General features: G+C 37.6%; 3 protein-coding genes across 3 annotated transcripts in view; 1 reads left to right on the top strand and 2 right to left on the bottom strand.

The window, feature by feature from the left end:
• capn7 (calpain 7) overlaps positions 1-11,661 on the top strand; it is a 13,515-nt gene extending 1,854 nt beyond the window's left edge. The window contains exons 3-21 of the mRNA XM_024267409.2: positions 122-273; positions 352-419; positions 634-870; positions 1,072-1,158; positions 1,491-1,617; positions 1,927-2,012; positions 2,402-2,495; positions 2,789-2,935; positions 3,060-3,166; positions 3,238-3,358; positions 3,932-4,076; positions 4,150-4,249; positions 4,350-4,485; positions 4,626-4,701; positions 4,776-4,921; positions 6,694-6,756; positions 6,857-6,987; positions 7,806-7,898; positions 8,988-11,661. Coding sequence (XP_024123177.1) covers positions 122-273; positions 352-419; positions 634-870; positions 1,072-1,158; positions 1,491-1,617; positions 1,927-2,012; positions 2,402-2,495; positions 2,789-2,935; positions 3,060-3,166; positions 3,238-3,358; positions 3,932-4,076; positions 4,150-4,249; positions 4,350-4,485; positions 4,626-4,701; positions 4,776-4,921; positions 6,694-6,756; positions 6,857-6,987; positions 7,806-7,898; positions 8,988-9,132 — 2,261 coding nt within the window. The 3' untranslated portion in view covers positions 9,133-11,661. The remainder of the gene's footprint in view (positions 1-121; positions 274-351; positions 420-633; positions 871-1,071; positions 1,159-1,490; positions 1,618-1,926; positions 2,013-2,401; positions 2,496-2,788; positions 2,936-3,059; positions 3,167-3,237; positions 3,359-3,931; positions 4,077-4,149; positions 4,250-4,349; positions 4,486-4,625; positions 4,702-4,775; positions 4,922-6,693; positions 6,757-6,856; positions 6,988-7,805; positions 7,899-8,987) is intronic.
• A 3,908-nt stretch (positions 11,662-15,569) lies between these two features.
• Positions 15,570-44,250, bottom strand: sh3bp5b (SH3-domain binding protein 5b (BTK-associated)). The gene is made up of 9 exons (XM_024267408.2): positions 43,910-44,250; positions 41,768-41,830; positions 35,383-35,511; positions 22,531-22,695; positions 21,961-22,091; positions 20,801-20,843; positions 20,411-20,633; positions 18,572-18,928; positions 15,570-16,320 (listed from the first exon to the last, which is right to left on the bottom strand). The coding sequence occupies exons 1-9, from the start codon at positions 43,985-43,987 to the stop codon at positions 16,106-16,108; spliced, it is 1,404 nt and encodes a 467-aa protein (XP_024123176.1). The 5' UTR covers positions 43,988-44,250; the 3' UTR covers positions 15,570-16,105.
• A 10,648-nt stretch (positions 44,251-54,898) lies between these two features.
• The window catches only part of LOC112143335 (hyaluronan-mediated motility receptor-like), a gene marked incomplete at its 5' end in the record, with an annotated part of 4,092 nt that continues 3,494 nt past the window's right edge, over positions 54,899-55,496 (bottom strand). Inside the window, one exon of the mRNA XM_024267218.2 lies at positions 54,899-55,045. Within this exon, the coding sequence (XP_024122986.2) occupies positions 54,899-55,045 (147 nt within the window). The remainder of the gene's footprint in view (positions 55,046-55,496) is intronic.

The following is a 55,496-nucleotide window of genomic DNA, read 5'->3' as shown; positions in this document are numbered from 1 at the left end:
AATACTACAAAGACCCTGCTCTCTTTATAAAAAACTGGACTAGTTTGGGATTTTTTTTCTTCTTATAAAACGTTTTTTTGTGTTCATCCTAATTTTATCTCTTTCTGATTTACAACCTCAGTTCAGAAAATGGACCCCCTGAAGTCCCGGCAGCAGGTGGATCTGGAGCGAGCCCACTTCCTGGTTACTCAGGCTTTTGAGGAAGACGAGAAAGGAAACGACGACGAGGCGATTGAGCTGTACACTCAGGCGGTGGAGTTGTGCATTAAGACGGTCGGTGTCCCACATCTGGTTGTCGAATGACCAACTTTCCAACTTCAGTCGCATTTATTTCCTCTGTTTTCTCAACAGTCAAACGAGACTTCAGATCCAGCTCTCCAGAACAAACTGAAGCAGCTCGCACGCCAAGCTTTGGACAGGTGGGTACAAACAGAAGCTTAGATTTTCTCTGTGGTCTCACCTTACTTCCTGATCATCAGCTTGATCAAATTAATCTTAAAAGAGGCAACATGTTGTTCACTGAGAGAGCTTGTTCTATTTTTATGTCAAGTAGAAATTTTCTTCAAATAAAAAAGAAAAACTTGTATTTTTCGGTGACTTTAAAAGTATGCATTATTTTTTTTCCATCTTCAGAGCTGAAGGTCTCAAAGAGTCTCAATCGAAATCCACTTCAGCCCAGAGTCAGGACAGAGCCGGGACTCCTGGTACCAAGCCCGGTAGTAGTTCAAGCTCGGGACCCTCGCGTCAGTTTTTCCCTCTTGGGCCAGACTTCTCCCTCCACGACCGATCACAGCCCCAGCCCGTCCGGCCGGTCCAGTCCAGTGAGCCCCAGGGCCAGCGCTACACGTCAGAGGAGATCGAGGTTCTCAGGTGAGACTCCTGCTGAGCTTTGGAAAGTTTAAAAATCTCTCACGTATTTAATGTAACCGTTTCATAAGATTTTTTACCTATGAAGTTTCCTTTTACTATTAAACTTCTATTTATTTAATATAAAGTGTAAACGTTGATACCAGTGATTTTTTTGTTTTGTTTTGCAGTTAAAATTATTTCTTCTTATTTATCATTTTTTAGGAGTACATCAACAATCAACAACATCGCCTATGTGCCCTTCATGAGTGTGGATTTAAAGGAGCGGTTTGCCTTCCCGGTTCCTTTTTCGTGAGTTTTTTTTCTTTTTGTTTTAAGTGAAAGTGTTCTGTGTACTTTCTAAATTGTCATATTTTCAAGGCGTGGCAGCAAAATTACTCACAGTATTCTTGGATAATGTTTCACTGACGAGAGAACAAATTCAGTAAATATCACTTGTTCAGCTGACCACTAGAACTAGTTTTGCAGCATGACCCACATTCCTTTATTTGCCTGAAACTGCAACAGACAAAAAAAAAACGATGCGTCTGTAAATACGAAAGCGGTGTGACGGTGGTGTGATGTAAGAAAGAAAAACTGTTGTTGACTTTACAACCTCCATAAAACACTTTTTTTTCTTCTAGGGATAAAACGGGGAAACTTGCGCTGTCTCCCAAACAGAAAGCCATCTTCTCACGCTGGGTTCGTCCAGACGAGATCAGCAATAATCCCACCATGATTATGTCTGTGTCCAGCTTCAGCATCAAACAGGTCCGATTATTTGATGCCTTCAACTGTCAAGTCTTGTCTCTATTTTACTTGTTTTTTTATCCTAAAGTTGTTATCCCAATATTATCTGTTTTTGACTTCCATCAAGGAACTGACATGCACTGCCCATATTCGTCCAGCAGATGGAGCAATACCATAACAAAAATCATTTTTTTTCTTATAATAAACAAAAAAACAGAAACAAATCTGGAGTTTAGCTTTTTATTTTTTGCACTTTTATAGACAGTTAGACTAAAACAGTTTGGATTTAGACTGAAACCTCTAACAGTTGCTTTTTTGGGGGTCTTTTAGACTGTGGTGTCTGACTGTTCCTTTGTGGCATCACTCGCCATCAGTGCGGCCTATGAGAGGCGCTACAACAAAAAACTCATCACCAGGTAAGTTATGTTTTCAGGTGATGCTCATATTCACATGCTGCTTTATTTTATGTTTTGCTTTGATGTAAACTCTAAATCTACAAATGATATTAAACAGTTGATTGAGGTCAACGCTTCAGCTAAGTTTCCATTGCAGGATTTGTTGTAGACGTCAACCATTGATAATTGGAGTGAACAGGGACTGCTTTGCATCTTTCTAATTTTACTTTTCATGTGAACTAATAAAAATGTGCACAGCAGTAGTTTTATTTTTAGATGAGCTTAAACTCAAAATTCAAATGGGCAAAAAGGACCCCTGTCCTGATTCTTTTAGGTACAGCCAGTCTTCACAGCTCCAGATTTGCTGGTACCAAACTTTATTATTATTTTTTATCATTTTTGCGTTGCAGCATAATCTACCCACAGAACAGACGAGGAGAGCCCGAGTATAACCCTTGTGGGAAGTACATGGTTAAGCTTCACATCAATGGCGTTCCCAGAAAGGTGAGGCTGCACCTACACAGATCAAATACTAACATGCACCCATACGGGGGTTGACCCACATGGAAACTGGGGGTGTTTGGGCCCATGGAGGGTTAGAAAGAGGTGCGGCTACATCTTAAGGGGACCGCAGGTGTGTCTTGATACTTAGGACATCGGCGTAAAAACTCTGAAAATCACTGATGCGAAACAGAGGGTGCTGTTTCGCTGTGGCGACCCCAAATGGGATAAGCCGATAGGTGAACAACATTTGCATATCCTTCAATAGCATGAACAAGCTAATGTTTGTCTTGCAGGTGATTATAGATGACTTCCTGCCGGTGGATTGTAATGGGGAGCTGCTGTGCTCCTACTCCAGCAACAGGAATGAACTGTGGGTGTCTCTGATTGAAAAGGCCTACATGAAGGTGATGGGCGGCTACGACTTCCCCGGCTCCAACTCGGTCAGTTTTTATACAACTGTGTGGAAAAAAACTAAACAGCAGAAATCCCATCCAGATTCAATAAAAATCTGACATTTTCCAGAAAAAATACAGTAAAAATTGTTTTTTTTCTTTTTTTGTACAGAATATTGATCTTCACGCGCTCACTGGCTGGATCCCTGAACGCATCGCTATGCACTCTGACAATCAGTCATTCAGCAAGGATGACACCTTCCGGATGCTCTTCCAGAGGTGACTGCCGCACAAACCTCTCCTTGTGAGGAATCTCTGCTCGTCCTTCCTCTCACTCTCTCCATTTTCAGATTTCACAGGGGGGACGTTCTTATCACCACGGCAACGGGCGTGATGACAGAGGAAGAAGGGGAGAAATGGGGTTTAGTGCCGACTCATGCCTATGCTGTTCTTGACATTAGGGAATATAAGGTTAGTGTGGTGCACTGGCTTCTCATCACTTAACATAAATAGAAAGCTAATACTTTTATTGATATGCTGCTTTGTTTATCTAAATATATCAGTTTCACTTTCATGCAGAGAGAGAAGATATTCAGTCTGTTTTTAAATTTTTCCCTTTAAGTTTTAATGTTGTAAATAAAAATCTCTAAACTAAACACATTTTATGAACAAAAACTGCACAGAAACAAACTGTTCCTCTTTGATAGAGCATTTTTTAGACAGAATTTAATCAGTTTTTACTGCTCTGCAGAAGCTTTATCCTAGAAAATGATGCAGGATGTTTTATTTTAGATAAAATCAGCATTATATTATCAAAGAAAAAACTCTCTGAATGCCTTTAAAATACATCAAAAGAAGATTAGAGTGGGGCTTTAAACAGTTTTCATTTTTCAGTATTTATCCCCTCAAACCGGCTGCAACAATCTAAGATTCTGCTGATTTTACTGACTTCTTTCTGTTTGAGCTTTTGCTATTGAAATCTGGGAACGTTCTGCCCTTTTATCTGCTGTAACATCTTGTTCTTTTCTTTTGTTTTTCCTTTAGGGAATGCGTTTTCTGCAGCTGAAGAACCCGTGGAGTCATTTGCGGTGGAAGGGGCGCTACAGCGAGCGTGATGAGAAAAACTGGACCCCTGAGCTCCTCAAGTACCTCAACTTTGACCCAAAGACAGCAAAGAAGTTTGATAATGGTATGTTTTTTTAATCAGTATGTTTTGCTGAATCAGTGGAAACGGGTCTGGTAATGACCTTGTTGCTCTGCAGGTGTCTTCTGGATCGCATGGGAGGACCTTTGTCAGTACTACGATGTCATTTACCTGAGCTGGAGTCCTGCTTTGTTCAGGGAGTCCTCTTGCATTCACAGGTGGGCTTTAATCAGCTCTAAATATTCCAGATTTTAAAACATGTTTTCTAGACTGAATCCGTTTGAAGAGTGAGTGCTTCTGCTTGTGTGCGCTCTGCAGCAGCTGGGATGGAAAGCAGGGACCAGTGAAGGACGTCTACAGCCTCGCAAACAACCCTCAGTACAGACTGGAAGTCACTTGTCCTGCAGGGGGTGCTGCAGTGTGGGTGCTCCTCACCAGACACATCACAGATAAGGTTCGGAGAATTCCCCAAAAGCAGCAGCAGCACGATGCGTCTGAATTCAATTACAGCTAAACTTGTATTAATGTGTTGACCTTGTAATGGGAGGCCTTCGTTTGATCAGATTATTGATGTTTGTCTGCTTGTTTCTCCAGGATGATTTTGCACAAAACAGGGAGTTTATCACTCTGGTTGTTTACAAAACAGATGGCAAGAAGGTTTACTACCCAGGTGAGGATTTGTGGTTTTTTTTCTTTCCATGCCACTCAGGTGTGAGATTTTTAAGCTTCTGTGTTCTCAAACAGCTGACCCTCCTCCTTACATCGATGGCATCCGCATTAACAGCCCGCATTATCTGACCAAGATGAGGCTGACCAGCGCTGGAACACACACCTTCACCCTGGTGGTTTCCCAGTACGAGAAGCAGAACACCATCAACTACACGCTACGGGTCTGTGACAAGATATTCTTGAAAATCTGCCACTCCAATCATCTTTTGATCTGTTGTAAAATTGTTCCCAGCGGTCTTTAAATTATAATTTTGCCTTTTTTAGCCCAAATCAAAAAACAAGTTTTTTTTTCTAGGACATATTTTCTACTGAGCTTAAAAAGTTCATTAGAAATTCACCTCTGAGTTGTGGTTGGGACCGCTGGTACATAGCAACCCCACCCCCCCTTCCCTTCCTAGTGGCTCTCTGTTCACATGCTCTCCCGCTAGCTTACAGCTCCTCACAGCTCCAACTAAAATTACTGGAGCAACCAAAACGGTGATCAATTTTGCATCTATCCAGTCGTACAGTTTTTAGCCGAAAACCAGCTCGGACGAGGAAAACAAAGACGTACCCTGGGGAAAGAAAGTATTCAGTCAGCTACCAATTGTGCAAGTTGAGAGACCTGTAATTTTCATTATATGTATAAATCAACTATGAGAGAAAAATTTAGGGGAAAAAAAAAACAGAAAATCACATTTTCTGATTTTTTAAGAATTTATTTGTAAGTTTTGGTGGAAAATACGATTTTGGTCATTTAAAAAAGTTAATCTAAATTTTTTGCTATCTACCCTTTATTGGTAGTAGCAGTCAAAATCTTTCTGTAAGTCTTCACAAGGTTTTCACAACCTGTTTCTGGTATTTTGGTCCATTCTTCCATGCAGATCTCCTCTAGAGCAGTGGTGTTTTGGGGCTGTTGCTGGGCAACACAGACTTTTCACTCTCTCCAAATCTTTTCTTTGGGGTTGAGATCTGGAGACTGGCTAGACCACTCCAGGATCTTGAAATGCTTCTTACAAAGCCACTTCTTCGTTACCCAGACGGTGTGTTTGGGATCGTTGTCATGCTGAAAGACCCAATCATGTTTGATCTTTAATGCTGCTGGAAGGTTTTCACTCAAAATTTGACCATACATGGTGATGCATCCGATTGGGGCTTTTCTATGTCACAAATATGCTCTTTTATTAGACAGTATTTTTTCATCTGATCCTTATTTACATCAATTTATATAAAAAATACTTAAAAATGCAATTTTGAGATTAATTTTCTTTATACATATGTCCTCCATCATGAGAAAAATGACTCAAGAACATGTTGAAAACCCCTAAAATGTAATTCTCATTGGTGTGGGTTTTAAAGTCATGCTTTTTAGTAATTAAAATGCTTATTTCCACAGCACAGAGAGGTGTTTTAACTCCAGATTTTCTGGGGTGCTGTCAGAGGTTTTATGTTCCATTTGAAAGCTGCAGCTCGTCTTTTATCTGAGTAAATAAAAAAATAAAAAAATCCTCTCCCACTAAAACCACTTAATCTTCCGTGGAGAATGTCAGCTTCGCTCTATTTCAGGATGTGAAGTGTTTTTTAGTTTATGAGTGAACACGTGTGACCCACTTACTGCAGTCATTTATAATGCAGACTCCCTGTGGTAACTGCAAAAGGTCTGCAGAGCTATTAAAAGCACGCCAGGCTTTCTTCACACATTCTGCTGTGTTTAATGGTTGCAAGTCAATGTTTTGACAGCAACATGATTGCAGTGAGCATCTCTCCTTCACTGCCAAGCCAAGAAGGAAACTGATCAGTTTAGATTGCAGACAATCCTCTAGAGATGTGTGGGCGGAGCTGCTAAAACAGGAAACTGATGCTCATGTTTCTGCTGAAACTGCATGTTATTAATAAATTACCTGTTTCAAACTGAGTGTAATTTTCAGGGAAATCATCTTTTTTTTCCTCTTAGGTCTATTCTGGATGTAAATTCTCCTTCTCCAAGATCCCAAATCCCTTCACTCACATAAAAAGGGTACGTCGTTTTTATGAGAACTCTTACACCTGTTCTGTAATCTGTGAAGAAAGTTGCTCCTAAAACCTTGAATTTGACACATTTCTTGGTCCTTGCTCAGATCAACGGTCAGTGGAAGGGCATCAGCGCTGGAGGATGTGGAAACTATAAAGACTCCTACAAACACAACCCCATCTACCAGATTAATATGGAGCGACCCGGCCCTCTGCTCGTCGAGCTGCGAGGATCCAGGTCAGGCTCAGATTATCTGATGAATTGGAACTTAATCTAAGGTTTTACCACCACGACTCGCTTTTCATTTGATTTATACACATTTCTGCTTCATTTCCAGTCTTAGCCGCTCCATTATTTATTTTTTTGTAATTTTATGTCTCACAGGCTAAACAAATATTTATTACCAAATAAAAACTCCAGTCACGAAAAAGAATCTGGAGATCTAAGATTTTATGTGATAGCTACAAGTTTTTTATTTCTGAAAAACATCTTGATTATAAAAAAAAACAAAAAAAAACTTCTGTTTTATTTTCTTTTTGTCTCATATTTATTTTGTATATTTTCTAATATAAATAAATAATAAATCTGAGTTCAGTTCAAATTTACCAAAGTTTAGTTTGCATTTATAGTTGAATTTCGGATTAATTAAAAAATATATAATGTAACTCGTATTCTAGCATTGTAACATTTTGATTAGAAATAACACAGATAGATGTCTTTTTATCAACTTTATTCTTTAGTAAAAAAATAAAATAAAAAAGACTTTTTGAGATTAACCTTAATCAGAAACAAAAACATAATCTTTTTATTCTTTAAAATTAATGCAATAACTTTTTAAACTTTAATCCACAGTTAGTTTTTTGTCAAAATTGTCAGCCAAACAAGGGATAAAAGAAAAAACTTGTAACAACAGTCTCCAGAGTGCTATAAAAATGTATCAATAGAAGCTAAGACATGATACAGGGGAAACATGTCAGATTATGGTACTTGAGAAAACTTTAACAGAATATTTATTGGTTTTTTTGTCATATTTGTGAATTGTTGTCGTCCTGCAGGCAGTACAGTGTTGGTTTTGAGATGGTGACGGTGTCGACGGTGGGCGATCCTGGAGCGGCAGCCTTCCAGAAGAAGAGCAGTGGAGATTACAGGTACAGAAAGTCCAGAGGTTTCATCAACAGAGACAGTTTTTGTCAATCACAGATTCTGCCCGTTCTCCCTCTTGATGAGGGAGATCTGTAATGGTCATTGGATACACTTCATCTGTAAGAGACACAATGAAAAGAAAAAAGAATTCCAGGAAATTAAAAATCATACATTGATGTTTATTTGTATATAAAAAAGAAGAAATGGAAGTTAAGTAGCTAGCTAGGGCTAAAGAAAGATATTATTTATTCTAGATGGGTCATTATCAGAGACTAGGGGAGTGGACACAAAACATGCGCATACATAAACGCTGGTAGATTAAATTTAATTTCAGAAGTTCAGGAGTTTAAATTCTGTGTGGCCATATCCTCCTTAAGTAAAGGCTCTATGGTGTAGTGGTTAACACTCTTGCCACACAGTGAGAAGGTCCTGGTTAGAATCCCAGCTGGATCTTTTCAATGTGGAGGATGCCTGTTCTCCCCGTGCATGTGTGGGTTTTGTCCAGGATCTCCTCCAACAGTCCAAAACGGGCCTCATAACTGGACTGGTCACCTGTCTCAGCTGGGATAGGCTCCAGCAACCATGTGAACCCAAAAGGAATTCATCTTGTTTGGGGGATGAATGGTGGTAGGAGTTGATCCTTATGTGTTCACGCCTGCCGACAGCGTTTACCCGTCGACCTCTTGTTTGGGTCATGTGACTGTGGTGTAGCATGTGTGGTCAAAACACAAGAATTAAACACATGTATTACTTTAGAGAAATTATTATTTTTTATTTCATGTTACTCCTCTGTGTCACACAAAGTAAAAGCATGCTTGTTATTAAAAACAAAAAGTCATTATGTTTCTACTTTTCAATGATGAAAATCCTGTTTTTGACGTTCTTGTCGCATCTTCTGATGATGGAGGACATATAAGAAAATTAAGATCCAAGTATTTCTTTATTTCAAATAGTTGAGAATTAGGAAAAAAAATGCTGTTTGCAAAAGAGCTTAATTGAGACGTATACGCCGGGTGGGGCCCGAGCTCCCTGGCGATCTTGGGGTGACACCTGTGCCCAAAATGTCTGAACCTTTTCCCTCTGTCCTCCTCCAGATGTGGCTTCTGTTACATGGAGCTGGAGCACGTCCCAGCAGGAATCTACAACGTCACGCCCACCACCTTCCTGCCCAAACAGGAAGGCCCTTTCTTCTTGGACTTCGGCAGCACTTCCCCTCTCAAAGTGTCCCAGCTCCAATGATGGAGCCGCTCCGGTGCTGAGGAAGGTACTTATAGAAGAGTAGGAAACTGCAGCGTTCTTCAGGTTCTCTTCGAAGAAATCTCAAATTCACATATTTTGATCTTGAACTGCAACACCACAGTAATTTAAACCACCTGACTCCGCCTGCATGTGACCAGCCGACAACACAGCTCATCCGCCACGTGGAATATAACCAATCTATTCTATCTGCTGGACTTTAGACACCTAACAACTTAGGAGGAGGTTCAGGCGGTTACAGCACAACTGGATCTCCAGAAATGCATTTAAAGCTTATTCATTAAAAATACTCTAATAGTAACATGTTTTTGGAAAAAAATGTTTCAAGAAGTTTGACTCCTTTTCTAAGAAAAGAAAAATGAAAAAGTTTGTGAATTTATGCCAGAAAGAAATAGAAAAAGATGTATTTATGTTTAAATCATCAGTTGCAATCCTCACTTCTTTAAAATTAGACATAAATCTAAAGTTTCCTTAGTGGATTCACTCCCAATAAAATCTGATTGTATTGATCTTTTCTCAGAATAGTAAAGGACATATTCCCACAGAATTATGTTTAGTTTTTTATTACAAAGTGTATTTAAGCAGCTGTTTTGCAGTGGGTCAGATGTAAGGAAAGCCCCTGAAGACCTGGATTGGTTTGAACTCTCAGGAGCAGCGCTGCAGCAGATGAATGATGTCTCTTCACACTGTTTGAGGGCTGAAATGTCTAAATGTTTGTCCCACAAATCTGCAGGTTTAAAATGATCTTTAGTTAAACACATGGACTGTTTACTTTTGTTTGTCGTTTTTTTTTTTTCCTATATTGGTCACGTTGACTGAGGTTCATTTAAGATCAGTCACCACTGCAGGTATAAAAGCACATCTTCCCTTCATAAACAAGTTCAAACCTGCTCCAGTTTAACCTTAAAAGTCTAAACTTTACACTTTTCTTTATCTTAAACCCAAACTGCCTTTTTATTTTCCTCTGGAGAGATCAATCGTCTCTATGGAAACTGAATGAATAATTTGAAGCCTCAACCATGATTTGTTTTTATCAAGTATGCATATTTAATATAGTTTATATTTTAATAATAATATATATTTATTACACTCAATTTTTCCCACTTGTACTTTACATTTCACCTCACACGTGGCCCTTTTTTATACTTTTCTTTCCCCCTAAAAGACCCAATCTGATCATCTTTCGATCTATTTTCAAAATATTCCCACCAATCTTTTGTTTATGATTATCATTTTTAGCCAAAATATTAACAAACGTAATTTTTTTTTACTTAGTTTCTACAGAAATATAGAAATTACATTTGAAAGTTGAGGGCAAAATTCTAGGTGCAGAGCAACCCTACCCCCATTCCCATCACCCATAACTTTGATATCTGTTTACACATTGACCTGCTAGCTTAATATCAAGCTAACATTAACAGAGCAACAAAAATGGTGAGCAATATTGGAGCTATCCAGCTGTACAGCTTTGACCCAGATGGCTAAGGAGGCAAATCCAGACTGTTAAGATTTTAAAACGAAATAAAGCAACTTGAAAAAAACATTGGTCTTTTTAAAGTTTCTTTTTCAGCAAAGAATTTAAAGTTTTTTTTGTTTCAAAATTAAAAAAATTTCAGTGTCAAATCTTTTTTTTTTCCAGTTTCAAATCTGAAAATTTCAGGTTAGAAACTTTTGGCCCCTTTCTGGCGTGTGGGGGCGGGGCTAACATGAAGGATCAATCAAAATGGATGAGGGTGGTAACCTGTCCTGGTGCATTTACTGACTCTGAGAACACACAACTGCACTTCATTTTTTTTCTCATGCGGGAATTGTGAGTTCTAAATTTTTTTGTTTTGAAACCTAAAACCAGAAAATTTTAAGCTTAAAATAATTGCATTTATTTTAGAATTGCAGAAAGCTTGAATTTTTTATTATCCAATATTTTTGCCAATAACCAATATTTTTTCATGTTGTTTTATTTGGGTTTTAAATCTCAATGGCTCTGATTTGGCTTTATAGATGAAGAAAACAAAGATGTACATGGATCTAATTTTCTACAAGTGGATGCATCAGAATGGAGTAACAAACACAATTTTCTTTCCTGCCATCTGCTCCTATGCACAATGATTTGAGTAAAGAAATACTTAAATGTAATTTTGAGCTTAATTTTCCTTATAAATGTCCTAAATCATCAGAAAAATGCAAAAATCCTGTTAGAAACACCCCAAAACACATTTTTTATTGGCTTGGGTCATATATTAATTATAATTATAGGCGTTTTTATGCAGCTCCATCCTTTCCATTTGGAATAAGTGTCACATAAACTTGGTGCTTTCCATAACCATTGATATATGTATGTCAAAAAAGTTAAATAAACTATTGCCAAGTATCTATTTTTTATGATTTGTATTTTATTTTTGTTTGCTTCATTCAATAATGCACAGGGACAATCTTGCAGCAGCATGTTTTTATGAATGTTGATGTAACGTCTGAGTAGAACGATCCTGTAAATACAGAAACTTGAACCTCCATCTGCCTGAGCCTTTTTATTCATGCTGTAGGAAGTCAATGTGATGCTTTTTATAAAGCTGCATGACTAGAAAAAGTGTGTTTGCACCATGTTAGCTCTAAACTTTACCAAAAGTTGGGTCCTAACCGACCTTCACGGTTCATTCTGCTCCATAAATAAAAAAAACTAGATTGTTGTGCTCCAATTTCAGTGTGAAAATTGGAATCATTTGATGCTCCGATTCATCTTTTGAAACCAGTTGCGTCTGAAAATGTGAGTTTTGGTGAGTTGTTTTTCTCCATAGTGACCCAGATCGGAGGAGGATTATCAGGAAGGCACATCTTTGTCCTCGCACAACTTCACATGAGTCTGCAAAAACACCACGCAGCAAAAAGAAGTCGATGTAAAAGCCTAACTCCGAACTGAACCGCTTTAGTTTTTGTCTCAAACGTTAAAGAACTTTTGCCGTAATGTTTCTTCTTCTAGTGTTTTCAATCTGAGACGTGCAGCAGTTTGCAGCAGCAGGTACGTTCAGCATCTGAAGCTGTAAATTCTTGTCTTTTCCCTGACTTGGTAAACTGCCCGCCATCTTTCATCCTCAGTTTTTGCTTTGTTCCAAGAGTCTCCCAAATCCGGAAACCAGGCAGAGGAAAGCAGGTAAGTTCTTGCCCCTTTAAATAGTTTAAGTGATATTCAGAACCAGTGAATACTTAAAAACACCAAAAGATGCTGACAAGTTATAAGTTGATCTCAAAGCACCTCAGTTTGCTGTTATTTACTGACCAGAGTCTCCACTCTCTCACCGTTAAATACACCATTATCGTCAATAAACTTAAATAGATTTGACTTTCTAAACCAAAATGGAATAATTGACGGAGGTCACGCACGGATCAGGCTGACGGTGGCGTCCTTTGATGTCAACACGAAAAAGGAAGTCAATAGGGCGGCGTAAATGAGCGAGGAAGGTTTAAGTGGGTTAGGGGGAGCTGCATGTGCTGCAGGATGCACATTCCCGAGGAGCAGCGGCCACGTGGTGAAATCACACGTGTGAGGATGAAACCGACCTGCTGTCACGTCACTCAGAGGACGGGTCTCCTTGAAAAGTTCAAATCCTGGACACCAGCAGGGAACGCAGCATGGCGGCCATCTGCTTTTGAACCAAAAAGCGCCGTCTGTGACATGAATGTTGCTTCTTTTTGATCCTTTTATGAAGGATTTAGATTCTGCGTATGAAAAAGTTCAAAAACAGACAAAATAATGTTCATATAATCCAGTTTTACTGGATTTAGTCAGATCCAGCAGCTGCTTTTTGATGGGAGACAATGATTTGACCAGAATTAATATGGATTTGTCTTATTATCTCGTAGTTTATCAGCTATTCAAGATGTTGTTTATTATTTTTATCATACGAATACAAATTAAAATGAATGATAGTGTGACAGGGTTCTCACAGTTGGACAAAAGACGCTCGAAAATAAAAATGCCCTGCCAGAAATAAAAAAATAAGACAGTAAGGTTTTGTCCAAATTCCCGCCCAAATCCCAAACTGCTATAAAACTATCTAGTGCAGGACTGTCTAGTGCCCTGAATTTTAGAAGCAATTTGACACCATTCTCACTAAGTTTTCTTTTAAAACAACAAGTATGACATCACCGATTTCACAAAGTGAAAATGTAATCAATGTGAGCATTTTACGACGCCTATTTATGACTCCATTGTGTTCTGATGATAAAACAATGATGGTTTATTAAAAAATTACTGTGCAACACATTTTTTTTTTCGCAAAAATTGTTTAAACCCAATGCATTGTGGTCTGTATTCACCAATCTGATGAGCATCGATACACACTGGTTTTTCACAAAGACTTCTGGGAAATTTCTAGTGTACTCGATTTTAGAATTGTAGATTTGGACAGCACTACAAAATAGCAAATACACTATATAGTGCTGTATAAAGTGAGTAGTGAGGGAATTTAGAGTTTCTTACCACCAGTGTAAGCAACATTACTCTCTCTGGAACTGGAAAAACAAACATTCTAGATGAAACTGTCTATACCTTTGTCTTGCAAATATAATAAAAAAAAGTCTTAAACATAAATAAAAAATTAGAAATATTTGAAACACAATTTTAACTTTTGAAATATGAAAATAAAACTTAATTTGGAAACATAAAAATGCACAGGGGAAAAAAAAAACAATTATTATAAGTGAAGGCACTTCCTGTTTCCAGACGTGTATGGACATATTTAATGACTTTTATGATTCCTCTGTTTGAGCTTGATGGTGAGTACAATAAAACTGAAAACCAAATGTGCACCTTAAGATTTAAGCTAAATTAACTCTTACATTTTCCATTTAAATTTGTAGACCAGCTATTCAATTGAATTTAAATCTATTTTAAACCACAAAATGTTATTTCAAAAGTGAAATTTTACTCTAAACCCTTTTGAATTCTACATCAAAATGTTTATCTTTATTTAAAAGTTTTCTTTTCATTCCTTTTTGTTGCATGCATGATAAATGACTAAAATATGGAAGATAGTTTTATAATAGAAAGTAGAGAGCAGTGTTCTGCTGCAGCTCCACTATTTTAGGTCTCAGTTAAAAGGAAAAAAAAAAGAGATTTAAGGACAACAGGCTCTCTGTGTTCTGGATGCGTGAGTCATTCTAATCAACCCAAGATTCTCTTCAAATCAAATTACCATAAAACAATAGAACAAAACCCTGATGCTTGATATTTAAGGAGCAGTAGATGTTATGTTACTATTTTTTCTTTGTAACAGTTGTATTCTTTGTTTCTGTTTTTATAATCTGTTGTGGTCTGCAGGAGTTCCTGGTGGCGCTGGACCATCATCCTCCTGGTCTCCTCCTGATCTTTCTCTTCAGTGTCACGGTGAGTCCTGACGCACTTAAATCAGGCAGTTTGAGTTAAGGATCTTCTGTTTTCTTTGGATCCTTTAATTCTTAAGCTTTGCTGAACTTTTTAGGCATTCTTGTCTCTTTAAAGCTGAAAGCTTTACATCAAACGAACCATCTACCAAAATATGTAACGGTCTGTGTAATTTCTTTGTTTTTGCAATTCTTCTTTCCTACTGTGAAAATTTGACCTCTGCCACATACTCAGAAATGAACCAAAATGTACATGAGAGAATGAATTTTGGCCAAAAATTATGATATAGCGGGCAAATTGTCAAAAAAAAAGAATGGGATAGAAATCTCTAATAGGACTCAATAACATTTTTTTTTTAATCCACGAATCCAAAACACGTGTCAGATAACTAAAGGAAGGTTTTTTAAGATTCATTGACCTCCGAAAAAGGCTGCCATGTTACATTTAAAAAAAAAGAAAAATTAAATTAAACTCCTCAGAGATTTCAATCTATCCCCTCCCAACTCCTCGAGCATCACTGGGAAGATACTTTGGACAAAAAAAATGTTTTAAAGTTTGTAGATTAACATTGCTGGTGTGGCAAACTTCCAAAAGTGGTGTTTCTTGCATAATTGTCACTGCAACACTGTAAAACTTAAATACTTGAATCGCTGACTCAATATGAACAAAACTGTATGACATAATGTGAACAAATTCGAAATGTAGGCGTGGCTAACAAAAAAACTTATGTTGCTAAGGAAATCCAAAATTTTACTTTTGCCAATTCTTCTAAAACTCACATAAATATTTTCAGCATCTTCACACAATTAAAAAATAAAATTGTTGCTATGGAGATAAAACCAACAAAATCTTCCATTTTGAAGAAAAAGTGAGTTTTTTAAAGGAATTTCTCAGGTGCCGCTCAGACCAGGCTAGCAGGGGCAGAAGGAAAGTATGTGGGCCGTGCAGCAGAGGCTTTTACTCTTAGAAGTTAAATGCGTTGGCTTTGGTGAGTGGAAATGAAAGGTCGGCCTTCATCAAAGTAAAACAAAGACTTTAAATATTCTTTGATAAACTTTGTTACATTTTTATTTTTTAAACATTGGGATCCTAAATGTGAACATCAGATACATAACATCAGAAAATACAACATTATCGAACACATGAGCACAGATTAAAAGACTAATGGTGAGTGACGATTCTCACGTTGTGGTTCGGGGTTTTTGGACGTTGAGGTAAGCAGAACATCAGCCGTGTGCGGCGCCGGATGATGGAGGTCGCTCTTCAACCACCGTGTTCCACTCGGCCTCCACAGATGTTTCAGCAGAAGCTCTAAATCTGTGATGTCGGATGCAGCAGGTGGATGTTTTTTTGGTGAAAAAAGCTTTTAAATGTTGAAAGAAAAACATGTTTTCACATTTTAAATGTAGGATTTTCAAAGTAAGAGTGCTCCTCATGTTTCTAACAGTCCAGAGGTACAGTGCTCATGAAGGAGGAGGGGGGGTCACATCAGTGTCTCTGTTTGACCATGAAGATTAGGAATGGAGTGCAGTAGTGGCAGGTAGCTTATAAATAGTTCAAAGATTCTCTTTATACTCCTCAGACTCCTTTGAGCAGAACCACGGTTGAGCCCGCCTCCATCTTCTGGGAGCAGCTGTCCACGTTTCTGGTGCCGTTGGTTCGCGGGCGGCGCAGGTTCAGAAAGCTGAAGCGGGTCTCCAGGCTGAAGCTCCTCTTAGTGCTGGAGGTCAGGATGTTGTTGTTGGCAGGTGGAGCGTTGTCCAGGACCCCCTCTGCACCCTCTGCTCTGTCGCCTGCAGCAGGACAGGAGGTCAGACCGTATTCAGATCTCAAATCTATCTAGTCCAGATGACCCCACGTTTAAGGTAAACAGGGAATCTACAGAAACTGTCAAACTATAATTACAACAGTGTGTTGGGGCCACCACAAAATAGGGAAAAAAAGCAAAAGTATAAGAACAAAGTCACAATATTATGAGAAAAAAGTCACAATTTTGAGAATGAAATCAAACAAAAAGTCTTAAAATTAGAAGAATTAAGTAAATAACGTTTTACATTTAAAAAGAAAAATATATATATAAATATATATATATATTTTTTTTTTACAAGAGTAAAGTTGTATAATAATGTATTTTGAGAAAAAAGTTGTACATTTCTGAGAGTCTATACAATTATGATAAAAAGTCTATTTTATGAGAAAAACATCTTACAATTGTGAGAAAAAAAGTCTATATTTTATGAGAAAAGTCTATATTTATATAAGTCTTACAATTATAAAAACGTCTATTTTGTGAGAAAAAAATTATGAGAAAAAAAGTATGAGAAAAAAAAGCTGCACATTTTTGAGCAAAAAAGGCTTAAAATTCTAAGAAAGAAAGTCTTGAGAAAAAAAGTTGTACAATTATGAGAAAAAAGTTATTTTAGGTGGAGAAAAAGGTTGTACTATTATAAGAAAAAAATACAACTATGAGAAAAACAGTTTTACAATTATGAGGAAAAAAAAAAATCAAGAAATTACGAGAATAAAATTGTACATTTATGCTCCTAAAAGTCGTAGTTTTAAGAGGGAAGTTGTGCTTTTCTTAAAGTAAAATTTTAGATTTTGAAATTACAACTTTATGCACAAGTGTAAAATTTACCCCTTTTTGGTCATAAATTTACAACATAATTCTCATAAAATATAACTTGTTTTCTTATAATTGCACAACTTTGTTCTGATAACATTTTTATATTTGTTTCTTATAATTTTTCAACTTTATTTTCAGATGTATTGTTATTTTTTATTGGTTTCCCTTCCTTGATACTCTATGGTATAAAACACAATAGTTAAGAGAAGAGAGGATTTTGAAAGTGGAGTCAAAATGAAAGAATAAATATTCTTCAAACTTTAGATTAGATGATGAAGACTTATCTCTCAGATGTGATCACTCATCCTTCCCAACATGATAACAGCCAATAAACAAAAGTGATCCCACCATTGAGGTATTTAGCGGGTCCACACATGCAGCTGTGATGAAGTGTGGCCTTTCTCAGCAACAGCTTATTTTCACTTCCACTAGATGTTCTCATTTTCATCAGCTAACTGGAATAAAAGTAAAAATCTAATGTTTCCTTTTGTTTCCTAAATGTCCTCCTAAAGCCAAAAGACTTTCATCCTAGTAATTAAATCCATGTGTGAATAACTGAACTGAACCAAGCAGCGAATCCCAAACCGGGTCAACCACTCCGTCAAACTGAAGGCAGTTTGTTGCTTTGAGAAGTTTGACTTACAGTCATGCGGTTCTGCATGTAAACTGTTTATTTCAAACGTGATCTTTAAGATAAAACAGAAACATTCAACTCTCTAATTGTTTTTAACACTGAATATTTATTAGATAACAGCTTAAAAAAATTGAGCAGGTTAAAGGAGCAAAACAAATTTTCTACTAAATGACTGAACGATGATAAGCTAAAGAGGTTTTTGAAGGAATTTAGAAGGAATGACGCAGAGAGCTGCACTCACTAAAGGGTTTAAGAGAACTGACTGAAGCTTGGAGTGCTCTCCGGGGTTTGCCGTCACTGTGAATAATAACACTGTTCTGTGCTGGAGCAGCTGCAGGAGCACCAAAACGCTGCCACCTGCCCAGAAGAGACTCTGAGAGGTCGTCCATCGTACTGCACACAGACAGACCCAGTTCAGGACGCCCCGCTGTGAAGGAGACTTCTAAATACACTAATATTTTAAGTCAAATTATTGCAAAACACTGTTCTTTTTCTCCTCTATTAGAAACCCAAACATCTGCAGAGCACCAATGTTGTTTGTCTAAGGTTTGACTGGAATCTAAGTAGTTTTAGTTCCTTTTGTTTGTTTTTAGAACAGAAAATGCGTCTTCAGGCACGCTTTTCCTCTTTAAACAAAACAACATTTTCTCATTTGCTCCAAATGTCAGAGGCAACAACTTTGCCTTTGTCTGATTCTGAGTCTTCAGTGAACGCCGCATCTGCACCGTTTCTAACCAGATTTCTGATTAAATGGGTAAACCTGGAAAACCGTGTCATCACCCACCTCTTTCCAGGTCACACTCGGGTGACGACGCCCCACTGCACGCGCTGCGGGGTCCCAGGACGGGCGAGATCAGGCCGAAGTCCGACAGAGACACGGTGCTGGGGAGGTCCAGGCTGCAGGGTCGAGACATGGGAGCCGGGGAGGACGAGGAGGAAGAGGAGGACGGTGTGGGCGATGGAGAGTCAGAGGACGACATGCAGGAGGAAGAGTAGGAGCTGACGAAAGGACAGGGGGACAGGAGCTCCTGAGGGCTGCTGGGAGATGAACCCACGCTGCTGGTGGAGCGAGTCTCGGAGTCTTCCTCCGATACGATGCTGCCTCCCCCACACGGGTCATCGTCAAAACACTCCGACGCCACTGCAGATGATGGAGGAAGAGGAGATATTAGGGACAAGAAGAAATCGGAATATTTTCAGGTCAGAGAAACATGATGTTCATGTCATGAAGTTTGGAAGATCCGCTTTCCCAAATTGGAGCACGTGAGCGCACGGCGAGCGTCTGGGGGGTTATTTTCAGCCTCACGTTTTCCCTTAACTTACAAATCAGGACGTGCTTAAAACAGACTGCTGTTACCATGGTTACACCACTCTTAGATGTTCCACAAACTAATGGGATGCACGAGTCTCTTCATGTGGACTCTTAGGCCTTCTGCAGAGTTTCTTCAAGTTCAATTTCAAAATTTTCAAGACCTTTGTCAATAATTAAGACCAACTTCTCAGTCCATTTCCAACCAAATACATTTTATTATTTTATTCCAATTTTATGATCAAAATTGTGGTTTCTTTGTGGTTTGTGCCGTGACGCTTTAGCGCTCTTTTAGTTTCATGTTGGCGGTGGGAATTCAGTGAATTGCTGTTCATTTAAACCATTTGATCAAAATAATTGTAGTCAAATTTTTTTATCTCTAGTTTAGGTTTCTTTATTTTAATGTGAAACAAAGTAGTTTGAAGGCACAATTTTTAAGGTATTATTTTCAAATTCATAAATTCAAGCTTTAAAGACTTTTTAAGAACCCGTGAGAATATTGCTCTGATTGGATTTTTTGAAAACAACCAGAAAAAACGATTGAGTCAGTTGTGCGCATCATTTACAAAATTTTAAAGGGCCTACATAATCCTAAATCAACCTTTTTTTAGCCCCCATTGCGTCTGTAGCCATATTTGGTTTTGTTTTTTTCTTTTTGTTCAGTTTCTGTATTTTATTTCTGTCAGAGTGGGACTTCTGTGTGTTCAAGGATCTTTGTGTGTCTGTTTATTTCTTTCAGGTGTGGTGCTGGAAAAGATGTGGGTCCTCCATCAGCTTGAGACAAATGGGAGCCACACCCTTTCCAGCAACAGGCGTGACGCACAAAGATCCACAAACACACAGAAGTCTCACTCTGACAGAAATAAAATACACAAAACACAGAACAAAAAGAAAAACAAAACAAAATCAAATACGGCCACAGCTGTAACACCCCCTTACCCAAAATAAAACTTATTCCCCTCACAAAAATGACACCAAAGCTCCATTCCTGCCGGCTCTAGGATGATGTCATGAAATGGGCGGTACCCACAAAGAGCTTGTAAGGCTTAAGCTCTTTCAGGTGAGTTTTTTGCACAAAGAAGGAATTTTTTACCCCCTCCAGTCATCATCTGGACTGTTTACCTTTGCCTACTCAGACTCAGATTTCTCACCGCTATAATTGTATTTGCAGAAGTCTTGTCACAGCTTCAACACTCAAGTCTCTAAAATTATCTTTAATTAAAAATGTTCTGTTTCTACCAGTGAACTTCCTTAAAGCAGACTTCCTGAAGCAGACAGCTAGCAACCAATGCTTCATCACTGTACTTTACTCACTGGAGATTCCGTCTGACTCCATCTTAAAGTTGGAAATGTCGTCTCCAGAGACGCTGTCGCGCTCCGCTCCGACTCCAGACCCCCGGGGGCCCATCACAGAGCTGCTGCGGCGACGCTCGTGGATCTCGTCCGATATGGTCTCCAGTTTTTTGAGGGCTGCCTTGTACTCGCCTTTGGCCTGAGACAGTTTGGCCTGCCGCTCGTCCACGATCTTCTTCAGGTTCTGAGGGACACGAGATGAAATGAGGATTGACCTGAACGCAGGTTTTTGTCGTCTTCAGTCAGTCACATGAAGGTATTTAGGTTGACTTCAACCGTGTTTAAGTTGAGTAATAAAACCCAACATGAAGAACCTTCAGAGGCTTCTGCAGTAAATACGTTTCCACTCACCTCTAGCTGCAGGTAATACTTTGCCTTCATCTCGAAGTAGGGCCTGTGAAGGAGGAAGAAGACGAGAAGTCAGGTGAGAGGAAGAGAACGGATCAGAGGGGGGAGAATGAACAGCAACCCAGAAAAACTGAGCAGCACCCACATCATCACCATGGCAACACGACAGACGAGAGTGAGCGGAGGAGCTTTTAGAGGACAAACGAGAGGGAGCGATTGAAAGATGGATCAGAATCAACAGGATCTGCTTTTGATTTGGACTCGAGCTGAACTGATGAAGGATTAGTGGGAATATTGTAAGCTGGATGCAGGAGCGTGAGGAGAGAGCTGACAGAAACTCAGTGACCACAGAGGTTAGATTTAGAAAGGAGGACGTGTTTGTGTGTTATCTAACAGCTGCGAAGTGCTGATGTTAGCACGTAAACACAACTACAATAAGCTTCTGTGCTGAGACGCTCCAAAACCACGTGAAACGAATGTTCAACTCATTTCTACGGTCACTTCTGACCCACATTAGAGACTAAAGAGGAAAAAGTCAAATGCAGTGATGGGAAATATTCAGATGTGTTGATTATCACGAGTAGTCCCATTTCTAAGCATTTATAACTGCGCTTTATTGAAATCTGTAGAAGTCAGAGCCTATTGTAAAGCCTATTTTTTTTTTTAAAGATTTTGACGAGAACAGAAACAACTTCAAATTCTAAACAAAGGGAGATCAGATGATCATCAGGTGTTGGTGACAACAAACGAAAGTCCCAGCCTGTTTGTGGGTACGGAGTGGGATTGTGGAGAAAGGTTCTAGTGCAAAGAATAAGTTGACATTTCTGCGTGTCGATTCTTTGTTCTCTCATGTGATTGCTGCAGGTGAATAACTCGTGTTTGCACCGCATTCATTCACGCTTCCTCCTAAACACCTGGCAGTTCGTCATAAACATCCAGGTTTGTTAGAGTTTCAACAGAAAGGAGAAGTGACTCTGGAGGGAAGAAGAAGCTGCATCACAGCTAGTTCCAGTGTGTTTGCAGGATCGATTTACAGAGAATGATTGGTGAAATTATGTAAAATAAAATGAGCAAACGTGTCTGATAGTGAACGACTCATGACTTATTTGATATTTCATGTTTTTCTGGTGCGTTTAGCTAAAATTCGATGCTCAGACTCTTACTTGGACTTGCTGATGGTTCGTTTCAGCTTCTTCTCCAGCTGCTTCATGCGGCCGGTAGCTGCCGTGTATTTGGACGCCGTCTCTTTGTGTAAAAGCTCACTTCTGGTCTTGGTGTGTTCTGCTTCCATTACCTGTAACAGCCAACCAGAACCCAGCGTTAGAGCAGAGCTTTCAGAGACCAGGGAACCATTTCATCTTTTCTCACCTTTTGTGAATAATTAAAGACATAGGAAGTTTAAACTCAACAACTAATGTGCATTTATTATTATAAAATGACAAAAAACTTTATTTTTTTCCTCTAGGTTTCCATTTGGTGGTCAACTGAGCCTTTTTTTTCCTAATTTGATGAATGAATCAGTTTCAAATGTTGATTCCATTAATCGAGGCTTAATTTATTGGATATTTCTAATTGAATAATTTACTTTTATTTAAAGATATATCAATATAGCTGTTTTAGAAGCTAAATAGTTCACATTGTAGCTCTTGAAAAAGGAGACTGAACAGCCAAATGAGTTTCCTATCCTCTAACAATTTAAAAAATGATGAATGGTCAACGGCGTCCTGACTCACCCTCTGTGTGGCGTGGTTCAGCATCTCCTGCCACGCCGAGTCAAACTGCCGGTTGTCGTCCTCCAGGAGCCTCTGCTCGGCCAGAGAGATGGTTTCCTTCGCCGCACGCAGAACTTCCGTGGCTTTCTGGAAGTCCTGAGTGGCTTTTTGAGCCTCCAACTGAGCCTGAAAGCAGAATAAACAATACGTTTTAATAAAAAGGTTCAAATGTTATTAATTACACTATTATTCCAGTTTCCAAAATTCTCAAATAAATATGTGCGCCAACAGGGGAAAAAGATCCATCTGTAACTACAATGGCTAAATAGAGAAGATGTTGAATTTTAATAAATCTTAAATGGAATTTGATAATTAAAATCATGGGAACTTTATTCTGAAGGAGTTATTTGTGTTATCTTCGAGTTTTAGATACAAAAAAAGACAGAAAATGTAAGATCATCATGAAAATTGTGTTTTCTTTGAGTCTGTGGTCAAATATTTTGAGCTATATGTCTTAATATAACCAAAAAGAAAACTATTTCAAATATCTAATTGAAACAAGAAGAAATATAAATGTGCATTTAATCTTTAAAATCCCCCAGTATTCTACGATATTGTGCAAATCCACCTATAGACATAATCATATTTCATACGTATTATATGACAACTACATAACATTTTTTTTTATTTTCTCTAGGATGTTAAATTAATTTAATATATTATTAAGACTAAACTATTGGAAACATATGAGGCTGCAGATAAAACTTCTAGTAGAAAGCAGAGACTGTTTTTCTCTTTTGATTCTTGTTGTTTGGACGGCACCAGTTCTCTCATAAACACTGACGACTTCTATCCTCATTTAACCTCCGATAAATGGATTTCACATCTCCTTTGAGAAAAAAAAAACCACATAAACAAAAACATCTGATTCCAAGTTACTAAAAATCTCTGCAGAAGTAAACACCAACAGCACAGCTCTTTGTTTCCACAGCTCCAGCTGCAGAAGACATTCCTGACACCATTCCTGTGATCTCTCTGATGCATCTCAGAACGCAGCTGCAAGCAGCAGATAAAGCTGCTGTCATGCTGGTGGAGAGAGTGCAGATCCTCTGGAACATCCCAGTGCTCGTTTGCTGCTGTGGCCTGAAGGACAGAGGCTCTCTCTGAAGGACAGAGCAGCTTTCTGAAGCTGGACGTGTGAAATCTGCTCGCCTACATATGCAGATATTACAGGAAATCAAAAATCACTGTGGATTAGTTAAAGAGCTAAAAAGATGCAACTAAACCCGAGTAATTGCTACAGTCATTTGTGTTGGTTATGAGTAAAAGTAAACAAAGGTAAAAAAGCAAAACACTTTCACTTTAAGTAGTTAAATTGTTTATTTTAAGCATATATTTTAAGTTTTTGGAAATCATCTCAACATGGAATCTTTCCCTAAAGAAAACAAAACTTATTGCCACAGAGAAAAGCTAACATCTTCACTTAAATTTAGGTTGAGAATGTTTTTATTTTATCTTTAAAGTTACTGTGTTCTGCTGTGCAACTGTGATGCCTTCAGGAACCGTCTGCTTTTTGTCTACCGTATACAGGACTCAGCACATCTAAAAGTACCTGCTTTAAAGACCATGTGATGATTTTTTTAAAGTATAATCTAGAAAAGAAGACGATAAAAGATCCCAGAGCCAATGAGGAATGTAGGACAACTTCACTGATTGTATTCATGCCGCAGTAAATCATGAAAAGGGCCTGTAGCTGATAACCGATTACTCACTATTTGGCGATTTTAGTTCACCAAAATAAAAGCATCAAAGTATGTAATTTTCATTTATGTTACCAGATTAATCTTTTGCCATTTTCTTACCTAATTCTATTTTTCTTCAGTTATTCTACGCAGCTGAGCAACATCATCTACTTTCAAAAATTTCTGTTGCCATTTTTTCTTTCATATGACAGAGTATTAGGGCCAAAAAAAGTAATATTACGAGATTAAAACACATAAGTTTACGGAGAAAAAAGGCATAAATTTAGCCTAAGAGTTTTTAAGTCATAAATATATGACTTTAATCTAATAATTTAGCAGTAATGACTTTTCATTCGTAAACTTTCCAGATTTCAAGTCCTAATTTTTTATTTGTTTATTGACTCTATTACTCCGTCGTACCTGCAACAAAATTTCTCTTCAACTTTAATTTAGCTTTTAGTCCCAAATTTCAGGACTTTCTTAGACTTTAAACATGTGAGAACCACAAAAACATAAAAATGACTAACACAAATAATGTGTTATCTACAGAGAGGTGACTTTTTTTTAAGTGCATCTTTTTTTTAAATGAAATTAAATACAAAATAATCGACAAAAATTATGTCAATTAGTTAATCTCTAAGGTTATAGGACAGGAAAAAAAGCTTCAAAGTGAAAACTCTGGTTCACAGCTTTAATGTCAGACTTAACCCTTCTGCTATCTTATGGGGTCCAGATGACCCCATCCTTATATTGATGTGCAATCAGTCCCATGACAAAGGTGGACAGGATTTCATCTACACCATGGACACCAGTGAAGATTAAAAAAATCATTGAAAGAAAAGTTCAGCGAGCCGTTTTGTGGGGTCCAGATGACCTCACTTTTCATGTAAACAGGCCAAGGATAGCACAAGGGTTAAACAGGCTCACAGTAAAGTTACAGCTGTCGATAAAATAAGTTATTTCCACAAAATCGTGTGACTGACCTTAAGACCTCCGGGTCAAAGTACAAGCATATCATTTAAGGCTATGCCGGGTAAAAACGGCTGGTAAACAATCTTTTATGTAAACTGGTGCCAATTCAGGCCAAACTGCCAACCATGAAAATGTTGCTTATTTTCACCAGTTCAAACTGGATAAATTAGTTTATAATGAATATCATGTTTTTTTGCAAAAAAAAAAGTCAGTAATCGAGTTCTGCCAGCGTTTAAAGATCTCAAATGGGAATCGCTTCGAAATTAAATTATTCCAATCTCCTAATTTCTGTTTTATTGGTCTTCATTCCTCTCTCCGTGTCTATGATGGTGAAGCCCAGAAAAGCGGAATATTTCCAAGAACCTGTCAGTCACTGACGCTTGAAGCCACAGGCCGTCTTCATCAGATTTCTCCTCCGTCTGCATGCTCTCTGACATCACCACATGCTCCCTGTAATGTCATTATCTCTGCTCATCAAAATGCCAGAGCAGCAGGATCCAAACAACCCCCCCTTGTTGCAGTCATGTGGTCGCTCGACTCGCTCACAGCCGTTTTTAAAACCGCCTTTACACCGAGAGAATCGAATCGGTTCCTGTTATCCAACACAGCAGTCAGTGCCATAAACAGCGGGAGATGTTTCAGTCGGAGTCCTCATGGACGGGATGTAAAGGAAGTTCACTCCTCCGATGCCTCTTCATGCATGCAAGATGGATTGTTCCAGAATGTGTGGATATAATCTGCACATAAGCTCTTTTTAAAGACCCACTACAATGAAAACAGTGTTTTTTCTGATGGTGGAGGACAAATTGAGCTAAAAATTTAATTTCTGAGTATTTCTTTATTCAAAATGTTGTGAATCAGGAGCTGATGAAAAAAATGCACATTTGAAAACAAGCATATTTGCGACAAAAAGAAATGCATTGGGCTTCCTGCTCTGAGCTCTCAGCAACAGGGAGCAGAAAAAGGGGGCGGGGCTGCTCCGTGCCAATAGTCCCGCCCACAATTTAGAGGCAAATAATAATACTAATAGAGCATCCAATATCCATTCATACTTGTTGATGTAGCCACAGCTGCCCTGGGGCAGACGAACAGAGGCGTGGCACTATGTGTCTACAGCTGCTGCCCCCAAATTTCTAATGAACTCCTGCCACTCTGCAGAAACTATGTCCCAGCAAACGACACAGGTTTATTTTATTTTGGGTAAAAACACCATAATCTTAATTTAGAGAATGGGAACGCTTTGAAAAAAAGAGGATTGGGTTTAAAGACCTACTTTTTTTTTTACGTGTTTTTTTTACATTTTATCATTTTTATAATTATAAAGAACATACAGAAAATAATTTAAGACTTAAACCACATTTCGAAGTATTTCTTCAATCAAATTGCGGTGAATCAGGAGCAGATTAAAACCCTTCGTTTGAAAAAGCTCAGATTAACGCTTTCATTTTCCTCGTCTGATTTGATATCTGGCTCAAAACTGTACGGCTGGATAGCTCTGATGATGCTCTGATGATGCTCGCCATGTTTGTTGTTCATCTAATGTTATGAGTGGGATGATGGGATATAAGTGGAGGCTTACTTCTGCACCAACAACTCAGAGGAGATTTTCTGATGAATTCCTGCTGTGCTGCACACAGGTTTGTTTTTTTTTTTTTTTACATTTTTTGCCTAAAAAGAGCTCAACCAGTATGGGAACTTTTTAGAACAGATCGATCTGAGTGAGACTTTAAATGGAGTCGTAACAGTTTAGATTGAATTAAACTGTTTTGGATTTAATTGGATTTTAACAATCCTCTGATATTTGAGTTTAGTGCATGATTGTGATTCAAAAGAAACTGAATCAAACAACTTCCTTATTTTTATATAAAACTTTATCCTCATCCCGTCTCCATCCTTCAGGCCATCAGGTTCACGGTCTCATTATGACAGATGTAGGACAGAGCTGCTTCAGCATCACCACAATTAAAGAGCAACATCGACTCCTTTAGACTCTTGTAGCCCTCAGACATTAAATCTCTCCACATATTTTCCCTGGTTTGTGGGTTTGACTACAGCTGTGCCATATTTTCAACATTCTTCTCAGATCAAAAAGCATTCTTGTTCTTTACCTCTGCCCTACTTTTCTGCTGAGTTTCATGTGTTAGCTCGTGGCAAGAATCCGTCTATTCTGATGTGTTCAGAGACGACGCTCACAAAGGGGTGCAGAGAATAAAACCATAAAGAACAGAACATTTAGAAAAAGGGTTTACTTTGGTCCACTTTGCATAGAAATATTGAGGTCAAATGCTCTTCTATGGTTCAGGAGATCCACTTAAATCAGTGCTACAGGCTAATTTATCTCCTTATGTGATATTAAGACACAAAAACTTCCAACTGTTTTTGTCAGAATGAACCCGTACATGACTGTCATATGTTGTTTATTTGAGTTTCTTACACTGACACTTGTTCATGTGACATTTATGAAACATGTCCAGACAATGAAAATGACAGTGTTAGAGAGAAACCTTAGTAGACGTGGCAGGAGTCATCTCACACGTCTGACTTTAGTTCCGGCCTGGCCTCAGGGCTCACAGACAGCAAAACAACGTCTGCCGGTCTGTCAGGCTGGATTCAGTCAACAGGAGGTGTCAACACCAGCAGGCCTGTACTGCTTTTACAGTGAGAGATGGTTGTTGCAGCTTTGACAAAAAAATGCAGCCGTTGCTGGTTAAGCACCACTTTGTTTCAATTTCTTCAGCTAACTTTTTTCTAACATCCTCAGCCATGACTCAGCTTCTTCCCCTCCTCTGTCCTCCTTCATCCATCTCCACGGCTCGCACATCCCTGCGTTCATCCACATCTCCTCTACTTTCACTTCCAACCCGTCGCTCTCAATATTCATCTTCATCTGTCTGCCTTGCAACATTTCTGATTTTCTATCCCTCCTCTTCCACTTAATGCTTCAGCGTCTCCTCCAAATCCTCTCTGCACGCCAGCTTCCCCGTCTCTCCTCACTTCTCCTCATTAGTTATTCATTTAAAATCATTGTCTGCACAGTACTATGAAGGGGAGAGTTAAGAAGATGATGTGCAAGTAATGCAGAACTATGAAGGGGATCTATGACTGAGACTCCAACCAAAACCCAAAGAAGCAGAACCAGAAATATGCTGGCGACTTGCAGCCAAGTCATAGAAGCAAATGAAACATTAGCAACGGTACTCAGTGATTCAGAAACCGTCATGTGAACCGACATCACTTACCGAGTCATTTTTAAAACACCCACTTTGTTCAGAATAAATACATTGGCTTTAAGACCAATAAAAACACTTTCAGTACAAAGTCATTTCATGTAAAGAGGCCTGACAGACTAAAAAAATAAACCTCTTTATGTTCCTTTAGAGCTTTTTCAGTCAAATCCACATACATAAGGTTTAATGATGTGAAGGACAAGAGCGCTCCTCATCACTCAAAGCCAAAAAAGACATTAGGAGGAGATGAGCCTCTAAATCATAGACAGAGACTATCAGGTTATTTATGTATAGATGACAAAGACGATATCCTTGTGCTTTAAGCTGCTGAATGACACACATTTACTCTAGTTTAATGCATCGTCCTTCAGTACCTTCTAGATAAATAAATAAAGAACTCTTATTGACTGACAGTTGGGCTGCAGTGATAGAAAGGAGACACGGAAATTTTGCTTTTAACTGTGAACTTGGTGAATTATTGAGCAAAATTCAGTTTGGTTTTTTTGGGTCACAAAGACTGGTTTAGGAATAAACTTTAGAGTAAAATGAGCCTCTTTAAAAACCCACTCTGAAGAAAATAGAATTTTTAGTGTTTTTATTATGTTCTTATGGCATTTTTCTGATAATAGGGGACATATGTAAAGAAAATTAAGCTCTAAACTGCATTTCTTTACTTAAATCATTGTGAATCAGGAGCAGATGTTTGAGGGCTGTTTGAAAAATGTCGCATTTGGAATAAAGAAAGTGTGCTGGGCGAGCCACATGCCTCCTGTAACGCTCAGTTTTTTATGCATTCACTTGTAGACGACTAGATCTACATACAACTTTGTTTTCCTCGCCTGAGCTGACATCTGGCTCAAAATTGTTCGGCTAAATTGCTTCAATATTGCTCCCCAGTTTTGTTGCAGGTTGGGGGTTGGAAGCTAGCAGTAGAGGGTGTAAACAAAGAGCTCTCATCACAGGGAAAATGAAGAGGGATGGGGTTGCTCCACCCACAACTGCTGGCCGGCAAAATGTGTAACGACCTCTCAATTAACAATGATATGAGAAAGTATTAGGGCCACAAAAAAAAAAAAAGTAATATTACAAGATTAAAAGTTGTAAATTTACGACTTTTAATTTTGTAGATTTACAGATTTAAATCTTGTAAATTTGTTACTTTTTTTTCGTAAATGTATGACTTTAAAACACGTACATTTATCAAAAGAAAAAATGACATAAATTTAGCCTATGACTCTTAAAGTCATGAATATGACTTTATTTTCATAATTTAACAGCTATGACTTTTTTTTCTGGCAAATTTACCAGATTTTAAGTCGTAATTAAAAGCTTTTTTTGTAAACTGGCCCAAATAATTTGTCGTACAAGAACGCACGAATTTAGAGCTGCTTGGATTTTTTCTTTTCAAATAAACAGCCATAAATACTTTAGTAAGGCTTTGTAGGTTTTAAGCAGCTGTATGAATTTATCATGAAGATTGAATACAAACATTCCATTAAACCTGACCTAAAAATCTCAACCTTATTTCAGCCAGAGCTTCAGTGACTGCCAAAGCTCTGACAAAAATGAAACATAACCAGGGATTTTTAAAAAACAGTTTACATTCTCTCCTGACAGTTCACACCTTCATAGACGTGTAAAAACACCAACACACTCGGACAGAAACGCAGATGAAGCATTGCAGGAGGTCAGAGAGAGCAGATGGCTCTGACCTTGGAGCAGCTTTGTCTGCATCTGTCCAATAAATCCTCAGCTCACTCCATCTTCCAATTAATCTATGGTTATTTATCATACCGCCCGCACCGGCACGCGACAAGGGGAGGGCAGAAATCCAGGTTAAGAGAGGGTAAGGAGGCTGAAACAAAAGTATAAAAAGACAAGACGACTTTTCTAAGCACTGGCAGCCTGTTCGGGGTGTACCCCGCCTTAGCCCAACAGTGACTGGGATAGGCTCCAGCATCCCCATGGCCCCAAAAGGGATTAAGCGGCTTTGGAGAATGAAAGATGCACTTCTCTCTTGCAGAATTCACATAAATGTCACGTGAAAGATGCTGCTATAACAGAAAATTGGATTCTCATTTTTGTCTCGAATCATTTCAAGCTTGTCGTGAAGCAACGTCCTGACAGACAGGATTTAGAACAGGTTCAAATTCCCATCACAGATTTTTAAACAGATAAACAGATTTTTGAATAACACTAAAAACTAATACAAGAACACTGTGTTAAGAAACAACCATATTTTTTAAATGTGTATTCCATTATAGAGAGAAACCTCCATGATTCTCCTCATGAACAAATGAAATAAACTATCAAACTGTCAAATGAGAGTCTATTTAATAAACAACTGGACTTGTATTCAATTTTTCTTATTGTTCTAGAGTGAAATGCAGAGCCTCATCCCAGAAAGCTGACACTGAAGTTCACATATCTGTGTTTATAGCAGTCACACTGAAGCTAAAACAATTAAAACACTAAAACCTATTTTATCACCACTTTTACACACTGCAGCACCGGTCTGAACTGGATCATGAGAATACTGAATCCTCACAAAGTTAATCTATCCAGAAAAGCATGATAGGCACTTGCTCAGGTAAGATCATTCTGCGCTTTTCCACTGTAAAATCCCCAGAAAGGGAATCTGAATCTGTATTTTGCAGAATGTTGTTTGAAGGTTTCTGAATATAAACAAAAATGGAACCATTCCACCAGATATGTTGTCTCATCACTCATAAAAGCCAGACATCGAGGCATCCTCATCTACATTTGTTGACATTTTTCTTTTGCGCTGGTCTTATCGCTGGATTAGGCTTTAGACGTCGAGATGGCTTCTTCTGCCTCTTTTGCCCCACCTCCTTTAAATACTTTGGCACACCTTCAGTAAACACGAAAATTATTTTACTGCTTTGGTTTTATCAGATTCTGTAGCTGCAAATCCATAAAAAAAACCTTTTTAGCAGACATCAAAGTATCATCAAAAGACAAAAGCTCTAATCTTTGTGGTTCTGCAATCCAGCAGAAGCAGAGGGAAATGTTGACAAATTATTAGAAAAAGAGGCACCTTTTCACGTTTTGACATGCATAGAGCACCTCAAAATAACAATAAATCCTCACTTCACCAGAGGATCCTTACAGCCTCATTTTTAAGTGTGAATCTAGTGAGGGGAAATTGAATAAATGCAGAGCCAAATGTTTATTTTTATTAAAAGAAACCTATTTCTTACCCAATCTTAATGTGCTGCGTTAGTGTTGGCCTGAGGCAGTGCATATAAAACTGTGCCCTTAGCGGTCTTTTCCTTTTACGATCTTAAAAAGATAATCTCAAAATTGATTGTTCCTCAGGTCACTAATGCTCCGACTGTTTCCCCTCTCTTTGAACCACCTGGGCGACCTTTATCGCTGAGATCAAAAATGAAAAAGCGGAGCTTAAAGCCCGTTTGATTTTATGTCTGGAGACATTTCTCTCTGCCTGAAAGGTCACGAGTTTCATTCATGAAACATTGATGGTCTCTGCTAGAACAGTCCTGAGGGGACCAGAGCTGTGTCTGATCACAAAGTGCTGGACTTCTGATGACAGTCACCTCATACACTATAGCGCTGCTGAAAATTGCATTTTATGTGACAAAAGCAGAAGGATAAATTTCAAAATCCTCAGAAAAGACATTTAACCCCATATTGCCCTAAACTGTGATAAAAGCAAAAATGCCGTCTGGAAATTCTATGTAAATCAATGAAAATGTCTGACATGCAGCAGGCTGGATATACTCATTAAAATCACTTAAATATGCACAGGACTATCAGTACGAACATCTCATAACAAGTCCCAGGAGCAACGATGGAAGTGAAGACGTGGGCTTAGTATGAAGCAGCAGGAACAGAGCGCTCTGCATCTGTACACTAATGTACTATAGAATCAACTGTGAGGCAATCTGTGGCAACAGGACTCGATCTGGTCAAGGAACATGACGAAAAATCATTAAGGTTTAAACATAAATCAAAGTCCAGTCCAAACTTGTTCACTTTGGGTGGTTAAACAATAAAACAAATAATGAAACTTTTGGAAATCCTATATTTAGTTGCTTGATTAACTATTTTCCTCCATTTATATTAAGTAGTAAAACAGGTCTGAAAACTGGCATTTTTAGCACCAAAAGAATAGAATATCAAGGTAAACGGCACAAAAAAGTACAAATAAAAAAAATAAAAAGTCAGATATTTATCAGTACTTTAGCTATTTATTGAAATATGTACATAAACAGCTAAATCCTAAATCAGAGAGAGGCCTTTGTGTCTGTAGAGCAGTAAAACCAGAGCCACTCCTGATTACTTCCCCTCTACAACATAAAAAACCCACTACAGGTTATGTACTATGGGAAGCTCTGAAATGTCAGAAATATCCTCTTTCTCAGGATATGCTAACAAAAAGGATGTTTGCATCATCGTCATCGTCGCTATCATGCAACAAATACTTTCCAAACTCCAGCCTGAGTTCTACTGCTTCATCCAAGCTCAAAAATGGTGCAACATTGAAGTACTTTTTCAGACCAGTATAAGGATGTCCGGCCTAAAGTACTGCATTTAAACAGACTTTCCTTACCAAACTGCGTCTTTTCCCTTTCAGGGATCAACAAGACTATTAAAAGTTAAAGCTTTGGCTTCCTTAATTGGGGAAGATTTGCTTCAAAGATAATATTTTAGCCATGAAAGAGAATGTAAAAGTGTTGCGGATTCTTTTATGTTTGTATCAAGAGCGAGATAAAAGCATCTTTACAGCAGGCTTATATACGATTTCATCAGATAAAAAAAAAAAAAGTTTCTGAAGGCCAGAAGATAAAAAGCATAACAGACTATTTTCAAGCCTCTTTCCGCTGATGCACAGCCGCATGCAAACATAAAACTTGCCACCTGGATCCAAATGAAGGGAAGCTGATATCAAAACAGCCTCTTCATGAAAATTATGCTTTTTCTGGCTTTTGTTTTGCTAATTGTTTTCCTAGAAAAAAAGAAACTCATCAAGTATTCAAAAGTCCAGTTTCCTTTTAATCTAATGTCCCATAACCACCAATAAGCTGATGCATCGTGTTACTTCTTTGTTGGTTTACTTCCAGTACCTGTTTGTACCCATTGCTGTACCAATATTAGCATAACCACGAATGTAATGGTTAGTTATAACCGTTCCTCGAGCGTCATCAGAGGAAGTTCCTGCCTCAATGTTCACTTTCAAACCAAACAAAGACGAGAACATGGTAAATGCGGTCCCAAAAAACGTAAAGTTTAATCAAAGCAAAGTTTATTTATATTGCATTTTCCCAAAAGATAATAATTCACTTTAAAACAAGTGAAAAACCACATAAAAGAGAATAAAACAAGATAAAAGGGTAAGTTTGAGAATGCAACATTTCTAATTTAAACTTATTTGAAGTTTAAATTAAAGTGCTCACAGAAAATGCTTTTAATTGATGCAAAGAAAAAAGCTTTTAAAGTTAAGAAAATGAGGTCACTTTAATCCTAAACTAGCAGCTTATGATGCACAAGAGTTGTTTTTGTCAAAACAGTCAGATCATGCCATTTCTTAGAGACTAAAGTAGTAAAAGGGGGTCAAATCTTTAGAGGCCCTAGCTATGTTTCTGGCTTTTTTTCATCCAATATAAGTATTCTAAACATTTAGATGACATAATTTAAAGCAAAACCTGCATAGATAACCAAAGTAAAAAGCTAATAGTGTGCAGAATGAAGCATTTTAGACAAGAGCTTCTATATTTCATTCATTCGTGTCAGGATCTCATGCAAATGTCTGCTTTTAGATCACATCTCTTCAAGAAAAATTAAAGTAAACGTCAATGTGTTTAGTACCAGCTGAGCCAAAAACCACCTAACATACAACACAGACCTGAATGCAAAAAAATCCAGGTACTTCCCTGTGACTGTTGATCATAACAGAAGGCTTTCAGTGAACTTTGTTTACAGAGGTTACAAAAGTACACAAATGGTGTAAAGAGAGAAGTCCAACTGCAGAGTCACTTCACAAAAACTCTTTCACCATCACCTCTTTCACAATTACAGTGCAACAGCAAGCATTTTCTTTTATAAAAATACTAAAAAACATAATACTATCCTGCCTTTCTGAATTATACCATGAAGCAAAGAATCAGAACTGCAGGTCTCTGATGGTCCTTCCAGCCTAAGCGTGTTCTTATCAGGACATGCAGGTGGCTTCCCCCCCTTAATCTACATAAACCACAAACACCAGGCGAGGCTAAAAAAAGGAAGTGAGGACGTGTTCTCGAATCATTTTGCAGTTCCCAGTCCTCGCCCTGTCAACTGAGGAGAATTTAGAAGATGTTTTCTTCAGCTTAAACAGGCCACTTTTGAGAAGATTAAAAAAAAAAATCTGGGGCGAGTCCAATCAGTAACTTTTACACTATTCAAAATGAGATAACTGGAACACTTGTTTATTAAAGATCCTACTGTTTTTGGAGGGTTCTGGTCTGTTAACTTGCCTCTTATGTCTTTTGCTTCTTAAATTGACTAGAGCTTTTTGTCACAACAACTTTGTTTCACACGCCTGGTTCTGTAGTGACTAACTCGACAGTCCACACCTCAGAGAGGGTGGACAAAAGCCAGGTAGCTTTCTAATTCCCTTCGATCTATCATCATTTTTACTCAGTTTTCTTTAACTTCTATTCACCGAGCTAAATCCTGTAATATATTGTTGGTATATCTTCATCTTAATCTAGGATATCTTGTGTGTCAAGGTTTAAAGCAGAACAAAGAATGAGGATAAGGAATTTTCATCTCTTGTTTTTGTTGGGTGCAGCCCAGTGTCTGCAAGCTGAGACATGTTGGGCTACAAATGCTACAAAACAGCTTTAAATGTTTTTTTTTGTTTGTTTTGTTTACTCTCCTATCCCTTCTTTAATGCCCCAATAACAAACCTGTCGGGCCAACCGGCGGGCCTCCCAGTACGGCTTGGATTCCTCCACAGCTTTTCCGATCTTCTTCACCAGTTCGTCCAGCTTCACTGTGGCTTCCACCAGAACAGAGCGGAACTTCTGCCGTGCATCCTGAGAGACGGAACGAAGCGGATTATTATAACCAAGGATTTCAGAAAAATGTACTCATCTCCAATCTAGAAATTGAGCCAAGAGAGTCAATGAACTGAAATGACACGGACCATTTATTCTATTGATTGCCAAAATAGATTAAACGTTAATCATGTGCTTAAAGATGAAGATTATATTTTCTTTTGGAATTCTTCTGATAAAAAGAAAATTAAGCTCAAAAATTTCTGGGTCTATTTTTATTCAAGTTGTTGTGAACCAAGAGCAGATGAAAAGATGCATTTTGAAAAAAATCTTAAACTTGTAATGTAGAAAATACGCTAGCTGGACAAAAAGCTCAAGAGCGCTCTCCGGGAAAAGGGGGCGGAGTTGCCCGGCACCAGTGGTCCCATCCACTGGTGCAGGGCAACTCTACCAAAACTATGTCCTAGAAAACAACACATTTTTTTTTTTTTTAAATGACTAAAAACAGCATAATCAGGATTGAAAGATCACTGAGAATGCTTTTAAATTGGATCAAAAATGATTAGAATGGGTCTTTAACTTAACCCAAAACAAAGCCGTCCTTCCACATCATTCAGAAAAAAAACATTAACATTTTGAAGCCTTAATTAGTAGCTAATCACGCGACATTAGAGATTTTGTTGTCATCAACAAGTAAAAGCCATGAGTTCTAAGAAAAAAGTATTTAAAAAAAACGGCCTAAATCTATTAGCCATTAAATTTCATTTAAGTGAGGAAAGTGGTCACGGCAAGAACCAGATGGAGCTGACACAGTTTTCATGAGAACAAGTCTGTCCTGATAAACACGGGAAAAAACCCAAAGCCAACTCAATAAAGACCAGCATTTAACAAATGATCTCTGATACTGTTTAGTTTGCAGACAGAAAGCGAGCCATTTCCCCTCAAACAGATCTGTGTTTTATAGGGGGAGCTTTTCAGGAACCCACCAATGAAATATCTTTATGTTGCCCAAAAAGACAGTAAACCTGAAAATGATTTTAAAAACTGCGTAACTTCAACTGTGCAGGAAAGTTTTATTTTTTCCCTAAAGAGGACACTGATTAAAAAGAAAAAAAAATTAAAAATCTCTTTGACTTTATGATTAGTGGATACTAAAGTGTTACTATAATAAAATAATCAACTTATGAATAAACTTGGAAAAAAATAATATGGCGCCACATTTTGTGTTGAGGTAGCCCCCCAAAAAACAGAAAAGTGTAGAGTACAGACGTATCCATTTTAGGCTCCAGTGACCATATGACTCCACATGGGATTGAATTGATTGAATTGATTATGATGGACGGACGCTCATTGTTTTAAAACAGACAACTGAACAAATGGATCTGTTTGAGGAAAGATGCATAAAACCTTCTTTAGACGTTGCAGAAAATCAGTGATGGATTCTCAGGATCACCGACATCACAGGAAGCTTTAATATGACCAATACATCGTTTTTTAAAGCTTAAGATAACCAAGTAAAAACCAAAAAGTTACACCATATCTTATTTACTAACATCCTTCTCTGTATTTCTGTCTACATTGTTATCATCAGCAGACTGAAGTTAAACTTGATGACTTCGCTATCATTTGTTGAAAAAAGTGAAATTGATTGGGTATTCTTGACGCCTCAGCAAATGAGTCAATTGATTTACACAGTCTGCTATTATCTGATTAGCTTCACTAGATTGTTTTTGTATCAATCCGTTTGTACACAAGGAAAAGCCTCCAACATTAGTTTTGTCGCTTTAATGAGGCCTCCAGAGTTTCGAAATGTGTTGCAGTGACTTGTTGCAACATTCTGGATCATTCCAAAACACTGATCAGAGAAAATGTATCCAGTCTTTCTAGAAAGAATGCTTTTCAAAGGGCAAAATCCCCAAAACAAAGTACATTTTATTTTATTTTTTATCCGCCTTATAGTTTAGAGTCATCCAGTGCGTGTACCTTCGCATGCTCAGAGAAGGCCACTCTGCTCTTGCATACAGCCCACAGTGATGGGTTAGACAACTACAACCAGTTACAAACCTCAGAGCACAATGATACACAGTATTTAGTCTTTGTAGACAGGTGGATGATGAATTCATGTACAGAACGTCTCCATAATCGATCAGAGGCAAAACTGTGGCTGCCACCAGAACCTTTCAAGCTTTGAGTGAGAAAAATAATTAATTTCTAAAGTACAACCCTAGTTTCATTTGTAGTTTGTGCATTAAAGAGAGCTCAGAGTCAAGTACAAAGCCTAGGTATTTGTAGCTGTTCACCATTTCTATTGATTTGTTATTTTCAGTTTTAAGTACTTGGGTGATCTCCTCTGATTTACGTCTATGTGGAAAAATCTTCACCTTTGTTTTTTCTGTATTTAGAACCATTTTTAATGATTTAAGACAAGACTGAACTACGTTAAAAGCAGACAGTAAAAAAATCAAAAGCTCGAGTTATTGAATGGGAGAAGCAGTAAATCACAGTGTCGTCTGCATAAAGATGGTATGACGCACTTGGCAAGTTTTGACATAAGTTATTTTAAATAGAGAAGAGGATGGGACCTAGTACTGAGCCCTGTGGTACACCTTTCTGTATCTCACGAGTAAGAGAAGTGGTGCCTGATATTTGTACTGATTGGGATCTCTTTGACAGATAGTCGACAAACCGCGCAATACCTTGATCATAAACACCAATGTTGACTAGCATTTTTACTACAGCAGAGTGTGATCTACGGTGTCGAAGGCCTTTGAGAGGTCAATAAAGAGTGCCACACAGTATTTTTTTTACAGTCAATGGCCTGAAAAACAATGTCTAAAACCTTTAAGGTTGCTGCAGTAGTACTGTGCTTTTTTCTGAAACCAGACGGAAATTCGGATAAGATACTATTTGTTTCTAGGAAGTCCTGCAGTTGTTCACTGACCAGTTTTTCAAACAATTTTGCCAGGATGCATAGTTTGGATATTGGCCTGTAGTTATTTACATCTAAGGGGTCTCCTCCTTTATGAAGCGGAAGTACATGAGCAGATTTCCAGACTTTAGGGATTTTTTTTTTTTTACAATTAAAAAAAAAAAAGCTTTAACACAGACTACTGTGAACCAAAGAATCAAACGTTCAAAACTGAAATTTTACACTTTGAGATGCTTTTTTGACAGACATGTCAAACTTCGACAGGAAATGGTCATTTAAACACATTGAAGCACCATATGATCATATTTTCAAATAAAGAATTGAAGAATTTCATGTTTATGAAAGTTTTAGAAAAAATTGTAACTAAAAAAAAAATACATTTTTACACTGAAACCATTAACTGCCTCAAACAATAAATAAAAAAACACACATTACATTATTTAATTCTTTAAAATATGTTCCATTTTTTCCCAAAGTAATTGTAAACTACTTAGTTGTGAAATGAACTGAGGCATAATAATAGCAGGACAGAAACCAAGGAAAATATTTCTTGTTTGGTTTAGTTTGACAGCAGATCTACAGGGAAACGGTGACTACGTGACCCTAAAGAGCTGAATTTGCATGAATTGTGACCTTTTTTTTTAAAGCTCTGTGCACACTAAAAAAAAACAAATAAAATTTCAACACGGTATGTCAGTTGTAACGACACACTCCCACGGTAAAAGTCGAGTCAGCTTTTCAAATTCCCAGTGTTTCTTATTTTTACTTGTGACCAACTGGGCCAAAGGGCAGAACTAAAACTCAATAATAGAATCCAAAACCTTTTAACACACCAGAATTTAATCATTATCTAAATTTGATTTATAATCAGTAACTTATGGCTTTATGTCAAAACCTTAAAGTCCAACTGTTTGCCTTTTTAATAAAAGGTTAATATTTTAACCATCCTTCTGTCACAACTCTATCGATGACCAGTTAATAAAAGAAAATACAAATAATGTGATTATCTAGCCCTCTGGGGCAAGAAATGTTCTGTTGTAACCCTCACAATGTCAAACTTAACCTTAATTTCTCACAAAGTTGACAGTTATTCAGGTTTTCTAAATGGAAATAAAACTGATTGATGACTAATAATTCAGTTTGTTCCGGAAATGATAAAAAATGAGAAACTTGTTTAACAGCCAAAAAAACAGCAGATGACACTAAACTCTGGGTAAAGGAAGAGGATTTTTATGGGAAAATGTTTATGTCATGCGATAGCCGAAGTTACATAATGCTTGGTTTTCAGTCAGGGCATGACAGAACTTGCTCCCCGACAGTTTCAGCTTGGCTTTCCACTGTAGTCATTATGCTAACAAAACAGGCATCCACCTGCGCTTCTTTCATTATGAAACGACAAAAGACACATTTTGGAAAACCTATCATTTATTTTTAACAGAGCTACACCATTTTTCTAAAGACAAATATCTCCAAATGAGGCAGAAAAGAACATCTAGGACAGTGAAACATCAGCAAACAGTCAAAGACAGCCTTTCTGGAAGTTTCCAGGGACTTTACACCAAAGTGAAAGTACCGAAAATCAGGATCGAAAACAAATAGAAGGACTAAGAGTAAACTGCTAGGTTATTTTAGAAAAGGAATCTTATGAGAAAGTATATATATATGTTAAAAAATAATATGCATAGTGTTTTTTATTAAGCTGTTCAGAACATCAAAAAGCGCCCATCCAGAACATTCACTCCAATGAAAATGATCTTTTATGCGTTTTTAACATTTTCTTGTAACATTTTTCTCACAATACAGGACATATATAAAATAATTTATTATTATATCTGTGTTTCTGAGTATTCCTTTATTAAAATCGCATTGGATCAGAAAACCAGATGCTTGAAAAAGCTCAGACTAATGACGCAGCAACTGAAATGGGTGTGCCAAAGTCTCCTCTGCTCTTGCACACACACTGGTCCGCTAACACTGAGGTGTGTGAGACATGATGAGCGTTCAACACTTTTACTGTAGTGAATTCCGATTCTGGCTTAAAATTGTACAACTGGATTGATTTAATATTGCTCATTGTTATTGCTGCACTGCTAAAGTTAGCTTTGAGCTATAAGCTTCCGCGCGAGCTAATGCCGCAGTACATAAAATAAAAAAAGGCCTTTTGAATTAGACTAAAAATTTCATATTTCATAATTTAAAAAGCCACTGAGAACGATTTACGACAGAAAATATAGCTGGAGTGGAAATTTTTTTTTGCATATGTTGCAGTTCCTAAGAAAACCACTGGAGGCCGTCTATTATAGGGACCAAATTCTAATTGGCTCCCATGTGAAGAAGTCCAACTTTACGCCAAATATATACATATATACATCCTAATTTTTTAAAAGTTTACTGACTAAACAGAACATTCTCTTTACTATACTTTGACCTCTCCAACTGGCTTTTTTCAGCACATTATTGTTAATATGTGTCCGTCAAACTTCAGACTTCCTATTCAGAATCCCAAGAGTGATGAGAGAAATTATGGATTAGTGTTGATCTTCTTATGGTACAGCGTACAATGTTTTTATATAAAGGAGTGCAACAACCAATGTCACTTACGAGGTGCTAAAAGGTCTCAGAAATAAGTACATCAAACCCCAAACTTGTTCTCTTCCCGAGGAAATCAAAGGAACAAAACCACCAGTCCAGCACAGAGTCAAAGAAGTCAAAAACACCACTTTAACTAAAAAAGAAGCATCTAAACCAAGGTGGAAACATGAAAATGTGTTGGATGCCTTCACCAGTGTAGGTAGATATAGAAAACTGAATTGAACAGATTTTCTATTCTCTTCGTACAGTAAACTCTAGACTGTATCAGGACTTTGGACTTGCATCGCTTTATAACAGCACAGAATGTCGTTGACCTACATAAATAGAAGTCATCAGCTTTTTCTGCCTTTAGTGGGATTCAAAGATCATTTAAAAGGCTTGTTAAAAAGCTGGCCTGGTGTCTGTGATGCTAGGATTCTATTGTGGTTTAACTTTCAAACTATTATGTAAAAGATGCTCTGATTGAAATTGAACTTTGCTCCATCAAAGTCAATTGAGTCCACAATAAAATGACACTTTTTATATGGAATTGCAGAATATTTTAGTCCTTTCATATTTTTTTCTCAACTTAATAAGGATTCTATAGGAATGATCAGTTTTTGTACAATTAAAACTGATTTTAGTACACAGGGTTGTAGTTTTCTGTAACCTTTTATGTCATACCAGTGAATAAATAATAATAATAGAGCATACATAAGCTTACAAGCACAAACCTGAATTACATACAACAACAAAAATAACAATATAGAGCAGATTACATTTAAATACACTGACCTCCAGCTCTGTTTCACATCTGTTGATGTCGTCACTGGCCTGGTTGAGTTTCTCCAGCTCTCCCTGAAAGAGAAAGATGGACAAATAAACAATAAAGCAAATGGGAAAAAAGGAGAAGCAATCCCATCTGTGGAATTTTAAATACCACAAATGAAGTTAAAAATGTGCTAGAAAATTAAAAAAAATCCAATAAAATATCTTAAATCTCCTGTTTACTTGAATTTAATGTTAACAAAATCAAGGATCATGGTGGACTTAATGGTATATACACAGATTATTGCAATAATCACTGCTGCAGCTTTTACAAGTTCACAAAACACCAACAAATATAGAAACTATTTCTTCTACTTTTTCTTTCAGTTTTCTCTTCAGGTTCCTCCACCTAACCTCTACTCTAACACCAGATACCTTCATGTCTTCATGAACCTCATTTCTCTAGACTCAGCATCCTTCTACCAATATATTCACTGTCTCTCCTCTGAACATGTCCAAACCATCTCAGTCTGTCCTCTCTGACTTTATCTCCAAAACTTCTAACATGTGCTGCTCCTCTGATGTCCTCGTTCCTGATCCATCCTGGTCACTCCCCCGGAGAACTTCAGCATCTTCACCTCTGCTTCCTCCAGCTCTGCTTGCTGTCTTTTCTTCTCTGTCTCTTGGCTGAACAACATGGCTGATCTCACCACAGTTTTTTACACCTTTACTTTCGTTTGAGCAAAAACTCTTCCTACACTTTTTTCCACCTATTCCAACCTGCCTGCACTCACTTCTTCACTTCACACTCTCTGGACTATTAACCTAAGATACTTAAAATTTTCAACCTTCTTTATCTCCTCTCCCTGTAACCTCACTCTTCCACTTGTGTTCCTCTTATTCACACACATGTTCTCCATCTTGCTGCGGCTAACCTTCATTCATCTCCTCTCCAGAGAAAACCTCCCCCTCTCTAGCTTCTCCTCCACCAATTCCCTGCTCTCGCTACAAATCACAATATCATCTGCAAACATCATAATCCACCTTGAAGTCTTCTGTCACCCCTACTGCACACCTCACCACTGTCTTACAGCCCTCATACACCTCCTGCACTGCTTAAACATACTTCTGTCACTCTGGACTTCCTCATACAATACCACAGTTCCTCTGTGGGCACTCTGTCATAAGCTTTCTCCAGATCTACAAACAATATAGAAACATGTAAGGTCTTTATTATTCAGCAGAAGCTTCTAAACTGAAAAAGTACACACTGCAATTGATTTAGACCAATTCCAATACAAATCTTAGAGACCCACTCCAGTGAAAATCATGTTTTGGTGTTTTTAACATATTCTTGATGACGGAGGACCTATGTTAAGAATATGAAGCACCAAATTGAATTTCTAAGTATTTGTGAATCACAATCAGATTTTTTTAAATGCAGTTTGAAAAAGAGAATATTGGGCAGGCCACAAGCTCCCTACTCCAAATCATTGTGATGAATCTACTGAATGACCAACAGGAACACCCATACCCTTCAGTGGATTAGTCCAATCCTTCACACTTTTGAAGATGTTGCACTATTTATATTAGTCAGCAATGCAAAATCTGATGATTTGTTGTTAAATGTGATGACATGAGGACCATTTAAAGACACTAAAGTACACAACATCCTTAGATATAAGATACTAACATTAGGTGACATGGTGACTTTTTTGTGTTTTTACTTTGCATGAGCAGTTAGGTCATTTGTTAACTTGTGTAACTCATTCAAATGTTCTTTAGGCACAGTTCAAGAATTTGGGGGAAATGTTGTGTTAAATTGCACTCTTTTTTTATGTGTCTCGAATCAAAATTATTCACAAACCCTAATTTTATTTTGAAAATCTAAACTGGGGTTTGGGGTCTTTGTAATTTGCGTTAGAAGATGTATTGGTGTTATGGGGGAAATGTTTTAAAAGCACAACCTGCTACATAAAATACATTAAAAAAAATTAAAATAATGTTTTCAATTAAAATAAATGTCAAACAATGAAAATAAGCGCAGTTTGTGGCTGAAACAAGCTAGGAAATCTCTGTTAGCCAAACTCAGTGGGTTTTTTTCATTTTTAATACTTACGGGGGACGACGACATTACAATAAAAAAATAAAAAATAAATAGATAAATACCTGGATTCTGGGGTCCACCTCCTCGTCTTCATAATCGGCTTCTTCATCCGACCTGCTCTCCTTCTCTGAACGATCCATGTTGGGAGTGAAGAGGCTAACAAAGACGGACGCTACAGCCAGGAGAGGCACGGCACATCTGGGTTCACCGCGAGCCGGCTCCTCTACCTCTCACATTTGTTCTCAGACACTCGTTAAATTAAACAGTCGCTCTTTTCCAACATCGCTGCTCGTTTCTGCCCAGCCGGACCAGCTGCACCGCTCCTCTGCGACCCGCTGTCCTCTGAGCAGCCCGGTGAAATGAGCCACAGAGCTACAGAGGGGGAACGCCCCCTTAGAGGAGGCGGCAGAGGTATGAGGGGTGATCCGTGGCACAGCTGTGGAGCCACATCACCAATCATTTCTATCCCAATTTTAAATAGAATCCCTATTGATTCAAGACAGTTTAATTTATTTTTAATTTATCATTAGTTTCACACAAAAACAGATTTTCTTTGAGCAGCCATGGTACAGAGGTATCAGAGGATCACAGGTTTGGTTTCTGCTCTGTCTTCCAAAGTGCCCTTGGGCATGACACTGGCCAATGGCAAGGCTTGTGCCACCATTGAACCTTGAATCAGGTAAAATGTGCTACAAATTACTATTATACTGTTAAAAACAGTTTAAACAATAACACTTGTGATTGTAAATAATTAAAATAAGAATTTTTGCATCAGAAATAATGAAGACATATTTTTAAAGAAAAAGGATGCATGGTTTGTAGTTTTCTATTATTCAAACCTCAGATTGATTGCATTAAATCATTTCCTAATCCCAGTTCTATAGACCATACTGTTTATGAAAGTATCAATTTTGAAAAAAAGAGAACATTATAATAATTGATTTTTTAAATGTTTTTGTGCAAAATGTATTGTTACAATCCTATTTACACCTGTCAACACACAAATGTAACTTAATACAAATTTCTTTTAAAAATAAGGTTTTAAAATTTTAAATTAACATTTAATCTTGATAAAACACTTTAGTAGCAATATGTAGTAATGTTTTGCTTTAAAAATAGATGTGAATTGAAATGGGAATTTATCCCTGAACTTCTAAAAACCTTAAAATGAATGTGTACAACAACAAATTTCCCCCTAAAGACAAAATACTCAAGTATTGTATACTTTTTCGAGTACAGAAGTCCAAGTAAGTTTTCATTTAGAAACCAACAAAATTGTTTTTTGAAGGCAGTTTTCCAACATGTTTCAAAACTTATGACCACTGTGTGCACCAGAGTAAATATTTCTGTAAAACTTCAGACATCCAGCACAATGTTGTCATTTATAATCCATCCCACTTTCTTTTTCAAAAAAAGATGCACACTACATTTGTCTTAATGAAACAGCCATTAACCACACATGGATGTTCCTTTCTTCATTCTGTTTCTCCGTGCAAACTAGTTAAAAACTCTGACCTCACTTTTGTGCTTTGAACACTCTGGAAAAGCAATAGGAAGTGAAAGGTGTACCACAATACTTCTTCATGAATCGACTTCCTCTTTCTCTTGTTGAAAACTACCCTCTAGTTCAAACACACATCACTGAATTTTCACAACGTTACTATGAGCCAACAGAAGAGACAGTGATGACGACAACCCAGCTCTCTCCCAACTAAAATACACTTACAAACTCTTTACTGTCAGTGCTCAGGGACGGCGAAGTCTTTAGTCACCTGTACAGGTGATGCTGGTTTTGGGTTGACCGGGCCCATGGAGGGTCACATATCCGCATCTTAAAGGGAGCAGGTGTGTCTTGCTGTTCCCTTGAGGCTCGTCCAGCCACCTTAAAGAATGTACTGAATGTGGTACTTATATCTGTCATTCATAAGGTATTGTGAAGTATTTGTTAGAGTAATATAAGTTACAAGGAGTTATGACAGACGGTAATGCTATCATACTGCAGTCCAGTCATTAGTCAGGTCCGAGTACTGACCACACACAAATGCTGCACACACCGGTTGTGCAGGTGCCTCTGATTGTCTAATTGTCTAATTTCCTAAGATCTAACAGTTAAGCTGCACACAAAGAGCGTGCAGCGGGTGTTCTTCATTGCATTCTTCATTTTCATATCTATTCACTCAATATATTTCAGATAAACCCCCAAATGCAGAGGCTTTAAGAAACTGTTTTCTTTTGGAATGCTGCCTCTTAACGTTGGACTTTGTTTTCATTCCTCCTGCTCACGCAAGGAGAAAGTTCTGATTGCTGAGCAGTCAAAACCACACTAGAGTGAGGGGCATTTTACAGGTTGCATAACCGGCACTGTTGACCCTTTACCTCAGGGGCTGACGCTGATGGAGCAACTGCGATTCAAACCATTCAGAGGAACAGAGGAAGAAATAAACAAAACATTTGAAAGAACTTTGCCGCCAGCATTTCTGTTATAGAACGCCTCTCAAATCAAGCGAAGAGAAGATGGAAAGTTTGTTAAATTTGGGATTTTATGCTCTTGTACATCCTTATAAATTGAAGATGCATACTTGACTTTTTTAAATAAACTGTCTTTCTGCACAGATTTTAAGTTTAAATTAAAACTTCAATAATGCACAAGAAGCAATAAAATCTTCTGCTTAATGAATTCAAAGAATCAACAAATACTTTGCAGAACATGGTGAGTGCAGAGCAACGACCCGCCCAGCATCCTGAGTGGTAACCAGTGGAGCCTGACAGAGCTCCAGTCTCACATCAGCATGTTCTGCGTCTCCTTGAGCTGCAAGTCGTTTGTCTGAATAACACCAGATGCCAAAGTGTTTTAAAAAGGATGAAGTAGTCTGCAGTGTCCTCTCGCCGCGTCCAAATGTCGGTCACACTCCTGACTTATCGACCTCTGTGCAAACATGCTATTAGCTTACTGTCAACATAAGTAATTGCTATGTTCAGCAAAGAAGAGCTGACTTTAGAAATCCAATTGTTATTGATATAATGAGAGAAGATAGTAAAAGAAAGCAACCTGATGACCACATGGTGGAACGACACTGTTGCTTCTGCAGAGGAGGATATTTGTTCTCATGAAGATCGATTTGTTCCAAATGTTGTTAAAATAGGTATTTGTAATTTGGTAAAACCTAAACTTTAAAGATGCAAGATAGAAATTAAAGACCCACTCCAATGAAAATTATGTTTTTTGGTATATTTAACAAGAAATCAAGCTCAAAATTGGATTTATGAGTATTTAAAACATTTGATGCCGGGCCGGCAACAAGCTCTCTACTCCACTTTAAATGAGAGCTCTCAGCAATGAGAAGGGAAGGGGGGCGGGGTTGCTCACTACAGCAGTTTCGCTCACAACTCAGAATCAAATTCTTTAATGAATACAGAAACTCAATTCTAGAAAACAACAGATTTTAAAAACTTTTTTGGCTAAAATCTGCATAATCACCACTATAAGACCTCCTGGGAGCCCTTTTAAATAGATCAAAAGAGGATTTCAGTGCAACTTTAATAAAAAAAAAACAATAACAAGCCTTCACATGACAACATTTGCTAAAATAACAGATTTTTCCCAGCGTCTTTACGGAAGGATTGCTGTATTTGTGCATTAGTAACCAGAGCAGTTGCATTGAAAGTAGCAACTCAAAGCCACGTAAAGAGTGAGGTGAACCATTAACTAAAAATATAAATGGAACTGAGGAAGTAGCATAAACTTCAAGTTTCAGAAATACAAGCAGCCAGTGGAAACATTAAAACTCTGACACAGTGTGAAAGGTTTTATCAATAAAGGTTTAAACAGAGTGCTCTAGTCTAATACTGTTATAAAGTCGTGCATTTCTATTGTTGATCGGTTTATCTTTTCAGGGGTTGCAGCAGCAAAGTAGCTTTCATTGCTTTGCACAGGTGGTTTAGCAGAGAGTTTATGCCAATGCTCTTACTGACACATGCCTGTATTTTACCCGGGCTGGGGACCGGCACGGGGAGACCCAGACGTGAGACCCCTTGTGGCTACATAGTTAGATAGTAGCACAAAGGGTCTTGCCCAACATTGGATTAAACTATGTAGTTTTTATTATCTAAAAGCATTTTTAAGAAAAACATCCATTCAACATTTCCAGCTGTCCTGTTGGTTTCAAAAACAAGCAGATCCCTCTGAAAACCAGCAGATTCATCTTATTCAAAATTGAAATAAAAGTCTGATAAAGTCCAGCCTCCTAGGTTGATTTCTGTATTTTCCTTTCCCTCCACACATCAGTGCTTGTTTGTTATGCTAGTATTTAAATCTGCCTTGTGGCCTCTTTGTGAGTGAATGAAAGTGTCAGCTAAATGTCTAGAAAATAGAGGATATGTGCATGGAAGAGTTAAGAATGTGTCTTGTGTCGAACATACCATTCAGACAGAGCTGGCATTCACAGCAGAAGAGAAGCAGATTGTATCTGTTTAACTTTATTTAAAATCACTCCCTGCAGGCTCTCGCTCTGCTGCCTGATAAGAGAGTCAGCTTCGAGTCTGACACAAAGACAAGGTGCCAAACATGAGGAAAAAAAACGTAAAATGTGAGAACGCCCAGATGTTTGTTACGTAGTACTTTTATAATACAGTAAGGGAGCTTTTTTAAAAAGAATTAGAAAGTGTTTCTCAACATCATCTTTTAATTAATGCTGACATGTTACAACACAATAATAAGTAAGAGGAAACTTTTTTAGAATGTGAAACATTAAGAAAAAAAAAGATTTTTGTTTGTCCAAAGTGGCAAAACAAAAAAGATTTTTTTAATTTTATTTGTTGCTTTATAGATTTACTGTACTAGTTGAAAATGTACAATCGGATCGATTACAGTTTTTTTATTCATCTCCATTATCAAAAAACAACATTTAAGGTTAAATCCAGTACATGAAAAGATTATTTATTTTGTGTGTGTGTTATTTTTTTAAAGTTTTTAGGCTTTGTGGTAGAAAAAAAATAGCCAATTGTTAATTATAAATTGCTTTAATTCAATGAGGCATCTATATTAATGCACCTGAGATCCAAAGTGTTATAGGTGAGCTGCGGTACGGATTTGGTTTTGAATTCTTCTTTGTTTGTGTTTTCCAGCTGGTATATTTTAAGCTTGATATGTTTCTTCTTTTTCCACTTTAGTCTTATTGAAAATGAACCTTTTATTTGCTTCTCCGACACTTTAAACAGGAGTTAATTATTGATGAACAACTAAATCCAAAAGCTAATAAATAAGCTTGAATTATAAACCTTCAACTGTTTGATTCTATTAATGTATATTGACCAGGTTCAGCTGCAGAACCAAAACAGACTAAAAATAATCTTTTCAGATCTGGTTATGTTGTGTTTTGTTACCACTTCTCTGAGTTTCTGGCTACAAACTGTAATCTTTTTAGTTTATAAGAAAGAGATTTTTTTTCAGGCAGCCTGTCAAGACGATTCATGTTTAGGGGAGTCTGAAAAATAGGTTATGAGTATAAAACTATTATTTTCTGAATTTATAATGAACGCATTCATTCACTGCAAATCTGGTGTATTTACATATTCTTACATAACCTGATTTTTTTTACAGAAATTAATTTACAAAATCAACATTTTGCCAATATTGCACTCTTAAAGAAAGTGGATTTTCCTGGCAGAAATGTAACTAAGGAAACTAGATTTTCCTATTCTGTCCCTTCTGGTTGTGGAAACCAGGTTTTGGATTTGTTTGGCATTTAAGAAACCAGATTAATGAAGAAAGCTGACTGTGTGTCCTCTGCTGCCCTCTTCTGTCTGTTCTCCTGGCTCTCTTTCTGTTTCATACAGTTACTAGGAATTATGGGTGAAGATTCTGACAAATCTGTGACCCATCAACTCACTACCCTCAACTCTATTGTAGACCAGCCACAGCCTACTGGTCCATCTGCTTAAACAATTAAAAACCTTTGTCTTTCTCCTGAACCAACATTTAACTTTTGATTTCTTAATTATATGATCATCATTTTTTATAAAGCCTCCAGACTTTAATGCCTTCTAGCCTCATCTGAACAACAACATGCAGCTTATTGAAACCATGACAGTGTGATTTGATTACTTTACAGACCCTAATATATTATGAAGAACTATTTCTTTTGAGTACATTTGTTGAAAACAAATTGGTAAATAGTTATTCTGCAAAAAAGAAGGTACCTCTCAATGCTTATTTTTCAGTGAAATGGAGAACTTAGGAAGAAATGCATTCAACTGCTGAAATAAGACAAGATGGACATGATCCCTGCATAAAAGCATGGAAATATAAAGAATTTCTCATATCCTGCAGAAGAGTGACTTTCTAGGTATCTGACCTCTTTTCGCCTTCTCTCAATGTAAGGTCAAAACTATGATTTAAGACACAATCAAAGAGACACATTGGATAATTGAGAATAAATTTAGAGGTCGTTTCTGAAAAGTAAAAAGTTCTCTGTGTATAATTTAAGCCCTCCATGAGTTATAATCCTGTTAACTGTTGTAACAGGAAGCAAAAAAAAGTGAAATTGGTCGTTTGTTGTTACCTTTTGACGCTCTGAGGAAATATAACTCTGTTTTACCTCAATTTATCCAATCTGACATTTCTAAATGGTTTTTCCACTTTCACTTCTCATGTAAAAATGTTTTATATGAAAAGACATAAAACATTGCATTGGGACCTCACATCTAATTATAATTTAAATGGAATATATATTTAATTTTATATGTTTTTTAAAAAAAACATGTAACCTAATTTATTGCAGAAGTCAGAGCAATATCAGTATAAAATTCACAACAAAGTGAGTCAACCTTGCAATAAAAACAAGACAATGAGGCCCAAAGACATCAGTAAATAGAGGTTTGTAAAACCAGAATCACCTTAAAAAGTACTTTAATGTGAATATTCTTTCATTGACTTGAAAGATTTGTTTAAAAAATAAGATATAAAAAAACGTCACGGCATGACTATAAAGGGAAAATGCCTCCATCTAGTGGTTAATAATAGTCAGTAAACCAAAGCTTCAAAAGATAAAGACTTACTGAACCATGAGGGATTTTTAAATCAATATACCAACATCAAAAACACACAAAGGCAAATTTGACATGTTTGACTTCATGCTGTTATAAACAGGATATAGAACAGAAATCAGTAGAATGTAGATCTCCAGGATGTTCTAATATTTTGGACTTGAAGTGGCTCAATTTCAAGCTCAGATTCTGATTCAGTTTGAGCTCAAGCTCAGAAATGGAATACATGCAGATCATATAAGTTTATATTTGTGACTGAGTAAGGACAATAACATATAATCATTCATTAAAAATGATCACAAAGTCAAAAACTCTGAAAAATACAGGAGAATGTAAAGTGGAAATATTTACTCTGAACTAAGAGAAACCTGAACATACTTTAGTTTTGTTGTGTCTGAAACATTTTGTACAGTTTTTGGCTTGTAGAGAAGAAAACATGGAAAAATTATTAGTCTAATGTGTCAAAAACAGCATTTTTATTTTAATTGGATTTATCAGTCAGCCAGCACCACAGAGATATTCCAACCAAAAAACAAAAAAAATCAAAAAGCAAAGCAATGAGTGTGGGTTCAGTGTAGAGCTGCTGCAGCTTTTTTAATGTATTTATTAAGCATAGACACACTTACAACTATTTTTTTAAATCCATAAACTAAACCATATTACACATACATGCTTCAATAAAAAGAAAAAAAAAACAATTGTAAAAATCTTTCCACATACAATAACATCTTACACAGATTAGTTTATGAAGTTTCACCTTGATTTTCATTAAAATCAGACACCAGATTCACTGATCATCTCAGAGACATGCATGAATGAAAAACCACACCAGAAAATACACTTTATCTTGGTTTCACCAATTTCCATCACTACATCGTTTTCTCCTTTACATTTTATATATGAGTATTAATGGAACTTTTTCAGATTTCCCCCTTTGATAAAGAACAAAACTTCAATAATAGTCTAAATACTCTTTAACGGGTGTAAAACAGCCAGGACTTTACCCAACGTGACATAACGGTGCATTTCAAAACCCAACAAAAATACACCCCAACAAATACTGTACAGCTTGATATGTGTTCACATGTTGCCGTTGGTGGTCAGAGAGGATGCAGCAGCACTTAGATGCACATCCTACACCCACACAATGACGCCGCTTTGAAACCGTGAAGCCCTTTGTGCATCACATTTACTGTGATGCACCACTGCTGCCATTTTTAGTTGATGCTGCAGCCCTCATCTCACCTACACTGCAACCTGCCGCTCTTCAAAATGAAAGTCTGTGCCGGACTCGTGTTCTGGATGACTTTGTTCTTGTTGTTGTCTGCTCAGGAACAAGGTTAGTGAACCCTGCTGCTCTACTCTTTGATTTTAATTTAAAATCGGTTAGGTGGCTTCATTAATTATTCTTAACTAAAACTTAGTTTTGTCCTAAAAGTCTTGTTTGTTAAATGCCGATGATGCAATTTACAAAAGATTTGTAATTAAAACAATGTTCATTTTAAATGAAAATTGCAAAAATCAAACCCACAAAGTCTTAATGTCAGTAATTTGTTTCAGTTTTAGAAATAATTATAAGAAAGGCAATTTTCCTTTTCATGTTTTAGCTTTTTTGAACTCTTTTTATGGCTGAATTTCAAAAAGAGTTTATGCATACGGCTTAAAACAGAAGGGTTTTGAGCAAAAAGATGGTTAAAAAACTGTGAGAACCCCAAACATGATTGAAAATACATTCGATCATACTCTGCTGAGGCCCTGAAGCCTACTAACCGCCAACTCTGTTAAGAGGACTTAAGTATGACTTTTTTTCCAGACTTTATTTTATCTTCAGACCAAGACAGCCATGAGTTCACGGTGGTAGGATCCATTAGTATTTGAAGAAAGTATTGAAAAAATAGACTGGTCATGATCTTTGTGTTCATCCATTAAGGAAAATAATCCAGATACTGCAGCAGAACCTGTTCATGCCTGATTGTTAAGTGAACAAAAACTTCCCTGATGACTTTTATAGTTCAGGTCAGGAATTTGTGGTAGACCTGAAAGAGGAGCTCTCAGTCAGAAGCTCGACACACCAGACGGGACTTAAGGGTTCTCAGCTTTCACCAGACGCAGAAATCATGTGGTACCTCCATAGTTTTTCATTTTCTGAAGAAGCTCATTTTCTTCAGTTATTCCAGTAGATCACCAGAACGGGCCATCAGGCTGTACAAGCACAAAAAAGATGTAAAATCAAACTTTGATGATTTAAAAAAAAAAAAAAAAAAACTTCCTCTGATGAAAACAGGAGTGATTTTTGGTGTTTTTAACACGTTCTTGTACCATTTTTCTTGTGAGGACATATAAGAATTTAAAATTAAAACTGCTTTTTTGTGTAAAATTTTTATTCAAATCATGAAGGATCAGGAGCAGAAAAAAACCCCACAATTTGAAAAAGCCCAGGTATTTGACACATCATGCATGGGTGGGCAAGTCTCACAGCACAGTAGATCCATTAAAGTCTTTGTTTTCCCCGTCTGAGTTGGTATCTGGCACAAAACAGCACTGCTGGATAGCAATAATTTTGCTGACTTTTTTTTTTTTTTTGCTGTGCTAATGTTAGCTTAAGGTTGTGAGGGGGAAGTGAACCTTAACACTAGAATCCCTGAGCCTGAACAAATTTGCGTAGGGAAGAGTTCCCCCCCTCTAGTCAGAGAGCCCATTGTTGTGTCGTGGTGGGTCATTGATGAGCCATTCACTTGCCCATGTATATGTTAATGCAGCATGTAGTACACAATGCGGATTTGAACTAACAGGTTGTGTATGGGGTTGGAGTTACCTGATGGGGAACAGGACTGCTACCATTACTGGAGCTGCAGATCTTAACGTGGAACTTCTGAAATGACATGGGACTTAAATGGTTTGACCAATCACAAAATTCAATTGTAATACCTCGATTCAGCATGTAGGGGGCAGCATACAGACAGTTTTGACTATATTTTTAAAAATTAAACAAGTTTGTTTTCATTTGTCAAAAATTTGGTAATGACCAACATACAGCACTTTTAAAGCCCAATTTAAAGAGGTCAAAAGCCAAAAAAAGTTGATTTAGGGTTTTGTTACCCTTTAAAAATAATAATGACAGATGTAGCTACATAAAAAGTTAGGCGTCATCCCAAGTGTAGCCACTAGGGGGGTAGTATGTTTTTGATCAAAATTGACAATAGTTGTCAGATTCCTGTGATAAAAAAAAAAAAAACCATTTCTAAAAATGCTAATAACATTTTTATTTGTGCTTTTTTTATCTGAAACACACATTTACAGAATATACAATGCGTTTATTCAAAATGAAAATGAATTTTTTTAAGGCTGACTATAAATACGAAACGATGCCTGATGAACAGTTTATAGTTCTTAGCACCACATCCACTACAGGAGATCCTGCTCAATCCAACAGTCTTCCTTTGCTCCTCCATGATCCGGTCCTTAATGACCCGGATCAGATCGTCCGTCCCCGTCCAAGATTCGGGCTATGTTTGTCCAGAATTACTTAAGCTGGGACTCAGTGGGTTAGCTCACTGTGCTAGCCAGCCACCTGGTGGACAGCAGAGTTTGCTAGCTCACCAGAGTGGAGCTAGCAAACTTGATACAGCGGACCTTGCAACCTCAATACAATAGAGCTCGGTAGGATTTCGCAGCGGAGCTCGCCAGCATGCTATGCTATCCACGGGAAAGCTAGTTAGCATAACAAACTAACCCACTGAGTCTCCACTTAAGTCAATGTAGGCAAACACAGGTGGGGCCACCACGGAAACTGCAGACAAACCCATTTAGGTCCCACATTTGCAGCCCTCTTTTAAGGGTAGTTCAGGGACAAGGAAGTGGGTGGTGAGCTGGAAGGCTGGACGCGGGTCTGGACTGAAGGAAGGCAGGCAGGTGGGCATTCTGAGCCTGGTACAAATGTATAGCCTAATCATTATGATTTGGTGCACCCTCCAGCAGATGGCACCCTAAGCAGCCGCCTAGGTCATCTATGACCTGGAGCTGGTCCTGCCCAAGCCCTCATCTGCAAGCCCCAGCACCAGGACTGCCCTGACTGCAGTCTGTGTGTTGTGACTGGACGTTGATCTCTCAGACTCATTTGGAGATTCTGAACCGCTCTTAGTCTGGCTTGTCACCTAGAGCCCATCTGTGGTAGGGCATCATACCATGGGTATGAGCCCTGGACAGATTAGCTTCTAGGATCACTCAAGCGCTCAAACCCCTCCACCACGGTAAGGTGGCGGCTCACGGAGGGGAAAAATTTGGTGTGTTGGAATTCTTTCTGCGTGATCGAAATTTAAAAAGCTGGTAACTGATTCCTAATTTCATTTTTATTTTCACTCTATCGTATTACAGCATCGGATTTTTTTTGTTTCATACCAGCTTGTAAAGAATTGCAACACTTTTTTTCCGAATTCACTAATTTAACTAATTATAATTCTTAATTTTGGTTGGGTGGGGGGAACTGAAGTGCTCAGAGAAAACCCACACAAACACACTGATTAGTGCGTCGCCCTTTTTTTTCAGATTTAGACAAATTTGCTCTTGTGCTACGCTGGGAGATGAGGTGGGTTTGTGTGCGCGTGT

The sequence above is a fragment of the Oryzias melastigma genome, linkage group LG16 (assembly GCF_002922805.2).
Source record: "Oryzias melastigma strain HK-1 linkage group LG16, ASM292280v2, whole genome shotgun sequence".
In the NCBI taxonomy this organism is placed as follows: domain Eukaryota; kingdom Metazoa; phylum Chordata; class Actinopteri; order Beloniformes; family Adrianichthyidae; genus Oryzias; species Oryzias melastigma.
This window is presented reverse-complemented; position numbering and strand designations above follow the sequence as displayed.

What these genes read in the sequence shown, in the direction of transcription:
- sh3bp5b (XM_024267408.2), bottom strand. Translation starts at nt 43,987, where the DNA reads ATGGATCGTTCAGAGAAGGAGAGCAGGTCGGATGAAGAAGCCGATTAT. An exon ending in CCCGCCGGTTGGCCCGACAG is followed by an intron (nt 22,696 to 35,382) that starts GTTTGTTATTGG and finishes TTCTGCTTTCAG; the next exon opens with GCTCAGTTGGAGGCTCAAAA. An exon ending in CGAACCATCAGCAAGTCCAA is followed by an intron (nt 20,844 to 21,960) that starts GTAAGAGTCTGA and finishes CCTCCTTCACAG; the next exon opens with GCCCTACTTCGAGATGAAGG.